General features: G+C 38.4%; 2 protein-coding genes, 1 long non-coding RNA gene and 2 other non-coding genes across 8 annotated transcripts; all 5 read left to right on the top strand.

Moving 5' to 3' along the window:
• The first annotated feature begins 12932 nt into the window (after nucleotides 1-12932).
• On the top strand, nucleotides 12933-32516 carry SNURF (SNRPN upstream open reading frame). Of its 4 annotated transcripts, none has more exons than XM_004447273.4 (4): nucleotides 12933-13093; nucleotides 23329-23424; nucleotides 27982-28132; nucleotides 32448-32516. In XM_004447273.4, exons 1-3 carry the CDS (start codon nucleotides 12948-12950, stop codon nucleotides 28085-28087), a joined length of 348 nt encoding a protein of 115 aa, XP_004447330.2. In that variant the 5' UTR covers nucleotides 12933-12947; the 3' UTR covers nucleotides 28088-28132; nucleotides 32448-32516. The 4 variants fall into 4 exon arrangements, with proteins under 4 accessions (XP_004447330.2, XP_004447331.2, XP_023443673.2 ...); XM_004447274.5 differs by having other exon boundaries at nucleotides 32459-32514; XM_023587905.3 differs by having other exon boundaries at nucleotides 32372-32504.
• SNRPN (small nuclear ribonucleoprotein polypeptide N) lies at nucleotides 32379-39159 on the top strand. The gene is made up of 7 exons (XM_012524029.4): nucleotides 32379-32516; nucleotides 33757-33908; nucleotides 35808-35919; nucleotides 36382-36534; nucleotides 38277-38415; nucleotides 38780-38905; nucleotides 38993-39159. Exons 1-7 carry the CDS (start codon nucleotides 32514-32516, stop codon nucleotides 39028-39030), a joined length of 723 nt encoding a protein of 240 aa, XP_012379483.1. The 5' UTR covers nucleotides 32379-32513; the 3' UTR covers nucleotides 39031-39159.
• Nucleotides 39160-43571: 4412 nt separating this feature from the next.
• Nucleotides 43572-43644, top strand: LOC111763467 (small nucleolar RNA SNORD107). Its single transcript, XR_002796336.1, has one exon. It is a non-coding gene; the product is annotated as a small nucleolar RNA SNORD107 (small nucleolar RNA).
• Nucleotides 43645-46050: 2406 nt separating this feature from the next.
• On the top strand, nucleotides 46051-46118 carry LOC111763466 (small nucleolar RNA SNORD64). Its single transcript, XR_002796335.1, has one exon. It is a non-coding gene; the product is annotated as a small nucleolar RNA SNORD64 (small nucleolar RNA).
• Nucleotides 46119-51052: 4934 nt separating this feature from the next.
• Nucleotides 51053-70855, top strand: LOC139438740 (uncharacterized). The gene is made up of 4 exons (XR_011648507.1): nucleotides 51053-59272; nucleotides 59821-59934; nucleotides 61105-61201; nucleotides 69494-70855. It is a non-coding gene; the product is annotated as an uncharacterized lncRNA (long non-coding RNA).
• The last annotated feature ends 1234 nt before the right edge of the window (nucleotides 70856-72089 follow it).

Below are 72089 nucleotides of genomic sequence, written 5' to 3'. Positions count from 1 at the left end.
TTCATTTTTTTTTTTTGGAGAACTGTGGACTGTTACAATTTGAAAGAAAGAATATTCTATTTTTAAAATTAAGATATGAAACTCCACCTTCAGCCTCTGATCTGATTTGTACAGGTACACCTTGCAACATCTGCATTTTGGTTTATTTGTGTTCCGATGTACACTTAACAGCCGTGTTTCAATGTTTACTTTTTGTTTAGATGTATTTGTATTATATACCTCATATAATAACATTAAATTTAACCAGTATTTAAGGGAGTAGCATGTACCAAGTTTGAAATTTTAATTAAGAACAAATTTTTGAAGCTTGCAATTTTCCCCAAAGCGTAGGAAATAAACCTAAGGAAATAAATTCTTTTTAAATCTAGGATCTTCTTCCCAGCCCCCCACCCCCGTTAATGATTCCATTTCTTCTGAATAATTATTTCCCTTCTCCCCTTTATTGTTAGAAAATAGAGATGCAACGTTTCTTGGGTTCTCTTCACCCATTTCATTAGAATCAACCCAAGTAGTTTGTGAAATCTTGAGGCACTCTAGCATCTGAAAAGGTGTCATTCCAGTCTGAATATTTGTATAGTCATCTAATTAAATTACTTTTGCAATAAATTAGAAGCCAATAGAAGAGACATCTAGGGCCAGGTCGAAAGGGTCTCACACGCAAGCTTCCCGGGTGGAGTCAGAACGCGGTCACCCTCACGGCACATCAGCGATGCAGTCTCTCAATCATGGAAGTGCTTCGCTTTTTGAAAGTACATTTGCTTTTAAAACATCTGTTATAACAGATGTTATATTTTGCCTTAATTCTTTACAAAGTTCGCTTGTCTGGAATATTGGGAAGGTTTCAGCTAGGTAAATAGTAAACTCAAATTGGCTTGTCTGGCCCGTGAATCCTGTTTGCAAGCCAAGAGTATTACAGAAGGTTTTCATGAGGTTTCGTGCGGGCCCTCATGAATCCGAGCGCCGTCTAAGACCGCTCAATGGCCATTTTCCTGAAAGCGCCCTTCCAAGTACCGCCGCCCGCAGGAAATACGTCACCATCTGGCGCAGGGGATTTTCCCGCGCGATGTTTAGAGAGGCACGTAAGAGGAAGAGGTAGAGAGGACGGTGGCCGGTAGGGCCAAAAACGCTCCGGTCTACGCGTTACGGTGCTTCGCGTTTCCCCTTCCCGCCTTCCGTCTCCGGGACTATTGGAATCCTGGATGTTTCAAAGTTTTTCCGTTTTGCCTTCATGTGTAGGGTTTAGTTGTGTTTTTTTAAAACATAAATTTGCATCTACATTTTTATAAGTTTCCTCTTTGATACAGATTTCTAAAGATCTAGCTTATCTTGTTTATGTTTTACTTTCTTTGATTCTGACTCTATATATGTGGCCAAAATAGAGCCGTTATTTTATGCAGTAGAATATGAAAATACTTTTGCATTAATTTTGTGGTTACAAAAATCATCTGGGAGCAAATTTGTTCAGTGTGCCTTCCCTTTTAAGATTATGAGCTTTTTGCGCTATTTTTAAAACAGCTATATGGCCAAAATGTTGGAAATACTTTTCAGTGAGTTTGATGATAGAGGTTTTATCCTTTTTTATTTTAATGAGCCTCCCATATAAAGAAAACTTTCAGAGTTGGCTTTTGATTCTGTAATTCTATACACTGAAATCCCATAATGGCAGAGGGTAAGAGACAAAATCTTGATAGAGCAAATTAGGAAGTTTGCCAAAGTGCCGTATTTTTATGACAAAAGAGCATATGGGTTTTGCATAACCTATCAGTATAGAGCTGGTTTTTATTTAAGATGATTTTTTGTTTTTGTTTTTTTTTGACAGAGAACCAAGTTTTTATAAAATGTTCCTTCTTCCCCTCCGTTTCTCTTTTCAAAGGCACCCCTCGCACTGCTTCCAGAGCTGTGCACCTATATTTTCAAAGACTTGATAGAGCTTTTCTCTTCATAATTCTCAACCGTAGCATATATGTAGTTGAATTTACAAGCAAAAGTTTCCTGAGTATACTTTTTCACCCAAATTTACTCTAGAGGTTATGCTGCCACTTTAATACCTGAAGGTGCTTTCTCGCTTCGGTAGGTAGAAATCTTACTCTCCACTCACATGCACAGCTTGTTTAATCCACCACCTCCTCTGTTTTCCTTTAATCAATAACAGAAACATTTTCTATATTGCAAAAACACTCATCATTTTAATAGCAACTTAATCCCATAATTCAGCCCTTTTGTCATTTTTTGGACCTTTGCTTTTCTCCAGTGGGTGTGTTTGACGTTTTCATGTCCCTCTGGCCAAGGCAATGGCTCCCTCCCTCACTTGAGTGTACATCAGCAGCACCTGAAGGGTTTGTTAAAACAGGGAACTACCCCCCACTCATGTTTCCTGGTCACTAGACCAGCTTAGGGCCCAGGAATTTGCAGTTCAATGATGTTGGTCCTGCTGAGGTGGGGATCGCACTTTGAGAGAAGTGTTGACCTGCCCAAACAGTGGAATTGGGGTTCACTAGCTTGGGGAGGGAAGATCACAGAGATGCACCAAATCTGGGGGAAGAACAGAGCTGAATTTCAGTGTCAGTATGTGAATAAGTGCTTTACATCTTCAGCCTTCTCAAGGGTTCTGGGAGTTCAAGTCTTTAACTAAAATCAGAGGGGAAGAGGAATTGCTCAAAATTCCACAGCAATTTGGGTAAACTTAGGAGTCTTTCTGACAAATACACCTTAAGCAGTACACTCGACCCTTGCTACTCACTGCGGGCTTGTGGACCAGCGACCACTGGCCACACCTGGGGGCTTGTTAGAACTGCAGAATCTCAGCTCCTAGCCTGGACCAGCATAATCAGAGTGTGCAGGTTACAAAGATCCCCACTGATTTGTACCCATTATAGTTTGAGAAGCACTGAACTAAACTGCCTCCCTAATCTCAAATCCCAAAAGTAGAGTTTAGTTCAGGGAGAATTTGGATACTTAGGGCTCTGTGGCTACTTGTGCAAGACAACTGCTGTTTAAGGATTAGTTTGGAGATTTAGCCAGGTGTGGGACCCTTCCAGTTATGCAGAGTTTTAAAGAGCATGCCCTAATCATGTACCACCTTTCCCTCCAACTTCAGAACAGCGACTAACTGGCAGAGAATGCATATCCCATGATTCACGTGGCAGGGACACTGACAGATTCGGGGAGAGTCATAGATCCGAAGACAGTTACAGTATTTCAGCTGCCCAAGACTCGTCTTTCAAGCCCACCTTAATGACCTCTGGCTACAACTGCAAGGTCAGCTTCCGAGGGCTTGGGCTCAGGTTTGTTAGGAGGTTGGAGTTCAGCAGGTGAGCAGGGTTTGCCTGCAGCTCAGGCAATTATAAGGAACCAGGTGCATACTTTCACATGCATGAAAAACAGCGAGGCTGGAGGTGTTTAAGCCCTTCCCTGGAAGTGTTCCTGTAGGGTGCTGGGGAAACCATGTTTGCCTGCAATCAGGAAAGAGTTCTGCTAGTAGTCTGAAAACCCTTCTAAGGAGAGCTCAACTGGTTTTCCAGGTAAGGAGTGGGAACAACCATGTTGTACAGCACTGGGGTTGGTTGCCACCCAGGCAACATCAAGAGTCAGTTTCTTCAAGCTGTGCTGTTGTAAAAGGGAGAGATGCTAGAGCCGGCTTGTGGCCCAAGGCTTGGTACACAAACATTATGTTCAAACTGGTCCTGCGATCTTTCCAGAACCCCTGCCTAGGAGCTGCCTCCTACTCTGCACCTGCCTGTCAAATGGCCACTGCAGACGAGGAGGAGAGACAGTCATTCTGGCCAGCTCACTGTGGTGCTCTTTGGTCTCTTAGCAGGTGCTTTTTGAGCAGGGCCTACGATTGCTGAGGGTTGGCTATAGCAGCAGATGTGAATATAACCAGTTTCAGCCAGCATTGCTTGAGGACTTATTCTGTACTGGCCACTGTGCTTCCTCCTGTTTTCTGTATAATCTGCTTTACAGATAATAAAAATGTATGTTGCATAAAAAGGCAAAAGTGCCTCGCTCAGGCTCACAAAGGAAGTGGCAGAGCTTTGCATTAATTAGGCATTAATAATTTCAACTCTTCACTCTGTAAATATTTTATTCATCAGTTTGAAACTGAAAAGTATTCGGTTTACTACTTGGAACCTAGAATTTTTTTTCTTTGTGTATGTGTGAACTATATACAGAGAAAATTGCAGAAAACATTGATAATGCTTTACAAATATACAAAGCTAATTAGTAAGTCAAGAAATTCACGATCCCAAGCTCTTTCAAAACCACTGAGTATCACTTCCCAGGCTTGACCTCCTCTCCCAACAGGGGTGACACCTCTGTGCTGCTCTTTATAGTTTTATTACTTGTGGTTACATATTTAAGCAGTCGAATAGAGCTTATAATTTTATGTTTTTAATTGTAAATGCTCTACTGTTCATTTTCACATATTTTTGTAGTATTTATCCATGCTGTTGTGTAGAGCCTCAGTTTGATCATTTTCTTTTCCAGATAACATTGCCATATCTAGAATATTTAAATATATGCCCATATACAGTTATATGTGTAACTATATATACTTAATGTCACTATATATGTCACTATATATAGATATATCACTATATAGATATACACACATACAGGGAGGAATACATCCGTATCTAGCCCACAGTAGTTGAATTCCTTTATATCTGGTGATCATTTGGGTCGTGTCAAATTCACAGTTCTTACCAATACTGCTGACATAAACATTCAAGGCTGTGTATCCTGGTGTATGTAAACGGGGTCTAGACCTGGGCGTGGAACTGGTGGATATTAGTTCAGATGATGCTCATGGGAGTATTAGTACAACCACTCTGGAAATCTGTTATCTACAAAATGATGTGTGTCACCTATACCAGCCATTCCACTTGGAGGTATAGGCCACAGAAAACTGCATACATAGTTCATGAAAAGACATGTCTTTAAACATTTATAGCAGGAGTATTTTTGATATCCCAAAACTGGCAATAGTCTGAAGTGGATCAATAAACTGTAGTGTATGAATTCAGTAGACACTATAAACAATAAAAACAAACTACATCCAAAGGCATGGGTGAATTTCATAAACATATTTGTAAGCACAAGGGTTCAGGCAAAATATACTTAACTGTATAATTCCATGTCTACACCATTCAGAAGTAGGAAAACTAATCTTCTGGTGTTAAAAATCAGGATGGTGATTACCTTTGGAAAGGAGAGGGGCTGTTTCTTGAAAGGACTCACTAGGTCTTCTGATGCGTTGGGTGCACTGTAGTAATTCACTGAGCGATATTTTAGGGTTAGTATATTTTTCTGCATGTATTTTATACTTCTGTTTTAACAATTTATATTGAATAGAAATAAGTCCTCAAAAAGCCTATTCATCCTCATGGAGTGGGAATTGTGTGGCAGAAGTAAAAGAGACTGTTCCCCGCTCTTCCAGTTTTACTGAGCCTTCCTTGTCAGTGCAGACCCTTATGCTCAGCCGTGGAAAGACTGACAAATCATAATGGACAACAGACACCTGTATGTCTGGTGGGAAGTCTGGTTGGGAACTGAGGGATTGAGGCCTCTGGCTTAGCTATGTTGATTCTTGGTTAGTCCAGGTACAGGTGCATTTTCTGGCTACTTAAATCCAAAATTCATTAGCTGCTTACAACTCTCAGACTGTGAACAGAATAAAGGCACAGTCCATATGATAATTTTTTTGTGTGACTTACATCGAATTGCATATGAAGGGTTGTACTGAGGTTATTTAGGGTTGAGACAGGAAAAGCTAAAATTTGAACCTTTATTTTTATTTTCGATTATGCCTTCAAGGATATGGTCCATGTATTCCATATTAGTTTATACAGGGCCCCTGGGAGAAAGACATTTCCAGTGTTTTCAATGTGTATTATTGTATATTACACAGTATATTGCTGTCAGTTGCAGTCAAATGCAGTAAACACAGCATTTAAGTGCCCAGAAGTATTTCAATACTCAGACTGATTTTAATTTTTCCAAATCATTTATAAAGAGGATGGAGAAAGGAGGGGGAGACTGTACTCCAGGTGAAAGTGATGGTGGACCACATCAACGGAGCTGGTGAGAAGCGGCTGGATTCTGAAACAAATGCAGATATTTAGCTTTTTACTTTGGTGGCACTTATAGAGTAGACCTACCTAATTATTTAAATAGTTTACATCCCATTTTAAGGATATAAATGTTAATTTAACAAGTTTCCAATGTTTATTATGTTTATGTATATTTAAGAGGTTTTGTATTTAGTTATTTGAATATCTACTATGGTCATGTAGTTAAAATATGAAAAGGACAAGAATATATACAGTGAGAAAGTATGCTTTCAACCCACAATGACCGTCTGTCCCTCCTTGCTGAGACAGACCGAGGTTATCACTATTATGCTGGCATAATTATCCATAGCCCCTTCTTTCTCTCACGAGTGTTTACGTTGTTAAGTTATATGGACTCAGGTCCGTTCCTTCACTGCTCCCCAACCCAGCCCAATCAGAGGCACCTGTGTTCCTCAGTATTTGGGTATATTTGCAGAAGATTTTATGCATATGTAAGTAAATATATGTAAAATGGAATATTCATGCTGTTTTATGTAATTTTTAATTTTGATACATTGAAATTATAGAAAATCGGAAGATACTAAAGACTTCTCATTTACCCTTTAACCAGATTAACTAATTTCATTATCACCCCCTTCCTCCCTTTTCTTCCTCACTCTTGCTATGTCTAAACTTATTTTTCTGAATCATTTAAGAGAAGTTTGCAAATATCTTATTTCAGTACTTATTTCCTAGGAACAGGGATATATATTTATATAACCACAGTACAATTTAATCAGGAAATTTATCATGAAAATAATTATTTAATCTACAGTCCATATTCTCATTTCTTTAGTAGCTCCAATAATCTTTGTAGCAATTATTTTTCTCCGGTTGAAGATCTAGTTTAGGATCATAAATCCTATCAACTTCCCATGTCTCCTCTTGTTCAGATGGACTGATTCATCAGTGCTCTTGATGAGGGGTATGTTGCTATCAGCTGTTCTTTTTCCCCGCAATTGCATATTATTTCACTATCAGGAACTTCATAAATCGTTCTGTTTTTTCACTTTTTAATCTTTGCCTGGCAACACTCCCCGGTTAGCCCCTGTCTATACTAGCAATGAATGCTGCCAGGACACAATAAAACTTTCCAGTTAATTTCAGTTTTTATTTTTCTTAATTATAATTTGTTTCCCAGCAGGGAAAGTCATTGATTCTGTAATCTTGATTGAAAGGTGTTTTTTGTTGTTGTTGTTTTTTTTGGGCCAGCCATTTGCCAATCTTTGGCAAAATAGCTGAGGCCCTTGAAAAGGGACAGGCCTGGTAATCAGAGACTCCTGCTGTGCTGTGAGAGGACAAAGAACTAAGCATGGAGTGCTTAAGAGCCCGGGGAGAGTGGTCAGGAAGGGATTCTGAAGGAAGACGGTGACTTGGTTAGGGTCCTGTGATGAGTCCAGGGTATGAAGGGAGAACGGCCTAATGGAATTTCACAGACAAGGGATCCCCCACATCAGAGGAACTACCAAAGGGCAGAAGATCTACAAACCTCACAGACATTTGGTGAGGGGGGAAGCAAGGGATGGGGTCAAATGTGTCGGCAGACCCTTGTAGAGAAGGGCCCGTGGTGAGAAGCGGGAAAGTCTTCTAGTTAATTGGGAAGGCAGAGCAAATGGAATCCTAGACTCGCATTATGGGACTGATTCATTCGATATTTATACCAGGGGTCAGCAAACTACAACTCCTGGCTCGTCCAGCCTTTTCACCTGTGTGTACGGCTTGTGAGCTAAGCAAACATTTTATGTTTATAAATGGTTAAGGAAGATCAAAGAATACTATTCCATGAAATTATGTACAGCTCAAATTCCTAAGTAAAGTTTTATTGGAGTGCAGTCCTGCCTATTTGTTTATGTACTGTTTAAATAGCGTTGCTTTCACACAGTGGCAGAGTTGAGGAGTTGAAACACACTTTGGCCCCCAAAGCCTGAAGTAATTTACTTTTTGGCTCTTTTCAGAAAAAGTTTGATGACACCTGAACTATATGATTAAATTATTTTCTGGGGACAGGCACTCGGCCACATCTGTGCATGTTGTAGGAGATGCCAAGTCAGCAAGACAAGGCCCCTTTCATCTTAGCGGCTCCATTCTGGTGGGTAGATCTTGTAAATACGTGAGTTTATTTTAAGTCTGGATGAAAGTGCTGGCACTGGGGATGTACCTTGTGTTGGCTGAGGGGTCCGTCTGTGAACACTTCCTGAGAGGCTTCCTGCAGGCAGTGCTGGGTGCCCTGAGAGGCTGAAGCAGGAGTCGGAGCCGAGATTCAGATGTGAAGGACCTTCGAGGACAGGAGCATGTCGGGCTTTGAGTGTGAAGTGTGAAGTATTTTGGGGGTAGGGTAGGCAAGAGAAAGGCCAAAATGTTCCCGGGAGAATGACCCAAGAAAGCATCCTAGGGGTGCCCCCCATTGTCTAGGAGTTTGGGCTGGAGATTGCTTTGCTCTCAGCGTATCATCTCTGGCATTTGTGGTCTGTTTGGAGCAAAAGCAATCAGGGAAGTTCTAAATAACATGTTTTCTGTCCTCTGGAGTCTGAAAAGCTGCCCTAAATAAGGGTGGGCATTAAAAGGTCCTCCGTGCTTCTGGTGCAAGTGCCAGGCGAAGTACCAGGGATCTCGATGCTTTCATACTTGTGCTCCCTTCCTGTTCTTTCCCAGAGCTTCCTGTGTGTGGTGGCATCAAAGAGGCTCCAGGCAGAGGACACGATGATTTATATTTTATGATGTTGTGTAAAAATTGGTCATACGAATCGAGTGAACTGTTTGGCATTTAGAGATGGGAGGACAAATCTGGCCGCCTACTGAGTTTCAGAAAACCCAGATTCCTGGTCGTGCTGAGTTCTCAGTGGGCTGGAGATCAAATTTCAAGCCGAAGATTCAGATTTGAGTGTAGAGCAGGTTTCACTCAACAGACTGTCCACAGCTGAGGTAAAGGAGTGGGACCAAAGATATTTTAATTACTTAAAATTATCAATAGAGTTCATTGAAAAGAGTTAAATGTATTTTGTCAACAATTTACAAATAAATGGAACTAAAAAAAAAGTATCCTAGAAATGTATGGTATGCTGATATTTTCAGTACTTTTTATTTGCTTCCAGACTTGATTTTCATGAATCTAGTACATATGCTCATTCATGAGGTTTTGCTTTATTTAAAAAAAATAGCTTTTATTCTTCACATTTCAAAACAACCTTCCTAGCATGGTTTGCAGAAATAAATTCAGTAAGGAAGATTTTTAATCAGACTATTCTGACAGGAGTCCCTAACAACTAGTTAGCTAGAAGCCAAGCATCTAGGACAGGCACCAGCATACTTTTTCTGTAAAGAGCCAGATAGTAAATATTTTTTAGGTTAGCATGCCATGAGGTTTCTGTTGCAAGTACTGAACTCTTTAGTCACTGGGGACATGTAAACAGATGGACATGGCTGTGTTCTAATAAACCTTCTGTTCACTGAAACTTGAATTTCATATAATTTTCACACATCATGAAATATCCCCTCCCATTTAAAAAATATTTATACAGTAGTGGGCAGGACTGTCTGGTTTGCCAACACTCAGTCTAGGGAATTTCTGGCCTAAGCCTGGATAGAGTGAGACAGTTTGATTCTTCTCTGGGGGAGGAGGCACTTTTGTCCCCGCTCATCCCATGCTTGACCTTGTCTGGAATTTTCTGAGACAGCTGCTACTAGAGGAGTCAAGCTTCTGTTGCTTCCAGTAGAGCAGGTATCCTTAACCTCTTTTTGTTCCACAGACCCCTTTGCCAATCAGGCAAAAACCATGGACCCTTACTAAGCCCACACTGTACTGTGTAGTATTTAATAAATTAATCACACCCACACCAATGCGTCCCCACGAAAATAATGCTGTTTTGAATTTCAGTCCAAGCTCACGGACCCCTGGTTAGGAACCCCTGCAGTAGGGGAACGGGGCCTTGCTGCAGAGGCTTCTCTCTCCTCAGCTACCTTCCTGGATCGCAGCTGCCCTTGTTACCCCATGCTTTGAGCATCAGGACCTGGTGGGGCAATTCTCAAGCCCCAGGGCTCGATGTGCATGTGTGTCCTTTTTGTGTTTTCACCCATACTTCTGTTTGGATTTTCAGTTCATATATATGAGTTTATACAAGCCCTTTGCAGAACAAAGATGATAATGAAGAGAGTGAGCATATGGTTGTGCTTAAAAGCAGGGATGCAGGAGTCCCTGCAGGGCTTGTGTCTGGGTTCAGCTGCTTGAGAGCTGTGTGGCTTCGAATGAGTTCTTTATTTCTCTGGGCCTCAATTTCCCAATCTGAAAAGGGGGTGGAGGGAACTACCTCAATAGTTGTTATGTGGCCTAATGCCAAAGTAGCTAGAAAAGTGGCTGGTCAATAATAAACAGAACGTGTTTGTAAAATAAATACCTGAAAGATAACTATCCATGTAGGAGGTAGATTACAAACCACACAGTTTTTATAGTTTTTGCTTTGAATTTTAAAATTTGCCACAAAAGGATGTTAGCCTTTGGGGAGCAGGTGTAGCTCAGTGGTTTGAGCTTCTGCTTTCTATGTACAAGGTCCTAACTCTTTCTGGTTTTTGCTTGCTGCCCTGCCCTTGGTAGACTGCGATTAGGCAGTGGTTGAGGGTGGAAACCACTGCCAGCGAGAGAGCCTGGCGCTCTTCCCCAGCTGTCGGGATTCTAGGGCCACAGCACAGAGTACGAAACGGTCAGATTCTGAGGCTAGAGCCAGAGGAAGGAAGGACCACCCAGGGCAAGAGTAGCAGGTACAAGTTAGGGGAATCTCAAAGACCAGATACTTTGGCAATTGAACTGGGGACCCCATGTGTACCAGGCAGGCACTCAACCAGTGAGCTACAGCCACTCCCAAACCTTGCACTTTTTTCTTTGAAGTTCTCTCTTACTGGTTTCTCTGAATTCTTGATGTAGTGGGAGGGTAATAATTCATTATCTAAGTACATTGCAGCTGCACCGGCTTATCTTTGCCAGACAAGCTTACTTGAACTTGTTTTGTACTGTTTATTTCATGTACTTTCTAAGTTAAAATGGCATAAGATAAGAAAAACTAATTAGCGAGTAGTCAGTGGACTGTCTCCCTTGCCCTTGTCGCCAGCCCAGGTGCCTTCTCCTTTGTAGGCAGCTGTGGTGGGAAGGTTTTGTATCTATTTTTCTCATCAGTTTTTTTCCTAATTAAGTTTTTATTTTAGAACAATTTTAGACTTACAGAGTTATTGTGAAGAAAGTTCAGAGAATTCCCATATACCTCTCACCCAGTTTCTATAGTTTACCCTCTTGAGATGCACAATTCGGTGCTTTTTAAAAAGTGGTTTGTAACCATGCCTACTATCTAATTCCAGAACATTTCCCTCATCCCAAAAAGAAACCTGATACAGTTAGCAGACAGCTTCTGCTCCCCCTCACAGCTCTCTCCTGGCAACAACCAACCTCCATTCTGTCTCTATGGAATTAGATTTTATGGACATTCGTATAAACGGAATCATACAATATGTGGCTTTTTTTTTCTGGCTACTTTCACTTAGCATGTTTTCAGGGGTCATCCCATGCTGTAGCATGACTCAGCATTTCATCGTGTGGCTGGACAATATTCTGTTGTACGGATATAGCATACCACACCACATTTTATTTATTCATCAGTTGATGGATATTTGATTTGTTCCCACTTTTTGGTTGTTATGAATAAGGCTGCTATGAACATTTGTGTACAAGTTTTTGGGTAACTGTATGTGCTCACATCACTTGGGTATATTCCTATAAATAGAATTGTCAGATTATGTGGTAACAATGGTTAACATGTTTAGGTCTTGCCCAACTCTTTTTCAAAGTCTCCACCATTTTCATTCCCACCTGGAATCTATCAGGCTTACAGTTCTCTGCATCCCCTCAATGCTTGTTCTTGTTTTTTCCGTTACAGCCTTCCTAGTGGGTGAGAGGCGCTAGCTCACTGCGCTTTTGTTTTGCATTTTCCTAATAATCTAGGCTGTTGAACATCTTTTCATGTGTTGATTTTTCATTTGCATACCTTCTTTAAAGAACTATCCAAATCCTTTGCCTATTTTAAAAATTTCTTTTTGTCTTTTTATTATTGTGAGAGCTCTTTAGATATGAGGCTATACCTTAATCGGCTTCATGATTTGCAAATTCTTTGTCCCATTCTGCCTGCTGTCTCTTCACTTTCTTTTGGTAAATTTTAAAATACATTCTAATCTAATAGGCAAAGCAAAGTTACTATTTTATGTAAGGATATAATTTTTTGTGTGTTTAAACAAGAGAATATCCAATTTTCTTAACATGTATCCATTCTGTTTTGGAGAGTTGGAATAAAGTATGATTGCTTAGGCATAATTTTCACAATTTACCAAAAAAATTACAGAAAGCAAAGGGGGGCGGGGAGGAGTTTCCAAATTTAAACCATGTAGCATCCTTTCACATTTCAGAATATTTCCCCCAGGGCTGTGTTGTTAAATTTCTGGAATATCTGTACCGATAGTAGTTTTGCATCAACGTAAGTTTTCCAAACTGGCTTTTCTGGTCTGGTCTGCGGAAAAACATTAGGGGAATTATAAATCAGGATTTTTTGGTCAGTGGTGCCTGCAAGTATTTATTGGGAAACCACGAGTGACTCTCCCAAACATTTTATACATTCAAAAGTAGGCCGACTTGGCCATTGGCCCAAGAATGGTGGTGGTCCCTGCAGTCTGGGCTTTGCCGACCCCTCCGGCGGTCACTCGGACCGGGAGGGGCTGGCCACGCAAGCCTCCTTCGCACTGCGGCTGCACCGCGGCACTGCGGCAGGCGGGCGCGCACGCGCGGTCGCCCCAGAACAGGCGATGCGCATGCGCGCGCGCGCGGGCGGCGCTCGGCGCTCTTGGGCTGCGGGCTCTGGGTCAGAGCAGAGCTGCGGCGGGAGATGCCCGACGCGCCCGCGTGAGGAGCGGGCAGCAGCGGGCAGCAGCGGCGCGATGGAGCGGGCCAGGTCAGCCGGCCGCGGCAGCTGGGGCGTGGGGGTTGCTCGGCACATGCTCGCGTCTGCAGGACTCGGAGATGTTTGGATAACCCAAAATCCGGGCCCTACGGTTCTTTGTTCTGGGGAGCCGGGGCTGCGCCCTGGGGGGCGGTGGCGCAGCTCTCCCGCCGCGCCCGGGCCCTCTGCCTGCCCCGCACCCTGCCGCATCCCGGCCGTGGCGGTGTGTGCCGCCCCATCGTGTCCTGCCGCGTCCGACACGCCGCAGCCTGTCGTGCCCTGGCACGTCCTGTGCTGTCCGTCTCGTCGTGTCCTCTCACGGCGGCCTTTTGTCCAGGGGTCTGAGGCGGCGGCCGAAGCGGGGGCAGGGTGGCAGGGTGGCTGCAGTGGGGGGCGGGGATGGCGGAGAGAGGCGACGGGTGACGAGCCCGGTGGGATGGCGAGAGAGCCGGTGGCGTGGTGGACCAGGCGAGCAGGCGGCGGGCGGACCGGGGCGGACCGGGGCGAGCGGGCGGACCGGGGCGAGCGGGCGGACCGGGGCGAGCGGGCGGACCGGGGCGGACCGGGGCGAGCGGGCGGACCGGGGCGGACCGGGGCGAGCGAGCGGCGGACCGGGGCGGACCGGGGCGAGCGAGCGGCGGACCGGGGCGGACCGGGGCGAGCGGGCGGACCGGGGCGGACCGGGGCGAGCGAGCGGCGGACCGGGGCGGACCGGGGCGAGCGGGCGGACCGGGGCGAGCGGGCGGACCGGGGCGAGCGGGCGGACCGGGGCGAGCGGGCGGACCGGGGCGAGCGGGCGGACCGGGGCGAGCGGGCGGACCGGGGCGAGTGGGCGGACCGGGGCGAGCGGGCGGACCAGGGCGGACCGGGGCGAGCGAGCGGCGGACCGGGGCGGACCGGGGCGAGCGGGCAGCCATGAGGTGGTGGCAGGGAGGTGGATGGGGCCAACGGGCGGCAGGGCGGACCAGGGCAGCGGCGTGAACCAGGGCGAACTGGCGGCGGGTGGACCGGGCAAGAGGTCGGCCGCGAGGTGGTGGCGGTGCGGAGGACGGGGCCAACGGGCGGCGGGGCAAACTGGGCATCTGTGAGGCGGTGGCGGTGAGATGAACCGGGCAGGGGGTGGGCAGGGGGTCGGCCGGGGGTGGGCCGGGCGGGGCGAGGGGGGCGGCGGCCGCGGGGTGGGCCGGGCGGGGCCAGGGGCGGTGGTGCTGTCGGAGCGGCGAGGGGGCTGTGGCGCGGCGGCGGCAGCAGGGCGACGGTGAGGCCGCGGCGGACCGTGCGGGGGCGGGGTGGGGGCAGCGCAGGTAGCCTTGGGCGGCTAGCGAGGGCCGTTGGCGGGGCGGTCGCGCGGCGAGGAGGGGGCGTGGGGGGCAGGGCCAGCGGGGTGGGAGGCCGCGGGGCGTTGGGGCGGCCGGGGAAGGGCTCGCTGAAGCTCTCGGTGGTGAGAGGCGGCCGCTAGGCCCGAGGAACAACGCGGATGTTCCTCTCGGGCGCGCCGCGGTGGTCTTCGCGTTTGCCTGCTGTGGCGACCGGCCTTGATTTTCTGAAAGCACGCCAACCCTGACTGAAGAGGGGAGGCTGGGGGTGCATGCACGGCATTTGTCGTGTCTCCTGGAGCCGTGGGGAGGCTCCGGCCCGGGTGTCAGGCTGCCGTGGTCTTTCCCGGTGCCGTGACCTGACGTGGAGCCGCGCGCCGCCCTGCGTCATTGTGCGGCTCCCCAAGATGGCGGCTGCTGCAGAGGCGTGGGTCTGCGCAGGCGTGGTGGGGCAGCCCCTGCCCCTTAGACCGGGGAGCGGGGGTGGGGGGGAGGTCTGCGTACCTCGGCCTGGCGGGGGTTTTGGCCGCACCCTTCCCACAGCACTGCCGCGACGGGGGGCGGGGGGCCGCGCCCTCCCCCCAGTGCTGCAGTCGGCTGGGTGGAGGATGCGCGTGCACCGTAGGGAAGGCAGCTGCTTGCACCCCAGGTGGGGGTGGGCAGGGAAGGGTCTGCGCAACCGCAGTGAGTGGATAGCGGGCACTCCCTCCATCTGACTCGGACAGTGGTCCACCCTGCCCGCTGTTCCGCAGTGAGGGCCAAGGACACGGGTTTGTGCAGCCCCCACCTGCTGTGGCCGCTCGTCCCTGCACAGCTGCAGTGGAGGGAGGGGGCCGGACGTGAAGGGGCGACCTGGGTGGGATTAGTACAGTCTGAAGCTTTTCCCGCGCCAGAGAGGGCGTGGCCTGCCCCGGGACCAGCAGTGCTGCTTAATGATGGAACTGGCTCAGGAGATAGTAAACATTTTTTTCCAAATTTCTCAAAAGCCTATACTTTCATTTTGTTGGTTTTCCCATGTGCACGGTCTGATTGTTTCCATTTTCACAGGGGATTCAGTAACCTCTTTTGCAACCCATCTCCTGGTAGCCTTTGATTTCCGTTTTCTGGATTTGATAACTCTATGTCTGGGACACCTTCAGGAGTGTCATACTTCTTAATCTCCGGATATTCCATTTCAGATGCTGCCTTATAAAGTTTTGTTTTTTATTTTTCACTTTATTTCTCTCCCTTTCCTGCCCCCCCCCCCCCACTTGTCTGCTCTTTGGGTCTGTTCCCCGTGTGGTGTTCTGTGTCTGCTTGTGTTCTTGTCAGTGGCACCTGGAATCTGTCTCTTCTTGTTGTGCCATATTGCTGTGTCAGCCTCTGTGTGCGGCGCCGTTCCTGAGCAGACTGCACTTCTTCTTTCGCTCTGGGTGGCTCTCCTTATGGTTATGGGGCGCACACCTTGCGCCTGGGGCTCCCTACATGGGGGACACCCCTGTGTGGCAGGGCACTCCTTACACACATCAGCACTACGCATGGGCCCGTTCATCACATGGGTCAGGGGGTCCTGGGTTTGAACCTTGGACCTCCCATGTGGTAGGTGGATGCCCTATCTTTTGGGTCAAATCCTCTTCCCTGTAAATTTTCTTAAACCTCGGGGATGGGGCCAGGTCCAGCCTAATGTGAGGGAGAGCCAAATGACCCTTCCCAGACTTCTAGGAGTTGAGAACTGTGAGTTGGGTTTGCACAGGAGAGGATATCAGAGAAGTGGAAGAAAATCCAGTGGGGCTGAGGATGTGGGTTGGGTCAGGGAATTCCTACTCTTAGGCAGATTTTTAAGTCAATACTAGGAATAAGTTTTGAAGTTGGAGCTACTAGGAAAATTTGATGAGAAAGGATGAGGAACACGTTATCTGTATTCCTGTGTTCCTCTATTTTTATTTTGACATTTTTATTGAGCATTTTTTTCTTTGCAAGATTTTCATGTCTCCGTTTTTGCTTTTTAAACTCTGTCATAACCAGTATGTCTAGTTATGTTTGGTTGGAATGTAAATATAAGGAACGGTAAATCTCGGGAGTTGAAAAACTTTGTTCTAGAATTCCTTTTCTTTTCCAGTAGTTTGAAAAATATCAAGGGATCTTTAATTTTGCATGTGGTACTTACTTTCGACTCATTCTTTCTCGCCGTTTTGAAGATACTGCCTCAGATTATTTTAACTTCTGATCCTTTGACTCTTTTTCAAAATGGTTGTGTACTCTGGTCTGCTGTTTTGTAGTTTTTCACTCTGGCTCAGAATCCAATGTGGCTGTAATCTCTTTGGACTGGGAGTCGAAGTGTCAAGGTCCCTGTACTGCTGGTGAATATTTGGCTCAGTACTAGGGCTTTGTTAAAATGGGGAGGGAATATGAGCCCTTCCCATGTTTTAGAGCAAAGCAGGTTTGTCAAGGGATTTTTTATTGCTGGCTAAGGCAAGGTAGTATTTGGCATTTTTACTCACAGGGTCTATTTGTATTTTCTTTTCTTTCCCTATTTTATCAACCCAGTGTTTCGTTGCTGGAATATTTCCTCTTATTTATGGTTATTCTACTTCTTTATTCTTTACTTTCCCTCTTTCTTTTCCTAATGAGCTCAGATTTGTTTCCAAGATTTCACATTTGTGATATCAAGGCTTCTACTTAATAGTTGTATATTTGACCCTGGCCTGTGCTGCTTAACTATTTTTAGAAATAATTCTTGAAATAAGTAGGGTGTGGGTGTCGCCCTCCCCATGGCAGGGACAGTGAGGCCTTTGATCTCCTTTTCTCAGTGCACATTAGGGCTCTATTGGTGGAGAGTAGAAGAGGCCTTCCCTCCCCTCCACTTCTGGCCCAGAGCCAGAAAGCTTGAGCCGCGTTCTCCCTTAAGACCCAGACCGGCTCCTTCAGTGAAGGCAGAGCGTGCAAGTTCACTTCTTTTGTCTTAAAATTTGAGTGCAAGCTATCCCAGAATTCTTGTTTTGTTATTTTCCCCAATTTTGTTTTACAGGCACAGATTTTCCTATGGTTTTTACATCTTATTTTCTAGGTTATTGAAGGACTCAATTATGTGTCTCACTTGCTCTCTTTAAATGCCTTTTAAGTTTAAGGATTTGATAGTGATAGTGTAGTTGTTAGTAACTGCCTCTTAATCTTTGGATCTTTTATATAGTAATTCCCCTTTTCCCCTCATCAAAGCTATTTTATGAGGAGATGTTTTTGGCACAGGCCTAGTTGATACTGTTTAAAGATACCTGGGCAAAAGAGCTGAGAGAAGAATTATAATTTACTGTTTTGTGAAAATAATTTTAGGTGTTGTGCCAGTTTCATCTTTTCAACTTTGTGCCAGTTTCATCTTTTCAACTGAGTACCATAAATTTGAAACCTCTTAAGGGAGACCTTGAATATTCAGGGTCTTTACGCTTTAATTTCAGGATACTCTGTTGGTAACCCTGCTACCTTTTTTAGAAAATAATATTTGCCTTTGCTATAAAAGCAGAATAGGATTGGGGAAGGGGACTGTATATTATTATAACCTAGTAAGTTGAGGTTACTTGGGCTACACATAGGCAGGCTAGGGTAGAAGTGTTCAGGGAAAATTCTACTAGGGTTTGCTGGGCAATTGTCCATTTGGGCAATGCAACTGTCATGGGAAGATGACATGCACACTTCCTTGAAAATGGATATCTATGAGATTATTTAATGTATATATTCAATTAAAGAAAATATATTTCATACTTATATTTTTCATACAGTAGAAATAATACTAAAATATTTAAAGATCATGTAAGCTCTTATTCTGTCTACCACAAATAACCAGTCTTAAATCAGTGGAGTGGCCAGCTGTGCCATGGAGCAGGGTACACACCAGGTCAGCCAAGTGGTCTGGCTTCCTTTGGAGACAACCCACATGGGGAACTCCCTCCCCCCAGGAGTTTTTTGTGTTTGTTAAAGTATATATTATTTGTTGTAAAAATTGGATTATGCTAAACAAAATGCTTTACAATTTTTTTCTTCACTATTTTACTGATAAATAAGCAGCTCTATCACATTTCTTGGTTTCATGATGTATTTTAAATAGCACTATCTCTTTCATATTATTGAATATGTGGTTCATCTTTTGAATACCCTACTTGTCAACCAGAAACTTATTGGTTGGTTCACTTTTTAGTTTTCTTTGCTATTATAAGGAGTTGTGGTTGGATACTTATTTTTATACCTGATCTTAGCCAAATGACTGAGAAGCAATTAGATAATATTCCTGTAAGATAATTTTTGGAAGTACGATTGCTGTGTAAAGATTGTGCCTCTTAAGAATTTCATTTTAGGTTGCATCTTTCAAGGATAAGATTACAGTTCTAAAAGTCTGAGTTTTCTTTTCATCACTTTCTGGTCAAAACTAAGTGTTTTTAGCATTTGTAATTTTGAAAATCTTAGGATATATGGTTGACTGTATCTTTAAAATAAATTTTAACATATTCCTAAATGTTTTTGCTTAAAATTATTCTGGGAAGTATTTTCACTTTTCTATTCTTTGCACTTTATGTGCACATTTGCTTGTCTTTTGGTAAGGATGATAAGTCATAATTGGGTGAGAAGCACAGCAGTGAGAAGGGCCTAGGGGAAGAGTATAGAAGATACAAGCAACAAAAACCCTGTGCTCAGACCTTTTCAGACTGACCGAACTGATAGGAAGTAGTAAAGGAACTGAGAATGTAGTGATTTTCTTACATAGGATTTAACTGTTTTTCTTGTTACTGAGGTGTTTCCAATATTGGATTAATCATAATCTTTGGTCTGTGACATCAATGACCAATGATATCTGCTTTTATGGTATTAATATAATATTTATTGTATAGTATTAAATATATTTGTGGCCCACCACCCAACCTAAGAATGAGATTACCAGTAACATCTATGTACCTTTGTACTCTCCTATTTTATATCTTCCTCGATAAATGACTGTCTTGAATTGTAATCATTTCCTTCTCTTTTAAAATATTCATAAGTTTATATGTAATTGTGTGTCAGGATACTACATAATTTTACTGGTTTTTGAACTTTATAGAGGATGTAAGGAATATATAAATGAACCAGCATTTTTCAAAAGCAGTGTTATTGAGTTATATTTCATACACCATACAATGCATCCAGTTTACAATCAGAGTTGTAATTCTTTACCACATTCAATTTTAGAATATATACAGTACTTCATAGAGAAAAATTCTCTACCCCTTATACCCTTTATTATTGTCACTTAGCATTGAAGTGGTAACTTTGAAGTGACGCCTTATAGTTGATAAGAGAATATTAAGATGCTACTTTTAACTACAGTCCATAGTTTGCATTGGGTGTATTTTTTTCTCACGTGCCACCTAGTAACACCTTGTAATAATAACATACATTTGTTCTAGTTCATGAAGGAACATTCTTATATTTGTACACGAGAGTTGTCATCCACAACCAGGTTCTCTGTTAGACCTGTCTTTCATCCTGACTTCCTTCTAGTGACATACACGGCTGTAAATTTCCCCTCTCGGCCACAATCACATACACAATTCTGCACTGTTAATTATACTCACAATAATATGCTACCATTACCTTTATCCATTTCCAAACATTTAAAATAACCTGATTTAAAAATTCTGCACAAATTAAGCATAGCCCCCAAGCTTTTACCCTCATTCTATCTCCTGGTGACTTATGTTCCAGATTTTAACTCTGATTTGGCTTTTGTTTAGTTCATACTAATGAGATCATACAATATTTGTCCTTTAATGTCTGGTTTATTTCACTCAGTGTAATGTCCTCAAGGTTCATCTGTGTTATCGCATGCATCAGGATTTCATTCCTGCTTACAGCCGAATAATCGGTCTTATGTTTTCTAGCACGTTTTGTTTATCCATTCATCACATGGGTTGTTGCTTCCACCTTCTGGCAGTTGTGAGTAAAGCCACTTTGAACTTCACTGTGCAAATGTCTGTTTGCATCCCTGATTTCAGTTCTTCTGGCTATGTATCTAGGATTGTCAGACCATACGGCAATTCTGTACTTAACTTCCTGAAGAACTGCCATTTTATGGCCATATCTCTCCCCCGAGATAATCATCTTGAATTTTTTAATCATTCCTTTCTCTTTAAAAATATTTGTAAGTTTATATCTAACTATATCAGGATAATGATTTTGCTGATTTTTGAGCTTTATACGGAGGATGCAATGCCTATGGTCTTTTGAGCTTTTTTAACCAACATTCTTTTTATAGATTTATCTATATTTGCAGTCTGTTCATCTTTGTTGCTGTATATCCAGCCATAAAATAAGATAATGGCTCTATGACCAGTATCTTTACCTGGGTTCCACTGATGAGTTTCAGAATATTGTATGCTTCAGTGCAGTTTTGGGCGCAGTGTCTTCAATTTTCATATGTTCAGTAAAAGGTTTGGGTCTCAAAAATATTTGCACTTATATAATGTAGAAAGAAAAAACTGTTAGCAGTCATGACTTTAAGAAGTTGTTTTGTTAAACTGAAATTTAATTTCTATGTAGAAAATTAAAATCTAATATTTGGTGACTTTAACTTACAAAGATGAAGAGATTGTTTGGTAGGAAAAATAGTGTGTTAGGGTGTGCATTTGTGTATGGTGGGACCTTAGAAATGTGTCAGAGCAGGTTGTGGTTATGAATGGGTAGCTTCATAATACAGTTCGTCAGAAATATACTTGGAGTTTTTTAGAGCAGTTTATTTTTTAATTGCTCATATGGAAATGTATATAATTTTTAATGATGTACTCCACATACCATGGAATTCACATTTTGAAGTACACAATATTAAATTCACAAGTTTGTGCAACTATCACCACTAATTCCAGAGCATTTTTACCATCCCAAAAAGAAACCCTGTCTCCGTTAGCAGCCACTCCCTAATCCCTCCTAACCCCAGACCCTGAGAACCAAGGATCTACGTTCTGTTTCTGTGGAGTTGTCCATTCTGAACATTTCATTTAAGTGGAATTTTTATGACTGAATGATGGTCCACTGAATTGATTAATGTACTATACCATACTGCATTTTATTTTTCAGTGTATCTGATGATGGGCATTTGAGTAGCTTCCACTTTTGACTAATATGAATAGTGATGCTGTGAACATTCTAGTACTTGTTATTTGAACATATGTCTTCATTTCATTTGGTAATATTCTTAGGAGAAGAATTGCTGAGTTAACATTTTAAGAAACTGCCAGGCTGTTTCCTGAGGTAGTTGCACCATTTTACATACCTACCTGCAACCTATGAGGGTTCTAAATTCTTTAGCTCCTCACAACTCTCTGGGGTGTTAAGTGGTATCTCATTGCATTTTTCATTTGCATTTCCCTAATGGCCAATGATACTTAGCATCACTTCATGTGCTTATTGGCTACTGGCACATCTTTGGAGAAATATCTATTGAAATCCTTTACCCACTTTTAAATTGGACTATCTTTTTTATTGATGTTAATTGTTTATATGTTCTATATAAAATAGTAGAACCTTAAAATGGGTCTGACTCTATGAATTGCAAATATTGTTTCCCATTCTGCCATTGTCATTTCACTGAACAGTATCTTTTGAAGGAATTTTTTTTCTTTATTTGAACAAGTCTGATTTTATCTAATTTTCTTTGGTTCCTTATACTTTGTGTCACTTAAGAAACCATTGCCTAATCCAAGATCACAAAAGTTAGCAATGCTTATAATTTTATCATTAAAGATCTAGTACATATGTATGAATGACATGTTTTTTTTTTTTGTTTACTAGAATATTGAAGGTTTTTGAAGCAGTTGAACATGGGATAGTTGATAAGCCATTTAAATGAGTTACTTTGGGCGGCGGACTTGGCCCAGTGGTTAGGGCGGCCGTCTACCACACGGGAGGTCCGTGGTTCAAATCCCGGGCCTCCTTGATCCGTGTGGAGCTGGTCCACATGCAGTGCTGATGCACGTAAGGAGTGCCTTGCCACACAGGGGTGTCCCCGCGTAGGGGAGTCCCACACACAAGGAGTGTGCCCCATAAGAAGAGCCGCCCAGCGTGAAAGAAAGTGCAGCCTGCCCAGGAATGGCGCCGCACACACGGAGAGCTGACACAACAAGATGACGCAGCAACAAGAAACACAGATTCCCGTGCCACAGACAAAAACAGAATTGGACTAAAAAAGACACAGCAAATAGACACAGAGAACAGACAACCAGGGCGGGGGGCGGGAGGGCAGAGAAATAAATCTTTAAAAAAAAATAAATGAGTTACTTTAGTTATTCAGTTATTCAGTGTAATAATTGACTGCTATTATTCAAAGTGATAATCTAATACTTTTACAAAAATATCATTCAACAAATTTGCTTTTAAGATATGTCCTTTGAATTAATTGTTGTGAAATGCCTTTTTTTATCCTGTCTCAATTAGCATTTTAAAATTGCAGTTTTATAAATAATTCCTGCAGTTCCTTCCTAACATGGCAAACCCAAGTGGGGATTTCATTTTCAGTCTCCAACAGCCATTTTGTTTTGCAAATCCGATCAAAGCAGCATTTGCACAGGAGGTTGCATCAGTACACCTTTTGTAATTTAGACTTTATACTCCACTATCCCACTGTACAAAAGAATCTTTATATTACTAGAAATGTAGTGTTTTTCTTAAACATCTTTGGAAGTAGCTATTGCTGTTTTGGTGGGGGTATTTGTGACTGTGTATGTTATGTGAAGGGACTACTAAAGGGAGAAATTACGTGATTTTAGAACTATTGAAGAAATAAGATCTTTGATTTTTTTTCCTCATTTATTTGGATTGTGGAAACTAAATATTTCATTATATTAAAGATGATTCTAAATATAACCTTTAAATAAGTGGCCATTTCATAAAATGATGAATTCTATCAAACATATCCCTGTTTTTCTGTTTCAGGGATCGCTTACACCTGCGACGGACTACGGAACAGCACGTGCCAGAGGTGGAAGTCCAAGTGAAACGTAGAAGGACGGCCTCACTGAGCAACCAAGAGTGAGTACAGTCAGGGTTGAGAACCAGTTGCGAACAGAATCCAGCGTGAACAAAGTGTCATGCAGTGAGGGGATTAAATGAATTTTATTAATGATAGAAACACATGAATATAAAACTAAAGATGTGAGGAATAAGTAATGAAATCCTTAATCTGTTGTCCTAACCTAATGCAATCTCTGTTAAGATTTTGTATATGTTCCTCTTTTCTGCATATACAGGCAGGTGGTTTTTTCTTGATAAATTTCTATATGTAGCCTTCAACATATGTATATTTTAGTAGTTTCTGCTTAGTTATCTATGCTGTTACTAAGAACTATTTTTTGAATGCTTATAAAATGATACATGATCTTTAAAAAACAATTAAAAAAGATACATGCATTGAAGGCACTTTAATTTACGTATTCATTCTTGCACTGCAATATTTATTTACTTATTTGGGTAAGGGCATTTGTCCAGTTAAAAATTTAAAGTACATTTGTGTATTCCCTTCTATAGTAAAGAAACATACACACAAATATTTATGTTTATATATTTACAAATTTCGTTTTTAGGTCAACTTCAATTAAAAAAACTTTTTTAATGATCTGATACATACTGAGTATATATGACATCTTTTGCATTTTTGTCCTTGCCACTAAAATTCTTTACAGTATCAATGAAAAGCAATTTGTGTATCTTATTTTTATTATTTGATAATTTCACATTTGAAAAAATATACTTTTGGAATTAATGGTACAGGCAAAGATTTCCCCATGTTCATTTATTTTTGATTACTGTGCAGTTTATTAGTCTGTCTTTTATTACATTTTCATTTTGGAAATAGCATTGAATGAATATTTTGTAAATGAACATGTGATATGGTTATGGACTTCTATAATATGCCATTTGCCTATTTTATTTTACATGGTAACATCTTTGTTTCTCTCTTCAGTCTTCTGTAATTTTGAAAGTTTTAGAAAGTACCATTTCCCTTTCTAGAGGTTAAACATAACTTGAGGTAGTTTAGAGAGACTGTGGTGACTTTTGGGAGGGTCTGGTTAGTAACTAAATAGCTGTGTTAGAGTTGTCAAAAAACTCCGCATTAATATGAAGCAATACAGCTGGTGCTTTCATCCTCATATGGTCTGGGGATGAGCTATGTCTTTTTTAGACATCTTTTCACATGTTCATATCAACGGTAATATTTTGATGCTTTTGAAGAAATAAATGAAATTTTCTTGGCTTCTCCTGTTGATATTAAGTATAAATATTAGAAGGTGTTGAATTTGGGAAAGGATCTGGAGGAGGGAGTGTTGAGTTAGGAAAACAGTGTAATTTTCCCAGATGTGAGTGACTGGATTATAGGAGTGGTTAAGCAGGATTGATAGTCTCTAAACCGACCTACTAATGCATATGTTGAGGGTTCTCTCAGGGTGAGTTAGTGGATATAGTTGCTTGTTTTAATAGTTATCCAGCAGTCCCCCACTTTTTCCCAAAGCCAGCAGTATTAGGAGTCAGTCTTTCCAGAGTAGTTATATGGGTACCCACTCTAAAGACCTGTAAAGAATTACCATTTATTATTATTTTAAGAAAACCCAAAACAAACCAAACAAATGTACAGTTATGATTTATATATTTTATTATATGTAAATTTTATCTCAAATGAAAAATATAGATAACAAGCACTAATGATATGCATGCTGAAGTATTCATGATTGAAGAGGACTGAGGTGAAACAGTTGAAATTCAGTAAAAATAAGATAAATTGATGGATAAATAGAAGGATACAGGGATGGGAGATGTATACATATGTGATAAAATAAGTATGGTAAGATGCTAATCTTGGTGGCTCTGTTGCACTGTATGGTTCTTTCAACTTTTTCAGTTTTTTCAATATTTTATTGTAAAAAGTTTTTAGTAATTTTTATGTTGTAAACCACACAAACCAAGACACAACAAAATATTCTCCCAACCAACAATGAATATTAATAGAAATTCAATTACTTCTATTTTGTGTTATAGTAGATATGACACAAATTGGTTTTTCTTTTTTAGGTGCTGCTGAAATGTCTTTCCTGTTTCTTGATGGTATTGTAAATTTGAGGGAAATTGAAATTTAGAGCTGGAATCTTTTGAATCTATTTTATCTACCTCTCTGAATCTGTTTCAAAATTCATATTTGGCATTTTATGGCATAAATGTTACATAGGCTGCATCTTATTTCCTTAGTCTTCTGTTGGATTACAGGTTGAACCCAAATAGGAAGATGCAGTGGGACATTCTCTTTAAGTTTCAAGAAGCATAATTTATTATCTGAAACACTATTTAGAACCATATTAGGTCAGGGACTTATTTGCGACTTGGTAACAAAGGGATTGGAACTGAAAATGCCCAAGTAAAGTTTTCATTATTGAGTGACTGGAATGTGAAGATTTAAAGATAAGAATAAAAATGTTATGTACAAGGATAAAAATGTTATGGACAAACTGCAGAGAAAATTGTAAAAACAACAATAATAATATTACTCAAGTCCCATTTCCAAACCTAACTGCTGTTGAATAGTTCCATATATATTCTTTTTTTATCAATAAGGGAAGAGTTGTAAAGTAGTGCTTTTTAATCCCATATTGAAATCTCATTAAGGTTAGATTTCCTTATATTCAGAGTTAAAATTTTTTGTGTGAGTAGTGTATTATATTGGATTTATTTGAGAAAAATGAAATTGGTCAGTTAAAATACTTTATGGCCTTACTGCATATTTTTAATTGGTGTAGTGTTTTCCTAATAATTTTAATGTCATCATGACCTAAGAGAATTGAGTTTGATGAGATTTTATTCTTGTTACTAATTTTACTTATTTGCCGATCTTTATAGTGATAAAACTTAGTTTCTGACATTTTTCCTCTATGTACTTGGTTGAATGCTCACTATTTCTATTTTGTTCTTCCCTTTCAAAGTTACGCCTTTATCGTTTTTTTTTCCTTGGATGTTTTCAGTGTCTATAATAATGAATACTTGAATGAAAATCAGTTTTCCTGTTAGATACATATTTCAACTTTTGACTTCTCTTCATGTTGGACTAGCGGTTTTAAATGTTTTGGTAAATATATATTTTTGTTCAATTGTATTAAAGCTAAAAATGTCCTCTTTGTAAGAGTTAATAAAATATTTGAAAATACTGGCTAGAGAAAGTTGGGAAATGTAAGTTGATAGCTGGTGCTTTTTCCAAACTGTTTTGTTAGGCTTGCCATTTCCTTTCTGCCTTCTGCTATAGCAGGGTCTCTTGGTGTGAGGTCATTTTTATTTCCCATCCACATAGCTGCTGTTTGAAGTTCCATTCATACTTAATGGAGACAATGAGGCTAACTAGGGTGCCGAAGAAAAAGCCTAGCCTTATGTAGTAAAATATCCATGTATTAATTCAGGTTGATTTATTTGGAGAAGCACTTGTTTGAAAGGAGAGAATGCTTTTCAGTGTACTTTATTGGGTCTCAGAGATAAGGGGTGATAACAGGTCACTCTACCATAAGACGTACTGTGGTTTCTCGCTTTAATATCAGAATTGATAGGAAAGATATTAGGGAGAGTTATATTACCTCCCACCTATCCCCTGAGAGATTGGGGATAAGACAGAAAGAAGAAAATATTAACAAAATGTTGGTTTTCAACCTTGAGAAAAATGACTTGAACTTAGTCATAATCCCACTGCTTGTGGTGGTTCTGGCTTGTACCTGCTTTTCCACAGATTAAGTTCTCAGATTTAATAGAGCCCCTTTTATAATACGGTGGTTTCCTTCATCTATGTGAGTCTTTGGTAGTTTTAGTTTCTCCCTGGCTTTTAGAAATATAAATATTAAAATTTTGTCAGACTCTCAATATTCTGCATGGCTTTTTCTCTGGTTACAAGTGTTAGCCTGTTCTGGAAATTTAATGAGACGTGTGAAGAATCATAGGGAGGTTGAGGGATATATGGTAGGGAATTGCTGGTGGGTGTTTTCCGGCTTTTCTTGTTAGCCCGCACAATTTGTAACTTTGTACATGTGTTGTGAACTTTTCTCTGGAATTCCCTGCTTTCGATAGATGGTTGGTTTACGGAATTTGAGAGCCTTTCAACAACCTTGACTCTAGCAGTTCTTTGTTGTAGGTAGTGACTTCTCAGGAGGGTCACTGTAGATGGCAGCCTGAAAGGCTTGCAGAAGATGCCTTAGTACCACACTCCACTGTTCAGCCAGCTGATAGAGTGTTCCCAGATAGGATATTTAGAAAGCAAAAGTGAATGATGAATGGGGTACTGAGGATGTGTTTTTGTGGGGTTTTGTAATCCTAAAACAGGTGTAGATTTTGTAGTTCCATGGATGTGTGCTCGGTCTGGGTAAGTATTCCTCCGTTTCTTGAACATCCTCTGGTGCAGGCTTCTGCCTTGCTTCTTTTATAGATTCATCCAAAGGTAATGGAATTCCTGACCTTAAATGAGGGTCTTCTGAGATGTAAAGGTCTCTACTTCTTTCTTAAGGCCACCTATTTAGATACTTAGCTCCTTATCATTTACGAATGTGTATATATCCCACTCTTGTCCAGGTGTCAGTTGTACCAGAGGCGATCTCAGCAGCAGCAAGCACCTGTGGTGGATTTCCAGGCGGAACTGAGACAGGCATTCTTAGCTGAGACACCAAGAGGCGGTTAAAGCAGTATTGGAACATCGAGGTAGCTGATTCCAAGTGAAACCCAGGTTAGAGATGATGCAGTGATGATCAAGAATACCAAACCATTAAAGAATAAGTTGTTGGGGTTCACTTAATTGTCTGGGACAGGTATAAAGAAAAATATTTTTTCCTAAAAAAAGTCATATAATAAGCTCATTGAAGAAATTTAAAAAGTAAAAGCAGGACCTAATGTTCCTACCCTAACACTTTTGTTAATGTCTCTTTATTGCCCTCCAGTCTTTATAGGTAGTTTTGCTTCTTAGGTAGTTTTATTCTTATTTTGTGTTATTTTGATTTTTAATTTAATATTAAATGAAAAATGTTTCATTAGAAATGGCTGCTAAATATCTTGAGAGTGAATGTTTCAGGATCTGCTTTTGTAGGGGGACTTAATTTTTTTCTGCTGGTAGTTTTAATAAAACGCCAATGAATAGCTTTACATAAAACTTTAGATAGGATTGTTTCCCCACATAGATGTGAAAATAAATCAAATGAAGTAATAGAAACTTACAGTATAGTTTCCAACTTTAAGATACCAAGTATTGTATTACTCTTCATTGTAGTCAAAATGAGTACTAGTTACAATACATTTTTCACTAGCATTGGTTGTTTTAATTACAATATCATTTATGCATGCTAAATTATAAATGTATTCCACATTCATTAGCAATGATTTTTAGAGAAACTTAATATTTTCCTTGCTTATTTACTAATTAGTCCCTTTTATTGTTTTGTCTTTTTGTTACTTTTTCTTTCCACCAATGTATTTCCTATTTCCATCAGCATACAATGTAATAAAGATATTATCCATGATTTTCAATGTGTAGATTTATTTACAGTCTGTCTTTTTTATGTTGGTTACTTACACTATTAGGAAAAAGATAACCAAAATTTGAGATTAGTATATGCTTTATATTTTTCTTTTGTAATTTCTTCTCTTTTAAGTTTGGAATGCCCTCATTCCATAAGGTTTAATATAAGAAAATGAGTGATGAAGGTGGGGTTTATATATGAGTCCTTTTCTAGACTTTACTTTCTGTTTTTGATACACTGCTCCTCCACTTGAATTATTTGAGTCTGTTTTTGGCCACCATTTATAGTTTTAAATTTAAGGATACAAACAAATTTTCTAGGATAGAAAAATCCTGCCTTGTTGATTCCTGTACCCCAAAATTCCCTGTGATTGCATGGATTTATTTGCAAGGAAACTGTTATCTGATCATAGTCTAGCTGTACCTCAGAGTAAGTGAATTTTTCAGTGAGTAGGTGTACATATTTTACATTTTTGTTATGGAATCATATACAATACACAATTACTCCTTTTAACACTTTAATGTAAATAATTCAGTGATATTTAGTCCATTCTCAGTATTATGCTACCGTCACCAGCATCCATTCCCAAAACCTGTACCTGACCCAAAACAAACTCCGTTCCCATTAAGCAATAACACTCCCCATTTCCCCTTCCCCAGCCTCTGGCAGCCTAATCTACTTTCTGTCTCTATGAGTTTGCTTATTTTGGGCCTTTCATATAAGTGAAAGCATACAATATTTGACCTTTTATTTCTGGCTTATTTTATGCAACATGATGTCTTCAAGGTTCTTGCCATTCATTCCTTTTTATGGCTGAAAAATAGTGTTTTATGTATATAGTACATTTTTCCATCTGTTGATGGAGACTGGGTTGCTTCTGCCTGTGGCAATTACGAATGATGATTCTATGAACGATGGTGTATACATATATTCAGTTATTTTTGGTCTATACCTAGAAGTAGAATTGCTGGGTCATATGGCATAATTTGAGTTTTATAAATGGAAAGTTTTTGGCACCTCAGTTAATTTATCTCATCGGTTAAATTAAAAATATAATATTATTTAAATCACATTATAATCTGCAATTAGGACTAATTTTTAAAATATTTAATATCAGAATTTGTTATAATCCCTGTAGCGAGTTCTATCTCAACAGTACTAGTTATTAGTAGTTACTAGGATTGTTTTAGAGAACTATCTGGCCCACTGCTTTTTAAAAAATTTTTGTCATAGCCTTCCCCCCCCCCCCCCCCAAATGGTTCTCTCATCTCTGTGTTCATTGTTTGCTCACCTTCTCCAGGATTCACCGAGAACCAAACCCTGGACCTCCCACATGGGAGGCAGGCACCCAACTGGTTGAGCCACATCCACTTCCCAGCACACTGCTTTTTGTAAATAAAATTGTATTGGTACATAGCCCTGCCCATTCATTTATGTGTGGTCTCTAACTGCATTGGCACACAATGGCAGATTTGAATAATTGCCACTGAGATTGAATGGCAGGAAAAACCTAATAATTTCTTGCCCTTTAAGGAAAAAGTTGGTTGATTGGTGCTTTGGAGATGTAGGTCAAAGAATAAAACATCGAGGTGGGGCTAGTAGGGTGGTGGTGCCATTGAAGTATACATTAAGGGTAGAGAACTCAGTGAGTTTCTTTGATAAAGGCCAGATCTAAGAATCAAACTAATGACCTCTGTATGGATAAATGGGTAGATGTTAATTAAATTGTTAATTTTAACAATTGATAGCTTTCCTTCAATATTTTTATAATCAAAACTACATAATGGCAAAGAAAAATGGGAAAACAAACCAAAACTTTCTATTTTTGTTTCGTAGCATTAGGTTTAGGGGTTTTTAAAAATTCATTTTGCCCGCCCCCCCCCCCCTTTTTTTTTATTTGAGGTACTGGAGTCTGGGAAATGAACTCAGGACCTCATATGTGGTAAGCTGGTGCTCAACCACTAAAGAACATTGGTTTTCCTGAGTTGGTTTTTTTGTTTATTTTGCTTGTTGTTTGTTTTTGTTTTTTTCAGGAGGCACTGGGAAAGCAAACTTGGGATCTCCCATGTGGGAGGTGGGAACTCAACTGCTTGAGTCACATCCACTTCCCCCATTTGCTTTTGTTTTTGAAAATGTGGTTAGTTTCAGTCATGCTGATAAACAAATTCCTTTTCTGTATATTCTACTTAGAAATATATATCATTAATATTTTATTATCTTATTACACAGTTCTCATGATTATCATAGTGGATAAATGATAGTCAATTCACTGAATATTTCACAATTTACTTTTCCTTTTTACCTGATTTCAATCGTTTTTTTTTCTAATTTGTTAGGCAGTTATGACTAATAGTTTAATATAGTTTATTTAAAATATGTGGGATTTAAAATCTCACTAGGTTCAGTATCTAGTTTTGGGCTTAGGGTATAAATATTATGTATATGACTCATTGTTTTATGGATGAATATTTTCTATATTGTATTTTCTCCTGTTAATTGTTAATTACAAAAGTGAATTTTACCATAGGGGGGTCTTTGTTATTTTAAGAGATTGGATTGAGCCACAGGAGCAATACCATTATTCCGTGATCTCTCATTTGTTGTGTTTGCTTCCTCAGAGTCTGGCTAGGTTGTTGTACATTTTTTTGGTAGTTTAGTTATTTGAAAGTCCACTCCTTCTCAATCTGTGAGGGATCCCAGTCCCCTTTATGAGGACTCGAGTCCTGTGTGCCCTTCGGTCGAAGCAGTTCACCATGACAGTCCATTGGCGAGGGCGGTAGCCTGGACAGCCTGTCCTTCGGTGAGGGCGGCGGCTTTGATGGTCCGTCCGTCAGTGAGGCAACGGCCCTGGCGGTCAGTCGGTCAGTGAGGGCGATGGCCTTGCTCTTTCTGTCCTATTCCTTTCTCATTAAACGTTTTGCTGTCCTTTGCCGTTAAGTTTCATCACTCTGCAGAGTGATAGATCATCTCCTTTCCCTCACCAGGAGATTTAATTGAGCCTCTTACATAATAAAACTGGTTTCCATCATCTTTATAACATTTATAACATTTATATTACAGTATAAAAGTAATCATTACGATTTTTGGGTAAAACCAAATTTCTATTCAAAAGTAATATAATGATTTGTGTTTCCTTTTTTAATAATTGTAAACAGCAGTTTGATACCCTATAATACAATTCTGGCTAGACTTGGTCATATTTAATAGAATTATTTTAAGTGTAATGGTAAAAATTAAAACTTCTCGTTACAACGTACGTTCCTTTGATGACTAAGACAATCCTGTGTGTGTCAAATGTGGGAATAATGAAATTGGGTGACTTGATGGGTATTGGAGAATGGGAGGAAGACTGTTTTTTAAATAAGTCTAGCATGTGGTTTTAATGCAAAATTGTCTGCCTGTTTTAAAACAATGTAGATCGCAGTGCAGCTAGAACATGCTTTCCTCTGCAGGCTCCATCTACTGTTTGAAGCTTCTGCCCAGCTTGCATTGTTTGTAGGAGAACCTGCATCATACCTTTATCTGTAGCCTTCCCCTAGGTCTTAAGGATCCAGAAATTTTGCTGTGGATATTGGACTTCGTGGAACAGCAATCATGGTAAGATCATCAGGGAAAAGTGGTGGGAAGCTCCTGTAAGGGCCCAAAAGAATGATTTTTCTAAGGTGTGGGGTATTTGGGGTTCTGAATACTAAAACAAAAAAGCAGTCCATCTGCAGATTGTGTCTCATTGCATTAGAATAACAAACTGGAGATAAATGAGATCTGGTGTCCTACTTTCGTAGGATCCACTTCAAGAGGTGTAGTGTGAGAAAATATAGTATTTTGGAGAGACATATTGTGCAAAAATACTTAATTTTTGTCATTATCATAGTGAGGAACCATCCTGTAGATGGGGGGGACTCTAAGATGACATTAGAGTAGACTTAAATGTCTGCTTAAATACAGGAGAAGTTTCAGCATACAGGAAAGCAATCAGAAGGGAAATAGTTAAAGTTAAAAAATGAAGCGAAGAGAATTAGGACTGGATCCATTTCCAGTAGAAAGAGAGGAGATTGGAATGTGGTGGGAAGGGATGGAGAATTTTGCAGTTGAGCTAAGTAAGGCTTAGTGGACATTCTAGGGCATGCATTCTCAAGGGAAAAGGATATGACATTCAATGGGGTATGAAAAAAATTCCAGGTTTTATAATAATTTTTAGTCTCCCAAAGAATCACAGTACAAAAGCAGATATGCAGAATACCTGGCATGTTAAAATTACATTGGGGGGTTATTAAAAAGTAACTTATTAGAAGAAAATTTTTAAAAAGGTTGAGAAACATCCAACTTGTAGTTGGTAAGGTATCAGTGAGATGTGATGGAACTGGGAGAAGATCTTTGGGAAAAAGAGTACATCATGTTTGCATTGAGTTGATGGGAGTTCCAAAGATTTTGATGGAGGAACGAATTTCCTACAGTTTGGGTTGGTGTCCAAGGGAAAAGAAATAATACACAGGATCAAGCATTCTGTAGGAGGATGGGATTTAATTTGGGAAAAGATGGGGGTTAGAATGTAAAGATGGGGATTAGAATCATGGTACCCTAAAAGAAAACTTGGCTTAGGTATCATTACGATGGAAAAACCGTGCAGGGAGGGGTTCTGAGAAGTAGAGGAGCATAGTTCTAGGTCTACATTTGGACCAGTATTTTGACTAGGTAAGGAGGGATGGAGAAAGGTGGGCTTAGAGTTTTGGTGAATTGACACCAAGTTTGAATTAGTGTAGGAGTGAGGAAGAGGGGACAGGGGTTGTAAACTAGGCTTAAGAAAGCTGATGACTGACTCTGAACTTACTCCTTCTAGACTGTGGGCAAGAGCAGCAAGATGCTGCAGCACATTGACTATAGAATGAGATGTATCCTGCAGGATGGCCGAATCTTCATTGGCACCTTTAAGGCTTTTGACAAGCATATGAACTTGATCCTCTGCGATTGTGATGAGTTCAGGAAGATCAAGTAAGGCCTGTGGGTAAAAGGGGATGAGGCGCAGAGGCAGTGGGAAACCAGGTTTGTATCAGGGTGGGGTCCTCAGGGCCAGCTGGAGGAGGCACAGGAAATGGAAGAGGTGTTCGGTGGTCTGACCTAGGCTTCATCTCTGCATTGGATCAGAGCCACCCAGTCTTGATGCTGTTGCAGCCACAGAATTATGATAAGTTGTAAAAACAAACGTGGTTTGGACATTATGATGGAAATGCAAATTATGTTTCTTTTAAACATTGAGGAAAATGATAATGCATTGGTTTCTGTAGCAGTCTTTCATACTGAGGGAGTACTGATTAAAATAAAGAAGTACATTTTTCTTCATGATTGAGGAATTGGAAAGGATTAGAATAGTCCAGACCAGTTCTAACAAATGCTAGCCCAGTCTCTTTGCATGTCCCTTGTTTTGTCTGAATCATTATGTTCAGTGTTTAGGGTTGTCCCCAAATGTGGCCCATTTATCTGTTACCTGCCGTCCACTTTATTGGGTACCTTTTGTGTGGTAAGGCACGATTACATTTTTTGTTCTAATATATGTTCCTTTGATTACTAAGAAAATCCACTTTCCTAATGTGGATTGGGAAGCTTCCTCTAACAAGGTATCATTGGACTATGTGCCATTTTTTTAGCAACAGGTGCGCAGAAATTTGAGTTCTTCGAAGTACCTTACTTCCATTTAGTTGACTTTCCTTCAGAGTATTTGGGTTACTGCTTGTGATATCTGGACCTGCAGGATATCTGTTTTCTTGCAGAACGTACAAGGCATCATGCTCATGCATCAGCTTGATTTCCTCATTCCCTACAGTTAATGATACATTGTACAGAATTTTAACATCTTTAATGTCTCCTTCACTTTGCTTTGTCAAATACGAAAAAATGATGTTTGACTTACCCTGATAGCCATAGTCTTAAGTCTGTTCTTCTCTGTCAGAATTGAATTAATAGAATTATTACCTTTCTTATCATTTCCAGTGATTTATTCTCAGTCTCTTTTACACAGACCAACTTGGATCATTTCAGAAATCCTACGATGGTGGATCCTTTAATGTTAATTTTTCTTGCTTAAATAATCTACCTTTTAATGTAAAAGTATAAATGTCTTTATGATGTTTATAAGTAATAGTGCACTCGGTGAGAGCTTCAGACACATTCTTTATTTTTCTCCTTTCTGACCAAGTTATGATAGTAATTTTCACCTTCAGTTGTGCATTATTTTCTGTGATGATACTTAGTGAAGTTTTAAAAATATTGTATCAATTGCTTTTTCCTTAGGTAGTGTGATGGAAACCCAGTGCATGTAAGAAGTAAACATTAATCCAGTATTTGTTACTGATATCTGAAGAAACTATAGTCAGTTTAATTTCCCAAGGCTACTTAATAAGTGGTAAGGTCAGGAGTTGCACAGGTATCTGACTCCAAAGCCTTTTTTTCTTTACCCAGTTAACTGCTCCCATGCCTTATTTCAGACCTTTGTCATCTGCCATCAAGATTTACGTAGTTTAAAATGATTTTAGGAAATAGTGCCTATCTTGAAAGTTTTAGCCATGTCATTTGTCTTTGGTTTTAAAAAAGAAGAAATGAGTTTTGCTGAAGTGGAATGTCAAGGAAACTTTCTGAAAAGAAATGAAATTTGATAGGAAAAGAGTTTTATGCTTCATCATACTGTACCTAATATTTGTATATTTATGGATTCTAGGTGTAAATTTTTAAATCATAGCTCAGAAAGACTTTAAATATCTGATGCTTAAGTGAGCATCTTGGTATTAGTTACTGCCTTAACTGATACTTTGTGCTGCATATATATATGTTCTGTATATATTTCTGTGAGTTATTGATCCTCAACTTTTCTCACTAAAATACACTTATGATTTATAGGCCAAAGAATGCGAAGCAGCCAGAGCGTGAAGAAAAGCGGGTTTTGGGTCTGGTGTTGCTGCGTGGGGAGAACTTGGTTTCCATGACTGTGGAGGGACCACCCCCCAAAGATGTAAGAAGTTGTAGGACAGGACAGAACTTTGCTGTGGAAGGACACTGTACTTGAAATGTCTGCCAAAAGTTAAGGGCACGTGATCATAAGCCTTTGACAGTTGAAGTGTGCTTGGCAGTTGATGTCATTTCTTACTTGTCAATACTTGGGGACTAAGGGGTTTCTGATGAATTATCTCATTAGTGGGTAGTATCAGGATAAGGTTAGAAGTTACTGACTTATTTTCTCTTGGTGTGGTCATAAAAATAGGCGGATTCATACTTTGACAAAAAATAATGTGCAGTTTGGAAATCCGCAGGATACTTCCAAGGTGCTCTTGCCCATTTATTTTTATGAATGCAGAACCAAGGAATAGATAGTTGGCATGGTGAAAGGGTGGGGAAGGAGTGCTCTTTCTGTAAGATAAGACTGTTGAACTCGAGTGAGTCATTTGGTTTCAAGGTGTGCACGTTCTTATTTCAGACTGGCATTGCTCGTGTACCACTTGCTGGAGCTGCAGGAGGCCCTGGTGTTGGCAGGGCAGCTGGCAGGGGCGTCCCAGCTGGTGTCCCTATTTCCCAGGCTCCCGCTGGATTAGCAGGCCCCGTTCGAGGGGTAGGTGGACCATCCCAACAGGTGAGAAACCGGGGAAGGTTTTCCACTAGTGAGAGGAGGTGCCTGGCGCCTGAGGTCGAGGAAATTTAAGCACCGCATCTGTATATGTTGCAGAGACAACAGAGGGAAAGGATTATAACTAGTTATTAAACGGGCCATTGTCCTAGTCAAACCCTCTTAATTATAGTTACTTAACCACATTTACTTGGCTAGTAGATAGAAACTTGGATATACCAGGTTGATGAAATGCAAAAGGGATTATTATTAGATAAGAAAGGAAGGGGTATGTTGGTGTTTTTAAAAAACGTGTATATCATAAATTTTGTCATTTTAATCATTTTAAGTATGCAGTTTAGTGGCATTAATTACATATAGAGTGTTGTGCTACTATGACTACCATCTGTTTCCACAACTTTCATCTGTCCAAATCAAGCTCTTGTCCCAGTTAATCAATAATTCCCCATTCTTCTCTTGGCCACTGGTAACATGTCATCTACTTTGTGTCTATATGTTTTGCTAATTCTAGATATTTCATATAAGTGAAATTGTACCAATTTTCTCCTTTTTTTTTGTCTGAATTATTTTAGTTGGTATAATGCTTTTATGGTTCATCCATTTGTAGCATGTATTAGGATTTAATTCTTTTCTATGGATGAGTAATATTCCACTGTGTGTAGATAATTGCATTTTGTTCATCTATTCATCTGTAGAACTCTGGAATTGCTTCCACTTTTTGGCTGCTGTCAGTGTTGCTGTGAACATTGGGTGTAACTTAAGAGTGGCATGACTGTGATGGCAGTTTTGTAATTAATATTTTGAGGAACTTTCAGTTTTTTTCTGCAGTGGCTGTATCTTAACATTCCCACAGTGTACAAGAATTCCAGTTTCTGTGTATCCTCTCCCAAGACTTGTTATTTTCCATTTTTTTCCCTTAAAGAACAGCTGTCTTAGTGTATATTAAGTGGTTTTGTTTGTTTGTTGTTGTTATTATTTTTTTGAGGTACCAGGGGCCAGGAATTGATCCTAGTACCTTGTATGTGGGAAGCTGGCACTCAGCCACTGAGCCGTATTGGCATTGGCTTCCCTGAGTTGTTTTCCTTGTGTTTGTTCTTTTCTTTTTTTAAGAAGGCACCAGGAACTGAATTCAGGACTTCCCATGTGGGAAGCAGGTGCTCAACCACTTGGAGCCACATCTGCTGCCTGAAGTGGTTTTGATTTGCATTTCCCTGATGTATAGCATATTTTCATGAGCATATTGACCATTTGTATATCTTTGGAGAAATATCTATTCAAGTCCTTTGTCCATTTTTTCCTTGGGCTGTTGGTTTTTTTCTATGTTCAGATGTAGGGTTTTAATATATTCTGTATATTAAGCTCTTACGAGATATGATTTTCAGTTATTTCCTCCCATTTAGTAGGTTGTCTTTTCACTTTCTTGATAATTTCCCTTGCATAAAAGTTTTTAATTTTGATGAAACCCAATATCTTTTTCTTCTGTACCTCATGTTTTTGGTATCATATCTAAGATTTCATTGCAAAATCCAAGGTCCTGAAGAGATTCCCTTGTGGATTCTTCTAAGAGATTAATGATTTTAGTACTGGTATTTCAGTCCGTGAATCAGTGTGCCAAGAGTATTTTATTGATGTGAGAATAATAGGGGAAAGGTGAAATTGCTATAAATTTTTACAATTTAATGATTTATGAGCCTCATATATTTTCTGTGTTTGGAAACTTTACTGTCTTTCTGACCATACCTTCTCAGGTTATGACTCCCCAGGGAAGAGGCACTGTAGCAGCTGCTGCAGTTGCTGCTACTGCCAGCATTGCTGGAGCACCAACACAGTACCCACCAGGGCGGGGAACCCCACCCCCACCCGTGGGCAGAGCAACCCCACCCCCAGGTAAGGGCTTGATGAGCAAGACGTAGAATAATTTAGTTCTTAGATACAGGCTTGGGTTGGTGATTTGAACTTATATTATTTTGAGGAAGGGATGACTGAAAATATTCTTTCTACGAGAACGTTGAATTAGAACCCAATACAAGTTTCTAACTAGGCATTTGGAGATGATGCTTTTCTTCTTTAACATACTGGGTTTTAATCAAGGCCTATAGGTTCTTTCAAGTTGGGGATTGTATCCAGGAGCAATGGCCAGAGAGAAATTGTCAGCTTCTCATTGTGATCCAGGCTCATTTCTTTACATAGTAATCTTTGGCTGAATACTATCAACTTAGCTGACCTTATCTCTGCCACTTCTCTTCTGTAGGCATTATGGCCCCTCCACCTGGTATGCGACCGCCCATGGGCCCACCACTGGGGCTTCCCCCTGCTCGAGGGACGCCAATAGGCATGCCACCTCCAGGAATGAGACCCCCTCCGCCAGGAATCCGAGGTGAGTGGGAGCACAGAGGCTGCTGGAATTTCTCCGTTCTGGTTGCCCAGTGGCGGCAGTCATGGAATTTCGTTTTCTCACTTCCAGGTCCACCTCCCCCAGGAATGCGCCCACCAAGACCCTAGGATACTGTTTATCCTCCTAGCCACCTTTTCCTGCACTATGTCCTGTAAAACTGTGGAGTGTTTGTGAGCTTTGTGTCTTCTCTTTGCTGCATTAATGTTAGCAAATAATAAATGCATAGAGCAATTAAATTGCCTGTTGATTTTGTTGATAAGAGGAAATATTGAGATTATTCTGGTCTTGAAGTTACTGTGAATGAGATGAATCCTGTTAAACAACTCATTTAAATCATTTTCTCTTTGGTTCTTATGATAAAATAATGTGACACTTGTTTCTGCTTCCTAACTTCACTTGATACATTAATTGCTATTGGTTAATAAGAATTATGGAAAGTATTGATGAAGGAGATTAAGTGGTTGGGCTAAGATTGACTTCTAGTTCTGTACTGTACTACCTTATCTGAGGGGAAGTGGGGATGAGATGAAAGGCCTTGTAAGGCCACCTAATTACTGAAGAAAATTGTGGTACTGAGTCAGACTATATAATCATTAAAGAATTTGGAATAAGAGATAATCCTCTTCCTTGGAAGTTTAACTTGGTTGATTAGCTTTACAGTGACCTTTTGCCCGGTCAGATTAGGTGATCTGATCCTGGATTAATCGTCATTTACTACAGTGAGTATTTATTTATTTCTTGCCCTCCCTCTCTCGTTATTTTTTGCGCTCACTGTAGTGCTTTCTGTGTCCATTTGCTGTGTGTTCTTCTGTGTCTGCTTGTCTTTCCTTTTAGACAAGGGAACCAATCCTGGGACTTTCCAAAGTAGAAGAAAGGTGCTCAATCTCTTGGGCCAACTCAGCTCCCTGGTCTGCTGTGTCTCTTATTGTCTATCCTTTGTGTCTCTTTTTTTTTTTTTTTTTCCATCATCAGCTCTCCTTGGTGGGCCGGCACACTGCGTGGGCCAGTTCGTCTTCACCAGGAGGCCCTGGGAATTGAACCCTGGACCTCCTATATGGTAGAAGGGAGCCCAGTTGGCTTGAGCCACACCTGCTTCCCAGTATTTACTTTTAAGTAATTAAATAAATGGCAGAGACTGTGTCCTGGGATCTAGGGAATAGCATGTTTGAGTTCAGTTGTAGTACTTACAGTAAAGATAATATGTATCCTAAAAAATAATTGGCATGCTAAAATACAATTCAATATAATCATAATTTGTATCACTTTATATTATACTGAAAATGTTCAGAGTAGGAAATCAAATACTTGGCAAAGAGGGAGGAGTTCTGTTAAGGTTTCAGGGTCATTCCATTAGACAATGAACGAAGCTCCCATATTGATTTTAAGTCTTATGCTAAGTACTATCTTAGAGATTAACTCATTAATTTATCTAACACTGGTAGAATGATTGTGATTGTGTTTTCTCCTTTGATTTGCCAGCAGAGATTCTGTGTGTGCAGTCTGTCCCCTCTCTTGAGTCATGTCCTTTGCAAGCACTGGTCACACAAGAAGTGACTTCAGAGTGAGTACAGTTGCTATCAGTCACCAACAGTATCCAGTTATGGGATCGGTGGCCACTATCAGGTAAGGAAGGTAAAGCAGCAAAACCATAGTTGGCTTTGGAGACTTGTGCAACAGCATTATGTAAAAAAATAATGGACATACCTTAGTGTAAATTTTATTGACCGATCAGGTTGGTGGTTGCTGAAGGTTGGGGTGACTGCGGAAATTTCTTAAAATAAGGCAACAATGATGTTTGCCACGTTGAGTGACTCTTCTTTTCACGAAAGATTTCTTTGGCATGCCATGTTGTTTGATAGTTTTACCCACAATATAAATTCATTCAAAATCAGAGTCAGATCTATCAAAACCTGCCACTACTCTATCAAATAAATTTATGTAATGTTCTAAATTGTTTATTCCAACAATGTTTAGGGTCTTCACCATGAGTATTCCAACTCAAGAAATCACTTTCTTTGCTCATCCTTGAGAAATAACTCGCCATCAGTTCAGGTTTTATCATGAGATTGAAGCAATTCAGTTACAGCTTTGGGTTCCACTTCTAAGTCTAGTTCTCTTGCTATTTCCAGCTCATTGGCAGTTACTTCCTCCACTGAAATCTTGAACCCCTCCAAGTCATCCATGAGGGTTGGAACCAACTTCTTCCAAACAGTTGTTGATGTTGCTATTTTGACATTTGAATATGAATTACAAATGTTATTGATGGTGTCTGGAAAGTTGACTCCTTTCCAGAAAATATTCAACTTAGTTTGCCCAGATCCATTAGAGGAATCACTGTCTATGGCAGCTATACCTTATGAAATGTATTTTCTAAAGAGTAAGGCTTGAAAGTCAAAATTACACCTTGAACCATGAGTAGCAGAGTTCTGTTAGAGGGCATGAAAACAACATTTATTTTTATTATATCTCTCCATCAACACTCTTGGGTGACAATGTCCTTATCAATGAATAGTAATATTTTGAAAGGAATCCTTTTTTTTGATCAGTAGGTCTAAGCAGTGGGCTTAAAATATTTAGTCATCTTGTAAACAGATATACTCTCATCCTTGCTCTGTTCCATTTATAAAGCACAGGCACAGTAGACTTAGCCTTGATAAGAGCCTTAGGATTTTCAGAATGGTAAATGAGCATTGGTTTCAACTTAAAGTCACCAGCTGCATCAGCCTTTAGCAAGAGAATCAGCCTGTCCCTTGAAGCCAGGCATTTACTTCTCTCTAGCTGTGGAAGTCCTAGATAGCACCTTCTTCCAATAGAAGTCTTGATCATCGACAGTATACCTTGAAAACCTGTTGTATAGCATGGCTACCTTCATTAGTGATCTTAGCTGGATCTTCTGGAAGACTTGCTACAACTTCTCCATCAGCACTCGCTTTCTTCTCCTTGCACTTTTATGTTATGGAGAGGACTTTTCCTTAAACTTCATGAACCATTCTGTTCTAGGTTCAGACTTCTGCAGCTTCATCATCTTTTTCTGCTTCCATAGCATTGAAGAGACATAAGGCCTTGTTCTGGATTAGTCTTTGCCTTAAGTGAATGTTGTGGCTAGTTTGATGACCTATGTAGACCGCTAAAACTTGCTCTATATCAGTGATAAGTCTGTTTTGCTCACTTATCATTTATGTGTTCACTGGTGTTGCACTTTTAATTTCCTTCAAGAACTTTTCCATTGTATTCACAACGTGGGTTAACTGTTTAACACAAGAGTCCTAACTTTTGACCTACCCTGGCCTTTGACATGCCTTCACTAAGCTTAATCATTTCTGGTTTTTGATTTAAAGTGAGAGACTTGTGTCTACTCGGAGATACTTTGTGGGTTTGGTTCCAGACCACCGCTATAGAGAGAAGTTAAGACTTGAACACTTAGAAGCAATTGTAGGTTTATTATTTGCCCTAATTTCTGTAGTGTTTGTATCTCAGGAACTGGAGGCCTGAAGAGAGGGAGTCTGGGGAAACTTTGTTGGTGGAGCAGCCAGTAGACACAATATTTATCCATTTGGTTTGCTGTTTATACGGGGACAGTTTGTGGTGCCCCAAAACAATTAAAATAGTAACATCAGAGATCACAGATCCTAGGTAACTGGAACAGATATAATAATAATGAAAAAGTTTGAAATGCTGCCAGAATTACCAAAATAGGACAGACATGAGGTTAGTATGTGCTATTGGAGCACTGATAGACCTGCTTGGTCAATGATAGCAAGAAACTTTCATTTACTGTAAAATGCAGTAAAATGAGATTAGCCTCTGTACATATTTACTAACCATGACTTCATAATATTATATGTATTATGTTCACTCTTCAGTAGAAGTTTTCATTGTGATTTATGGAACAGTTTCAAGTATTCTAGGATTTAATAGTTTTGTTACCTTATAATTTACAATGAAGTCTGTTTTTCGGTGTTTATGTATATAAGATATGTAAACCAGACTTGATAAAAAGTATTTTGTAAGTCTCTTGGGTAGTCTTTCATCTTATTTCTGTCATTGGTCCATCTTGTAATAATGTTACGATTTAGGAGTCTTATACTGATTTTTTTCTTAGATTTTTACTTATAATAGAAAATTGAACGTACATTCATATTTGGTTAACGGTGTTGCTTGTGTAGACTATACAAAATCTTGTTTTAAATATCAGGAAAAAAATCTCTCTTCATATAAACCTTTACTGATTTCAGCAAGTAGTTACAGACTCTGTATTGGATGCATTTTAAACATACATCATTCAGTTGGTAATACATTGATAAATTTTGCCTTATTCATCCTTGCATTCCAATACTTATGGTATTGGCCATACACATAATGCTCAGTGAATGTATTTTTTGAAATGAATAAAGCAAAGCCTATTGTTATGTTTTTTTTGTAGTGGTAGAATTACATCTGATTCTGAAATGATAATATATATGTGTTGCAACTTTTTCCATCTTAAATGGTGTCATTTTATCCACTTAGGTGATGACTTTGAAGGGAAGAGAATTTGAGCACTGAGTTTGCTGACCTGACATCGGTGTGGGTCAAGTAGTGTTTCAACAAATCCAGGTAAAATAACCTTGTAAAGATAAGTAAGAATTTATTGCAGAGGCCTTGGCTAGATTCATGATGACACAGGACCTTGTTTGAAAATAATGATATTAAACTTTGAGCTTAAACCACACTCTGAAATCCAGTCGGGGAGCCTCATTAGACTTTTTAGAGCATGTTATTATCAATCAAAATCCTGGTTTCTCATGTGAAAACGTAAAAAATTAGAAATGGCCCTTTGCCTGTTCCTCAAATATCCTTTCTAATTTTTATAAATATTCTGAGCTAATAATTTTTTCTTTTTTTTTCCTTTATATATTGTTGCAAGCAAAACAGAAGCTCTTCTTGGATCACAAGAGACACACACTTTTGGTGAGATGGAACTATAGACATGTCCCTTGCTAAAATGAGGCTACCACTTCTTGGGTCAAAGATTGAGTGCCAGAATTCTAGGGTATTAAATGATGTTAAAGAAGGAAGGAAACTAATATTTACGGAACTTGTATCATGGAACACAATGAGTGTGCCACTTGCCTTTAACAAGGCTAATATTTGTGTTTAAGAACAATTGATACTGTTTTCTAGTTGTCTGCTGTTGATCAAATAGTACAGAGCCTGTTACACAGTAGATTTTTAACAGTCCAAAATGAAGGATTGTGAAAGCACTGTTAACTTTTTAATTTTGGTAGAATACAAATTTTAGATATTTTTCAGTTGCTTCATTATCTGTGAATAGAATTTAAGTTTAGCACTTGTGTTAGTAACTCTAAGTACCTTGTCATGAAATTTACAGTGCATTTGTGGGCATAAGTTTTATTCATTTTGATTAAAAAGTGGTGATCAGTAAGTGATATTTGGCTGGTTTGGACTTCTGTCCTGCTCTTGCCTTCTTCCCCATTGCCTGGAACAAAAGGCAAGTAAAACCTGGGTATTTGTGACCTATAGTGGGGAATTACAGTCTGTATCTCTCTCCAACCTTTTCCTCTCTGCCTGGAACCCATGATCTGTTGTTTTCCCCCATTTCTCTTCTCTCCCTTCCTTAATAAATTACTGGCCTAACTGAAAAAAAAAAAAAGTGGTATTTGAGCGCACAAGAATGAGAGGTCCTCATTTCCTTGGTGACGTGGGGAAGGCCTAATGGAAGAACAAAACTTGAGATGCCGTTCCTAGGTATTGTTAAGTACATGGAAGGTGGAGAGCATTCAGGGTGCTCATGTTGATAAAGGGCAGAGATGCTCATGTAGCAAGCTAATCTGTAGAGAGAGAGTAGTCATTACTGTATGAGATCACTGGGAGTTGGCTCTGGGGTAATTCAGTAAATTCGTGGACTAGTTGGTGAAGTATCCTGAAGTGAGTTCTGCTTTGTATTTAAGGGTTTTGCCATTGTGGCCTTGGTATCCTCTTTGGTGAAGAGGTTGTAGACTAGAAGAAACAGTACTATCAGTTCCTTCCACTTTCAGTGTCATCATAGCTAGACCCTGAAATCCACTTTGCTAACATAATGCTTCCTTATCTATGATTTAAGAAATTTTAATTTGGAATAGAAATGGTTAGTAGGAGAAAACTTGTCTGGGTTAATATCCTTTTCTGAGAGACTAATCTTAAAAAGCAAGGTTCTTACCATGTGCCTAAGATTTAAGAAGAAGCCTCATGATTTGACTAGATTTTTGTCTTTGTCTTAATTTATTTTTAAATAAAAACATTCACAGAGTAAAAATTCAGATAGCATGTAAAGATATTTTAAAAATCCCCCTACAATTCTCATTCCCACTTTTCCCCAAAGTAACCACAATTAACAGTCTCTTAGGTATTCTTCTTAGAAGCTTCTAATTTAACAGGTAGTTTGACTGTGAATCATTTTTTGTTTTATAGCTGATAAGAATAGCAAAATGACCTAGAAGAGTAGATAGTTGCACATTTGAATCATTTGGACTATCTTTTCCCATCCTATGCATATACGTTATTTATATAGCTATTTATACACTTCCCTATATATGTGATCATATTGGTCAGAAGAATAGTTGAAAAGAACAGTACTGTTCCAGATGTCAGTAATTTTATATCTACAAATAGAGTTTTATTATTTGAATAATTTAAAAAAAACTTGGATTGTTTTAATTGTACCCTTTCAGTTCTTGTTTTGGAGATGTTGAAACTTAGACCTCTTTCAGGACCTCCAAATCACATATACCCAGCCTGTTTTTGTACATTGTGTTTGATCTCTTTGGCCTTCCTTAATCTTATTTGTCCTCATTTATTCTTCCATCTTTTTTTATATTTAACCCTGAAATATTTTGTTGGGAGTTTTAAATTAGTCTAGGTCCTGAAATTGAATTAAAATCACTTCTTTTGTGAAAGAGCAAGTTCTTAATATTATGTCTGTTTTTGATTTTTGGTTTTGGTGACATTTGAGTATTTCAGTTTAGATTGATTGGATGATTTTGGAAATAAGGTATCACATTACATATAGTTCAAAACATCTAAGATCTCAATATTATTCTTCTGGCAGACTGTTTTGTTTTGTGCTAGTATTCTGAAAGACCTTGGCTGGATTTATGATGAGATATGTTTACTGAGCCTGATGAAAAGAAAGCTCACTGTGATTACTCTGAAGTCCAGCCTAAGTGTCAGTCCAGGGTCTCAGAACAAACCTCTGTCTGAAGGTCAGTTTATTAGACTGGATTTCACAAGTTTTCCCCCTACGTATTGAGCAGAGTAGCAAGAATGTAAGTTTCTTCAGTACCGTAGAGAAAGTTAGTTTTAAGTCCACTAGTACAGTTTACTTTTGTATAGGGTATCTTCCTTGTTTGTTGCTTTCGTACATCTCATCTTTGTCTTTTCCACTAGGAATTTTAAGTGATAACTTCAAGAGAATAAGGATTTGGGAAATGTTATACCTTTTTTTCCTATTACCAGTATTACCCAGTTTCATCTTGAATCCAAGTTTCCTGAGGACAAGTCCCTGACCTATGGGGAAGCTTCTTCATTTATCCATGTGAAAATAAAATTGTTAGCTTTTTTGTGAGACATTGTTGTGGTATAACATGTGATCGTACTCTAATTATTCTCTTAAGTTACCATTTTCTGTATCTTGACAAGACATAGATGGTGAGTTAGAGGTTCTGACTCTGATTTAGTTAAGGGATGAAATTGAGTTCTGTGGCTGTTGGTGTTGAGACCGAGAGATGAAATGCTCTGTAAATGTCATGCAGTTCTTCAGTGAGGATTATGATAACTGGGAAAAGTCTTATTTCACAGTGTCCTATGATAATTGATCTCTGCTCGTGTAAATGATAGGTTATTAGCATTCTCTGGTTAGGTTCTTGTACTTACAGTACTTACTATGAGGGAAATAGTGATTAAACCGTTAAGGAAAAACCTGTATTACAAAGGTACCATAGATATTTGGATAGTCTAAGATCTTGTCTTCAAATAGTCATCTTAATTTGGTGATAGGATATGTGCATGTGTGTATGCGTACATATACATTTATGAACGTCTGAGTATTGATTGGTACTGTTTGATCACAGAGCAGGTGATTGCTTTATACTGAAAAGCTGTTGGGCTTCAGAATAGTAAACATTCTTTTTAAGTGCAATGGACAAGTCCTATCACACTTCTTTCCCTTATTAGGTCCCTGTTTTCCTACCTTAAAATTTTAGTGTATTTATAACATCTCAGAATTTCTTTTGGTTTCTCTGAGTGCACCCCATCTTGACTTAGAGGGATATGCAGAATGGATTGAAAGAAGTGAGGTACCCTCCCTGTTATTTGACTTAGACTAGAAGCATATAGTTGAATGAGAAAGGCAAATGAGTGTGGGCTTCTGTCCAGGTATTGTGCTAACTTGGGGTCATTTGACCTTGGGTGTTTGATGCAGCACAATGTGATAAGTCATTCTTTGGGGGAAGGGAAGCAGTAGTAGTTGCTGGCTCAGCCCCATCCCATCAACTCCATTCCTGGGAGCGCTAAAAAATCTGTAAATAAGAATCTATGAAAGGAGATGACATTTTGGGGGGTTGGCTTGATGAAGAGACTGACAGTAATCATTCATGCTAAGGGAATGTGAAGTCTAACCAAGCTAATTGATGGGAAGGGGCAGTTTGGGGAGAAGTGATGGAAGGAGTGAATTAGCAATAGATGGTGTACACACTGGTGAGTAAGAAGAAAAGAAGAAGAGATCAGGATTAAAGTGGTTTGACCTGTCTTTGAGTGTTATACGCAAAGGGAGAAATGTCAGGATTATTCCAGCTGTTGGCACTATGTAAAAGTTGCACTGTAAGTAGGTTTAAATATTGGAACAGTAGGGGAAATTAAGAGTTAGAATTTCCATTGACATGCCAGTATGCGTCTTTTTTTTTAAAGATCCATAGATCACAAAAAATGTTACATTAAAAAATATATGGTTCCCACATATCCATCCCCCACCCCCCACTCCTCCCCATCAACAACCTCTTTCATCATTGTGGCACATTCATTGCATTGAGAGTGTATGTCTCAGCCAGCTTTTCCATATTTCCTTTAGTCCTCTTTCCTGAGAACCATATGAATATATTGTCCTATGTTGAGATTATGGTAATTAGCAAGATGGGCTGATCAAGTGAATGTTTCTGCTGATGTTACTACAGTGGGTAAAGGGTTACACATGTCTGGGAAACTCAAACTTTAGTGAACATCAGAATCACCTGGAGGGTTTGTTAAAACACATTTGCTCCGTCCTGCCCTTGTTTCCAACTTAGTAGGTTTAAACATGGGAAGCTGATTTGTAACAAGATTCCATTGTTGTTTGTCTAGGTACTGATTTAGAGAACAGGCTTATTCTCAGAATGAAACATTCATTTTATGAAAAGTACTATTTTATTTTTATACAGATATAGAGAACATAGTAAAATGACATGCTATAGTATGTTTGTAAAAGTGAAAATAGTGGACTTTGAAAGCAAGTTTTCTGTAATAATCAAAATTGATGCAAAACAGGACAAAAATAGTATGTTCATTTATATTTTTCTCTCTAGATAATAAAAAACTGGGAATGACTAAGTAGCCTTTGAGATCAGAAGCATGAGAGGACAGACACCTATAATCTCTTTTGGGAATATGAGTCAGCATATCGTTGAAGAACCAATTAAACAATGCTTTTATTTTTATTTATTTTTTAAAGATTTATTTATTTTATTTCTCGCCCCCCTCCCCCCACCCCAGTTGTCTGTTCTCTGTGTCTATTTGCTGCATATTCTTTGTCTGCTTCTATCCTTATCAGCGGCACAGGAATCTTTTTGTTGCGTCATCTTGTTCTGTCAGCTCTCGGTGTGTGCGGTGCCATTCCTGGACAGGCTGAACTTTCTTTTTTACACTGAGCGGCTCTCCTAATGGGGCGCGCTCCTTGCGTGTGGGGCTCCCCTACGCGGGGGATGCTCCTGTGTGGCATGGCACTCCTTGCGCGCGTCAGCACTGCGCATGGGCCAGCTCCACACAGGTCAAGGAGGCCTGGGGTTTGAACCACAGACCTCCCATGTGTAGACGGACAGACACCCTAACCACTGGGCCAAGTCCGCTTCCCTAACCAGTGCTTTTAAATTGTGTACCTCATTTGAGTGAACAGGTTTATTTTTTGATAATTTTCCTAATAATGTATCATCTATACTGATTTTCACTTAAGACAGTCCTTTTGGGAAAAAGCTAATAAAAATTTTCAGAGAACAGTAGATGTTTGAGAAAGCAATTTTGAAGAGAAGATGTGATCTCAATTATTAGTGTGTGTTGATTTCTTACATTGTGAATTCTAATTATCCTCTTGGGAGAAGGTTTACCTAGTTTGCATTCAAAGTTAATAAATTATGCATAACTTAGATTACTTTGCAAGCATGCATATGTTTTGCTTTATTTTTAAACATCCGTTTTTGGATCATGTTAAATCGTTCATGAACTGGCTATACCAATGTGTTTCTGGGTGTTGAGTTTTATAAATATCTATTTTCTTGGGAAATTTTAACATGTTATAACTTGCCTATAAATGCTCTGGTGGTTATGTTTGGGTCTTGAAATTTAGTGTTGTTTTCTAAAAGTGATTTTCAGTGGGACTACAGTTGTAATGAATTATCCATTTTTATTTACAAATTCAGTAAAATTAGCCACTTTAGTTGTGATCTCTCAAGCTTTGGAAATGCTGAAGAGTATAGATATTTTCAGAACTAGTCAGAATCATTCTCCATGCTGTACTAGCTGAAGAAGGAATCTGGACTTTTTTTTTTTTTTTTTAAGATTAATTTTTCATTTATTTCTCTCCCCTTCCTCCCCCCCGCCCCAAGTTGTCTGCTCTCTGTGTCTATTCACTGTGTTCTTCTGTGACTGATTCTAGCCTTATCAGCAGCATGGGAATCTGTGTTTCTTTTTGTTGCGTCATCTTGTTGTGTCAGCTCTCCATGTGTGCAGCGCCATTCTTGGGCAGGCTGCACTTTCTTTGCGCTGGGCGGCTCTCCTTATGGGGTGCACTCCTGTGGGGGACACCCCTGCATGGCAGGACACTCCTTGCTCATATCAGCACTGTGTGTGGGCCAGCTCCACACCGGTCAGGGAAGCCCGGATTTGAACTGCAGGACCTCCCATGTGGTAGGCGGACGCCCTATCCATTGGGCCAAGTTCGCTTCCCGGAATCTAGACTTAAAACAAGACTTCTTTTGTTTGGCTTGGACTGAATAGAATAAGAAATCATAGGGATTTTTAAAAAGCTGTGGATTATTATTTTTCTGAGAATAATTTACTGCAGTGTAATCAGGTTTTGTAGAGTGGCGGCAAATTTATACTTTCCATTTTGATTTATTTATTGCATGATGAGTAACCCGCTCTAGTAAGCCTGACTAGATAGATACCATGGCTTAGAATAATATTAGATAGGGTGTTTTCTCTATAAGTGTGTTATATATCCTCACTTAATGTTATTTATCTCATTCCTGAGAAATTGTTCAAGTTTCTCAGGGTTATAATGATGGACTTTCATAAAAGACTTACTGAATAGCACTTGTCATTTGTCTTAAGGTGATTATGTGGCAAGATTTGAAATGATGATTCCAAGAAACTATAGACTAGACTTTTCTGACTTTTACTCTGTACCTGGGGCTCTGTGTCCTTGTTTTATCTCCAAGGCTTAGCATAATAATTGACACTTGGTACACAAATACTTGCCACCAGCTTATCATAGATTTCACCCATGTACGTGTCATCTTGCAGCCTTTCTCTATCCCCAGCCTCCTTTAAGCCTATCATCCATTCTCTAGATCTCTGAGACATCTTGGTTTACTTATTTCATATCAGAGACGTCATGTAGTATTTGTCCTTCAATGCCTGGCTTGCTTCACTCAACATAAGGTTCTCAAGATCCGTCCATGTTATCACATGTGTTTGTAATGTATTCCTTATAACTGAGTAGTGCTCCATTGTATGTATATACCACTATCCATGTGGTGCAGTAGCGCACCAAAATGTATTCACCAAATGCAGTGAATGTCCCACAATGATGAAAGAAGTTTGTTGATGTGGGAGAAGTGGGGTGAGGGGGGTGGGGGGATATATGGGGACCTCTTATATTTATTTAATGTAACATTTAAAAAAAAAAGGGAGAGGAAAAAAAATAATTGACACTTGAAAGGCACTGAATGAATAGTTGATTTTGTTCTGTTGCTTTCTTGTTATCATAGTTATCAGTAGAATCTATACATGAATGAACAAAAAATACCAGGAATTTGTAAGTTTGTAAAAGAAAAATTTGGCCTCCATTTCCAACCTTTTGGAAGGATTTGGGTCAAGAGCAAGGACATTTTATTGTGCTACATTGCTGGAAGCAGGGAATTGAAGAAATTATCTTTTCTTGAACTCAAATATTTCATCAGTTAGAGAGGTACTTCAAGAGGTTGTCAAATTTCAGGATGGGACACTGGTGGAAAGAGAAAAGGGTGTTTCTTAAGATTGCCTTCTTTTAGTTGGATGCCTCCACATGTCTTAGACTAGCCCAATGGGAAAGAAATCTTAAATGGAAAACAAATTAAAATAAACCACAAAAATAATACAAAAAATATGTTCACTTGAACTTCTCCTTTGTGAAAATCCTTGGCAATTGAGAAGGTTTTACTGCTCTTTGAGGTTAACGCCAGCTTTATTTGTTAGTGTATAGCAGCAATTGGCCACATAAACACATGTGAAAATGCATCTTACAATTGGCAAAAATATATCCTTTACATATTATTGTGTTGGTTTCTGTAATGTTCATAAAGACCTTTACAACTCAGTGTAAAAGAGAAGACTGAACAATTGTTTTAAAAATGGGCAAATGCATTAACATAATTTGCATAAGAAAATACTTAATATTGAGTATCTCATACTCAATATTCAAAATGATGTTTTTGGATAGAAGTATGTTATATTTGACTCTGTTTTGCAGAGATGTAAAAGGTGATGACAGCTAGGAAGGAGGGAGCGATTCTTAGTAGGCATAGGTGGACTCTAGAAAGATGGATCAGAATTTTATCTAGAAACTTAGACATTTTATTTCATGACAGACCCTGTTCAGATTTAATTAGACCTCCCACCTGGTGTCCTTGATTTTACTGTCAGATTCTCTAGTTCATCTATTGGTTCAAACAGTTTACAGGGAAGATCTAATGAACCTCATCATATTCTCTTCATAAACTGGTAGTTAATATGTTTCAAGAGTGTTATAAATAAGTAATAAAGAAGAATGTAAAAATTATACATAAACTGTTAATATTTATCACAATAGAGTGTTTCCTACTTTTATCACTGAACAATTAGATTCATAAGTTTTGTGATATCCATTCTCATTTTCTGGGCCCCTAAGCATCTCCAAAAAATTGTACAGAAGAAAATATTGTGACTGTAACCCAGGTAGATTTAAGATAGAGGATTTTTTTCCTTTACAAAAGTAAGGAGAATGTAGCTTTACTGCCCTGTATTGATAAAATTGGTGGTGTTCAAATTCTTCTGACGCAGCCTGAGCACGTTTATTTCTGGACTGCTTTGGAAGTCTCAACGCTTCAGTCACCTTGAGGGCCTTTGGTCAAGGCCCTGCTTGGAGACACTCGCTAGACCTACTCTTCATTTTTTCCAACAGTATCAGGACAACATCTCCAGATTTCTTCTCGAAAATGCCATCTGTTCCATAGCCTGACAAATGCATAGAGTCTACAGAATTGAAAATGGTTTTTGACATAAAAAACTTAAAATAATTGAGCACTACTGGACAATCTCAAGTATACATAAGTGAACTCTGCAAAATAGAAACGGAAGAATTCAGCTAGAAACTTCAATCAGATATAAAAGCCTGGACAGCATGTTGTATATATACTATCCTCAACTTAAGTTGAACTTCATTCTGCTTTTCTGATTAATACATTTCATTGAATGATCGATGGATTGAAAAAGAGACCAAGAATATTTTTTTTATATCCTTGGAGTCCCACTAGCCTTTGAAAGATTTACGAGTAAAAGCCCTTCATATGTAACACTTGTATGCACATGTAATAAGTATGGTTCTCTTAGGCTTTTTATTTCCTGCCAGCATTTAAAAACAACTCTAAGTCTTCATTATTACTGCTTCATTATTAACTTATCTTATGGACGTATTTATCTTGCAATTTGTTAAAATATTTGGGGAGATTCTTTTTAAATTGAAATAGAAATACTAACTACTCATTGAATGAGGAATATATATAGTGTTCCATTGGATGTTAAGAGAGAGAATGAAATTAGCCATGGAAAATTAGACATGGAAAGTGTTCAATACATTAATGAGAAAAAAATTAATTTTAGTTATTCATGTGCATTTTGAAAATACTGCAGAAAGTAAGAATGTGTATGAAGTAACTAAAGCATATTATTGCTTTGTGAGTTTTTTGATATATTGAGATTGCCAAAATGGCAAATGATATTTTTTGTAAAATAAGATAGAATATATAATTTTAATAAGTGATGATAGATATAGAATCTTTAGAATCTCTCTGAGTAATGTGCATTAAAATATCCTTTGGGTTATTGCTGTGAGTTTTGGAGGGACTGTTCTGTATATAGCCATAAAGAAGAAATTTTATTCAGGCTAGGCTATGTATGGAGGTCTTGGATGCAGGCATTACTTTGTAAATGGCTTCTGTTAAAATGTATATGGCCCAAGATTTTCTTCTGATGATGGAACTTTTGCACAATATTCCAGTCTCTGCTTTCACTTTAATGTTTGGGGTTGGGTTGTAAACAAAATTGTTCTTTTATACAATCTTATCAAGCACAGAGATGGCTGAAATTTTGCGTTTCTCTTGCCATTTAAATTGTTAGGCTATCTATACTTTTGTTTGCTGGAAATATATGGATGTGTAGAAGATGGGGATTTTTTTGTGCTGGATACAGATGCGTATGTGCAGAGACTGTTCTTACATGTCCTCCAGTCATTAGTCTGAGCTCAGATGTTGTGGATCTGCATTTCGTTTTTGTAAATACCCTAATTTATACAAAGGTAGACTTTTTTCCTTTTGCAAGTGCAAATTGAAAATTGTAAAATTGCCTCTCCACAGTAATTTAATGGCTGATGGATATTGTTACACATTTCTGTTCATAATGTTAAATGTTAGATAATAGTTTCTCTTGAACATCTAATTTTCTGGATGTATAGACCTGACAATAAATACCTATTATTTATTAGGAAAGAACTTTCTGTTTGCAAAAAGATGTTAGATCTAGCTTATATAGGTACATTGGATCATTAACCTCAATTTTTAGGTTGTGGTATGTATATGTATGTAGTAGGAAGTGCTCTTATGGCATAATGTAGTGTATTTTATGTAATACTATACATATAGTACTAAGTCAGTATTTCTCTGACAAGGTGCAACTTGGTGAAAATACCATCGTAACTGTTGGCCTGTCTGTAGAAATTTTTGGTTTTCAGATGCTTGTGTATTCAAATAGACACAGGTTGTATATCTAGATCTCTACATAGGTTAGGGAAATTTTCATTTGACAGTGGAATTTGACTTAATGATGTAGTTGATCTTATTTTAAAACACTTCTTGTTGTATAGTGATTTAGGTAACTTACAAGTTTTTTGGGGGTAGAAATGGTATAATATGCCTGAGTTCATTAGGTTGCTGAGCGGTCACAGGGATGCTTTGTATTATGTATCTATCATAGATTTAGTTTTAGTGCATACATCTGCATGTTTTGTAAATGTAATAATAAACTATATGAAGTAAATTTTACCCCTGATTGTCAGACCCACATCTATGTTGTGATAAATAATTAGGTGGCTGAAGAGAAGATTTGTGAATATAATTGTTTTTGCTTTAAAATTTTAGTCCTACTTAAGGGAATTTCTGGCATAAACATATTTGTGTGTGGGTATGTGTGTATTGGTATGTATATACATGTGTCTATCACATATTATTGAGAGGTAAGATAAGCCTTATTTAGTGTGGCCATTTAAATTGCTATATTGCATCTATTTTGAATTTGTTTGCTGTATTACTGGATTGTATTGGTAACTTAGATGGTTTTGAGGAGTTTTAATTTTTGGGGGGTGTTTTGAGTTTTTTAAGTTAGATATTATTTGTCAACATAAGTAAATCACCACCATATATATGCATATTTGTATATTTTTTCTTCATGTAATTGTTGGCTTGTCCCTGCCAGTGTTCAGTGGGCTGTTTGAAGGTAGGACAGAGTATTTGACTGTTTTACGTATAGGACGAGTTTCTTATATACCATCTGAACTTTCTAGTTATGAAAAAATAAACTCCCTCCACCTCCACTCATGCACACACATATAGTAAATATCGTAATGGGAAACTATAGTGAAAAAGTTTATTTTTACCAATAGAAGGGTTAAATTATCCCTATAGGTGTTCATTTGGTGGCTATGTGTGGGATGGTAGAAAGTAATTAGATAATTGTGTATATTGTAGTAAGAATTTCTGTTTTTTTATACTGTGTGTCTTTCTAGATATACAGAAATTACTGTCTTATATTGTAAATATCTTTTACTTAAAATTACAGTTCAGAGGGGTTTTTTTTGCTTATAGAAATATAGGCTAAGGCTGGAATATTGACTGGAATTTGTAGATGATTATATGTAGTCATTTCTCTAAAACATCAGTTCTTTTTAGACATTGCTAATATGCATATATTTTTAAATATGAGAAACTTCATCAGTATAAATCCTTGGCTTTTTTACTGGATTCTAAGAAGGGATTAGATACATTGGATATTTGTGATCTTATGTCTATAATATACAATGCTCTTGCTTTGTACTTGGTTTATAGAAATTGCAGATACGTGTATGTTCTGTAAACCTGTTAAACTACAAATTTGAAATGTTTAACTTATGCAGACATTTAAGTTTAAGATGGCTGTTTGGGCTTAATAGCATAAGAGCACCATGTATGATGGCTCCTGGGGTTTATTAACATTTCAAATTTGTATGTATGTATTGTTGACATTTTTTTTTCTTTTGGTGATGGATTTTAGTTCATCTTTGTGTAGATTTCATTTGATTGCTATATCTGTTAACAGAAAATTTACATCAAAAATGAGTTGACAAAAAACCTTGGAAGCTATATTTTTATTTTTATATTTTTATATATATTGCCATGTATGGGAGGCAGTGATAATTAAAAAGTTTCCTGCCATACATTCATTTAGAAGAAAAATTAACATTGTAATCCTTAAATATTTTTATATGCAGTTTATGTGAAAATTCCTGCTTTTTAAAGGATGTGTAGATACATCTTATTTTCCAGGATGTGCTGAGGTTCACAATGTGATTGGCTTTTGTAAAGAACATTTTATGTAATCTCTAAATTATATGGTTCTCTGTTAATTTTTTGCATAGTGATAATCAAGACAACTTTGTAAATGATGAGCAATTAAGATTTAATTTTTAAGCATCTAGTATATCTAGATGTGTGGAATGGAATCGCACAAAGTATAATTTTGTATATTATTGTGTCATTGTAAATTTGTAGTTCTATTAGCTTTTGCAGTTGACTTGGGAATGAAACTGATTGCAGAAAAAAACTGGTCCCTGTAGCTACACAAAATTTATTACGTATTGTTAGGAGGAGAACATGACAAGATCATAGGCCATTCTCATATAGAAGGCTGCCATTGTATTAAGTTGGAATTATATTTTACTTTTAAAATTATACCTGCAAAAGCATTTAATTTTATATGGTAAACTCATTGTGGATGTACTGAAAGCCCAGATACAATAGGAGATACACACACACACATACACACACACACACCACACACAGAATGTTTGTGTTTGTGTATATATATGTATTTGCTGTTGACATTCAAAATACAAACAACTTTGTAATGATGTTCTATGCTACCTCTTGGAACTATATACAGTTCTTCTGTATGCGTTCCTTGATTGCATGACAATATTCAAGACAACCTTGTAAATAGGCCGGTAGAAGTTTTAAATTTTTAACATCTAGTATTTCTAGATGTTTTGAGTCTCAAAAAGTATAATTATGTAAATAGTTCATTGTAAAATTTCATGGTTTAATTATTTTCTGCAATTTTCTTAGCAATTTAATTGATAAAATGTGGGTTTTTTAAAACTGTATATTTTTTGGTGTCTGTTTATTACATTGTTACATGGAGAAAGTTAAAAGGTTTGTGTTTCAATCTGTGTTAAAATTTCAAAGAAAAATTTAGATTTTAACCATTGGTTAGTGTTCATATCTGTTAAAAAACTGCTGTCACTATATCATACTTCTTAAGTTGTATTAAAATGCTGATAGGCCATTCTGTAATTACATATTTTTATAACCACTATGGTAAATGTCTTTGTATAAAGGAAATTTTATTCTACATCTTTGAACTATAGTTTTGTATTTAATTTCACTGCATGACAACATTGTAAATAGCAGATAAATATGCCATTTTAAAAAAATGAGTATATACTTGGAGTCTCACAGGGTATAAATTTGTACATATTTCGTTATAGAATATCATTGTTACATTGACTTTTGTAAATGTTTTGGCAGTGTAGTAGATAATCTCTTAAGGCTGTAACATTTTGTTGTTGTGCAGTGTGTTGGGGGAGCGGGATAGGAGATCACTTCTGTGACTTCAGAATGTTATGTTTTCATGTCATAGAAAAGTTTAGATTGTAACCATTGGTCTGTGGTGCTGGGACATAGCTTTATCTTTAAAGATAGACAGATATGAGAAGGCAATTATCACTCTATATCAGAGTTACATTCACAGTTTGAAAACATTCAGATTGTTAACAATAATTATTTTCCTACACTATACCTATACATATATATGCACTTGACAGAGCTATGTATATATGTGTATACATATATACCCACACATAAAATTATTTTAGGAATGTAGATCTGATAATGCTTTTAAAAATGATTTGCATTTTATTTTTATTTGAAAATTATGTTAATAGTATTTTCTAATCTTACAAACATTTCTGGTACAGCCAAGTCTATGCTAAATTTTATATTAAAGAAATAAACAGGTCCATATAAAGCTTTAGTCTTTTTCCATATATATGAACAGAATTTCTGTGGTTATGAACATTTTTTGTTCTGTTTATAAAGTTGTTTCTTTGAGGTAGTTATAGACATACGTTATGTGATAATCGGACACAAATGCCAACAGTGTTCTATATCTCTGTTGCATATAAATTAAGAGAATTTCTTCTAAAGGTGTTATCCAGTATTAATTTAAAATACAAATCACTGTATCTTTTCCAACAGAATTTTGGCAATGACAATCAAAATTAAGGGCATGCATAATTTTTGAAGTGGCATAATTTCCTGCTGAGGTTTTATAGAAAATTTATTCAGAAGAAAGTATATTAGAGACTTCCATAATATACTTTTTCTATAATATACTATTCTATAATATGTATTTGTTATTACGTGTAACAAATATGTATAAGAACAAATAGTAACTTGTACATCTGAAATATCCATCAGTAAATATAAAAGGTAGAAATGATTGTAGTTCATTAACATAAACATAATCCAATCACTTAAAAAAAAGTTCTGGAATAGAAAAGTGGTAATAGTATTTTAAGTTCAAATTTAAAATGATGTTACTTTTGAAGCATCTCCTAATTGTCTTTGTTTACAAATATGTGTGCATGTTGCCTCTATTATTCTGATGAAATATTAATGGTAATTATTCCCAGGAAATGGAATTATCCTGGCATGATTTTGAAATTAAGTAATGCTTACTCCTCATTGTTACAATGGTGTGTGATTATTTTACCTTTCTCTGTAAAATTTTGGTACATGTTTGAATTTTCAAAGTGAAGCAGTGTATATCTTTATGCTGGTATATTGCTATATGAGGCAATATCAAATGACTATATGATATGTGAATAGAAAATGTCTGGAAGAATACATGGCATAAAGAAGTCGGAACACAGGAACTACTTCTGTTTTCTACATTTAAATTTTTAAAGTTACTTTAAAATGAACATTTAAACAACAACAGTGGGGATTATGAAGAGACAACAACCTGATTTTACTTCCCTTCATCCTTGACTTTCAGCATCTTGCGATTGCTGGCTCTTGTATTCAGCTTTGATTTCCCAGTGGCTATTAAGAATTCAGATTTTTTTTGTGTGTGAATGATCTTACAAAGAACCTGTGATTCAGAGACTAATGCAGCAGAGAGTAAAACATTGAAACAAAATGTATTGGACCATCCGAGGAAATAGACGATGGGATTTTTGAGGTAGGTACCAAAAGATTATATTTGGGTTGACAAACAGATGAGTATAAAGAAAATAGTCATTGAAAATTCTTATTTCCTGGAAACATTTAAAGATAAATTTTCCATAGTGATAGTGCCATATTTGTGAGTACTGAATAGATCAAGTTGTTGGATAAGAGTCTTTTGGGATAAGTTTTAAGTTACTCTTAATTAATTTCTGAATAAGGGGAGAATGGCTTGTCTCCTTCCTTCTACAATGGTTGAATCTTTCAAGTAAATATTTATAGTTTTATAAATTATTATATAAATTATAAATGAATTATATATAAATTATAAATATATAAAATTATAAATTATTCAAATTAGCAGGAGAAATTTTCAGTATTCTCAGCATTTGAAGTAAAGTTTATCTGAATAGGTGAGAATATGATACGGTTATTTCTCTGGCTAGTCAGATTTTCTGTTCGATGTTGCCTATGCCCAACCAGCCTGTAGTGATCCCAAATTGTTCTGTTACCATACCTCTTTTTGTATCTCACCTTTGCTATATTGTATATTGTGTTTTTCAGGGATCAGGACAAGAGACGGATGTTTGCAGATCACTTGAGAACTGCTGACAGCATCAGAAACATTCCCCCTTCAATGGAGTCCTTTGATTCATAAGTCTTAACCACAAACAACAGGTAAGAAGTTTCTAGATCAGTAAGTTCTATTTTGGGACGAGGCTTTTGCCTAGGATCAGGAAAATAATACTGATGCAGATATTGTTCTTACGGACGTTAAAATTATCAGCTTTGTCTATGAATTCATGATTTAGTCTTTATAAAAGCTATTTTGCCATAGTAAAGATGTGAAATACATGCAGAATGGAGAGGATATTTATTCCTTCAGTTAGTTTACTTATGGCATAGAGTAAAGTTTTTAAAAAAGTTTTCCTATTTTGGTGACTTTTGATGTAAATAGGCAAAAGATAAGAAATAAAGAATAAAAGGCATTATATATGAAATTCAGTCAATAGAGGGAAAGCACAAGAGAGTACAGCCCATATGGAATATTCTGAAACTGTAATGTGTAAAATCACAGAACCACTAAAGCTATGAAACTGTCTGAAATAATGAGAGGGGATAGTTGCTAAAGATATCAGTGTTTTGGCAAGTAGTGAATTCCAAGCTCTGAATGTATTCAGTATTTACTAAGTAGTTGTATATTTCTCATTTTTAGTACTTTTCCCATTATCCTTCTAAAGTTTGCTATTCATGTGTAGATAGAAGAATGATGACTTCTTGGAGTGTCTGTGCAACAGTTTTGATGGCCAGCTGGAATAATGGATTAAGATCTGATGCTTTCCCAAATTTCATTGTAGCCTTTATCTCTTTTTAGTATAGTTAACTATTTTCTTCTGGTCAAATTAATTGGACTAGTTTTGTTATTTTCATTGTAATATTTAGAGTTTAATATCCTAACACTTTTATGTACTATTTACATATTTACATTGTTTTGTTGCGTATGCAGAAATGCATGCAGGCTGCATGGAATACCACTACATACATAGTTGAAAATAGACACAAGCTGAAAATAGTGTTGGAGAATTCAGTCCATTCATTTTAGCAAAGTATATGAAGGAAGAGCACATCTGTATTAGCTTTTTCTTTTACCATTATGAATTGATTTGTATTTATAGTTTATTTAAATGGAGTCATGTGTGGTTTGTATTGCACAGTATTATTTAGTTCATGGTAGTGCAGTCATACAGTATTTGTCCTTTAGTGTTTGACTTGTTTCACTCAATATAACAGTGTCCTCCTTGTTCATCCACGTTATGATATGCTTTACAATTTCATTTCTTTTTACAGTTGAATAATCTTCCATTGTGTGAATACACCACAGTTTGTTCAGCCATTCATTGGTTGATGGACACCTGGGTTATTTCACTGCTTTCATTTATTCTGGGTATGTACCTAGTAGTGCTATTGCAGGGTCACATGGCAAAATCTATGTTCAACTTCTTTAGGTACTGCCAAACAGTCCTCCACAGTGGCTGTACCATTCTGCATTCCCACTAACAGTGAATAAGTGTTCCTGTCTCTCCACATCCTCTCCAATACTTGTAGTTCTCTGTCTTTTTAATAGTGGTCATTCTGATAGATGTGAAATGATACCTCATGGTAGTTTTGATTTGCATCTCCCTAATCATTAGGGAAACATTGAAGGTTTTTTTCATGTGTTTTTTGCCATTTGTATCTTCTTTGGACAAATGTCTGTTCAAGTCTTTTGCCCATTTTTTAATTGAGTCTTTTGTCTTTTTGTTGAGTTGTGACATTTCTATATATCACAGATTTTAAACCCTTATTGGATATGTAATTTCCAAATATTTTCTCCAGTTGAGTCAGCTGCCTTTTTACCCTTTTGATAAAGTCCTGTGAGGTACAAAAGTATTTAATTTTGAGGAGGTTCTATAGGCATTTAGGGCTATAAATTTCCTTCTCAAGACTGCTTTCTCTGTATTTTTTTTCTTCTTTATTTTCTTTTAAAGGTTACATTAAAAAAATATGAGGTACCCATATACCTCCCACCCCCCCCGTAAGTTTTGATAAGTTGTGTTCTCACTTTCATCATTTGTCTCAATATATTTACTGATTTCATTTGCAGTTTCTTCTTTGACCCACTGATATTTAGGAGTGTATTGTTTAGCCTCCACACATTTGTGAATTTACCTCTTTCCTGTCTATTTATTTGCAATTTCATTCCATTATGATCTGAGTAGATGCTTCGTATAATTTCAGTCTTTCTATATTTATTGAGAGCTGCATCATGCCCTAACATGTGGTCTATTCTTGAGAAGAATCCATGGGCACTTGAGAAGAATGAATTTGAATGCAGCATTCTGTATAAGTCTGTTAGGTCTAACTCATCATATTGCTCAAGCTCTCTGTTTCCTTGTTGATCTTCTGCCTAGTTCTGTCTAATGATATGAGTGGGATGTTAAGTCTCCAACAAATATTGTAGAAGTGTCTGTTTCTCCCTTCAGTATTCCAGAGTTTGTCTTATGTATTTTGGGGCACTCGTGTTAAGTGCATATATATTTATGACTGTTATATCTTTCTGGTGGATTGTCTCTTTTATTAGTATATAGTGGCCTTCTATATCTATAATTTTTTTGCATTTTAAGTCTATTTTGTCTGATATTAGTGTAACTACCCCTGCTCTTTTTTGGTTATGGTTTGTGTGGTATATCTTTTTGCAACCTTTCAATTTCAGCCAGTTAGTAGTCCTTGGTTCTAAGACGATGGTTCTAAGTCGAGTCTTTTGTAAGCAGCATATGATGGCTCATGTTTTGCATCCACTCTGTCAGTGTGTGTCTTTTGTGTTGTTTTTTTTTTTTTTTCAAGATTTATTTATGTCTCTCCTCTTCTCCCTGTTGTCTGCTCTCTGTGTCCTTTCACTGTATGTACTTCTGTGTCAGCTTGCATTATCCGGTGGCACTGGGAAACTGTGTCTCTTTACTGTTGCATCATCTTGCTGTGTCACCTCTTCTTGTGTGCGGCACCACTCCTGGGTGGGCTGTGTTTTTTTCACATGGGGCGGCTTTCCTTGTGGGGAGCACTCTTTGGTGCATGGGGCATCCCTACATGGGGGGGCACCCCTGAATGGCAAGGCACTCCTTGTGCACAGCAGCACTGTGTGTGGGCCAGCTCACCGCATGGATCAGGAGGCCCTGGGGATCAAACTCTGGACCCTCCATACGGTAGACAGATGCTCTATCATTTGAGCCACGTGTGCCTCCCAGCTTGTATCTTTTGATTGGGAAGTTCAATTCCTTCACAATCCAGTGATAATACTTTAACTGCATTATTTATTTTCACCATTTTATTGTTTGGTTTTCATATGTTATCTGTCTTTTTATTCTTTTGGTTATTCTTTCTGCTATTCTTTTATACTCTCCTCCAAAGCTCTTTTTCCTGTCTTTTTCTTTCAGACGCTAAAGCTTTCTTTAATATTTCCTGCAAAGGTGGATTCTTTTTTACAAACTCCCTAAGTTTCTGTTTGTTTGAATATTTTATGTTCACCTTCATATGTGAAGGACAATTTTGCTGGATAAAGAATTCTCAGCTAGTAGTTTTTCTCTTTCACTATCTTGATTGTGTCATACACTGTCTTCTCGCTTCCATGGTTTCTGGTTTCTGGTGAGAAATCCACACTAAGTCTTACCCTGGGCATCCCTTGTGTGTGATGGTTTGCTCCTCCCTTGCTGCTCTCAGAATTTTTTCTTTTTCTTTAACATTCTGAGGAATGTATGTATTGGAATAGGTCTGATTGAAGTACAGTGCGCTTCTTGGTTGTGTACGTTGATTTCTTTCATGAGAGTTGGGAAATTTTCAGCTACTACTGCCTCAAATACTCTTTTTGTCCCTTTTATTCTAGAACACCCATGACATGTATGCTGTTGTGTTTTGTGTTGTCATTCGACTTCCTGAGCTCCTGCTCAATTTTTTTCCATTCTTCCTCGCTCTGTTCTTTTCTTTCTTTAATTTCTTTGGTATTGCTTATTCTTTCCTCTGTCATTTCAAGTCTGTTCTTTTTTTTAAAGATTTATTTATTTATTTAATTCCCCCCCCTCCCCTGGTTGTCTCTTCTTGGTGTCCATTTGCTGTGTCTTGTTTCTTTGTCCGCTTCTGTTGTCGTCAGCGGCACGGGAAGTGTGGGCGGCGCCATTCCTGGGCAGGCTGCACTTTCTTTTCACGCTGGGCGGCTTTCCTCACGGGCGCACTCCTTGCGCGTGGGGCTCCCCCACGCGGGGGACACCCTTGCGTGGCGCGGCACTCCTTGCGCGCATCAGCACTGCGCATGGCCAGCTCCACACGGGTCAAGGAGGTCCGGGGTTTGAACCGCGGACCTCCCATGTGGTAGACGGACGCCCTAACCCCTGGGCCAAAGTCCGTTTCCCTCAAGTCTGTTCTTGTATTCCTCTAATCTGTTTTGTTTTGTTTTTAAGATATTATTTATTTCTCCACCCCCACCCCCATCCCCCTGTTTCTTGCATTTGCTGTGACTGTCTGTTGTTGCCGGCATGTGAGAGGGATGCACATAATCACTTGAGCCATCTCTGCTCTCTGCTTTGTTGTGTCTCTTGTTGCCGCGCCTGCCCATTATGTCACCTTGCTATCTTGCTCTTCTTCTTTAGGAGGCACCAGGAACTGCACCTGGGACCTCCCATGTGGTAGACACGAGTTCAGTTCCTTGAGCCACATCTGCTTCCCCTCCAGTGTGTTTAATTTTTATGTATTTTCATTTTTTTAATTGTCTTCTTTTTTAGAGATAAATAGATCACAAAAAAGGTTACATTAAAAAATATAAGAGGTTTCCATATACCCCACACCATCCCAACTCCTCCCACATCAACAACCTCTTTCATCATTGTGACACTTTCATTGCATTTGGTGAAATACATTTTGGAGCACTGCTGCACCTCCTGGATTACAGTTTACATTCTTTGCCCGGTCCACTCAGTGGGTTATGGCAGGATATATAATGTCCAGCATCTTTCCCTGCAATATCATTTAGGACAACTCCAAGTCCAGAAAATGCCCCCATACCACATCTCTTCTTCCCTTCTCTGCCCTTGGCAACTACCATGGCCACTGTCTCTGCATCAATGATACAATTTCTTCCATTGCTAGAGTCACAATAGTTCCATAGTAGAATACTAGTAATTTCACTCTAATCCATATTTTAATCCTGTGGACCCTGGGATGGTGATGTCCACTCTATCTCTAAATCGAGATGGGGCTTAGATCCCACATGGTTGATGGATGTGATTCTCCTGCTTGGAGTTGAAGGTATTCTTGGTTCCCTGGTATGGTGGTTGATCATCTTCACCTCCCTGTTAGCTGGTCTCCAGTTTATCATAGATTTCCTCTCCCCCGTAATTTCCTGTAAGCTCCAGCTCTCTGAGACAGCTTAGTTTGCTTATTTCATATCAGAGGAGTCACTTAGCATATGTCCTTCAGTGCCTGGCTAGCTTCACTCAACATAAGGTCAAGATTCATCCATGTCAATTCCTGTAATGGCTGTTAACAGGAAGGCAGTGTCACGTGAAACTTCCTAACCTCAACATCCGAAGCTCTAAGGAAGGGAATATTTCAAGTCAGATAGAATTATGTATCTGTATACCCTGATTCTTCTTTGGAATCTTCAGCCTTCAAGATCCCAGCATCATGACATCAGTTTCAACACAATTGATAGTCCTCATTTCACTGCTTTTGGTGCTGCCTGTTGTTGAAGCAGTAGAAGCCAGAGATGGAACTGCTGTCTTGTTAGGTGTGGTTCTCAGCATTACAGGCATCTGTGCTTGTTTGGGGGTATACGCCTGAAAGAGAAATGAACAAGTGTGACTTGGAAGGGCTTCCTAAATCAAACCTCATCCTGAGAACTTTTGTGCTATTGAGGTTAAAGCTAGGCTTTAGTGTCTGAAAGTTCCCATGAAACAGACAGTAAATGAGGTGGTAATTTCACACTGCTAAATGTTTTCCTATAAGTAAGAACAAATTGATGTATGTTATATAGGGAAAAATGTTTTCTTCACATCAAAGCACTGGAAGAAAGCAGATTAGAATTTGTATTTTCAGGTTGAAAAAGAGGTCAAATAAATAATATGATTGAAGTTTGCAATAAATAATCCATAGTTTCAGAAGTTCCAAAGCTCACAAAATAGTAAAAGGAAGCTCTTGCTTAGAATCCTAGGAAATTGCCATTGTTCGCTAGTCACTGCCTCCGGAATTGCTAAGGAGTCTTTTCTCCATATTTTAATAAGGTTTTTGTTTTCTCATCTCCAAAGTTAATAGTGTACTTAGATATTAAATTTAGTCAAAAATGGAAACCTTTATTTCTTTGAGGGGAAAAAATTAGAAAAATGTATACAGCGCATTTAATATTACAATGGAGAAAAATATTTAAGGTAAAAAAAATACTTTATATTGAACACTGAAATAGAGAAAAGATTAATATAGAAAAAGTATATTGATTAACCAACTAACATCCTTCGCTGAGAAGTACTATATTAAATATAAATTCATTATATTGTAAGTTTAAAAGATTCATCCATGTTATCCCATGTGTTTTGTACTGTATTCCTTCTTACAGCTGAGTAGTATTCTTATGTATATATATACCACATTTTGTTTATCCATTCATCTGTTGATGGGTATTTGGGTTGATTCCAACTTTCGACAATAGTGAATAGTGCTACTATGAACATTGGTGAGCATATACTGGTATATATTTGGTAACCATATATCTGATAGGACACTAATGTCCTGCATATATAAAGCACTCCTATATCTCAAAAATGAAAAGACAACCATCCCATTGATTGGTTTGTTCAGTTGATTAGCTTCTTTGTCTAGTCTCGGCGTTTATTTTGGTGCTGTTTGTGTGTGTGTATATGTTGTCTTTTCTTTGACACTTTTTTTTTTTATTCTATTCCTTATTGTCTGAGTTCCCTTGAAGGAAAAGATTATGGCCAGGGAAAGCAAAAGAGGTAGGAAAAGAAAAAGTATAAGGGTAGTACTGATAGTAAATGTGAGCAGAAGAACCATGAGAGACCTAGGAGAATATATATTAAACTCACGTGTGCTCTGTGGAGTTATAACATTAAAAAAGTGGAGTACCTACAACGAGATGGTAAACTGAATATGGATAAGAATATAGTATGAATTAAAAGGCCAGTATGATCAGGAGAGAGGGAAAGAGAAAAAAACAATAACAAAGAGTGAATAAAAGAAAACAGAACAGAGGTGTTAGAAATAAAGTCAGAAAAATTGGGAACTAAACAGAGAGGTCGGGGTAGTGGATGTGGCTCAGCTGATAGAGCATCTGCCTACCACATGGGAGGTCCAGGATTCAAACCCAGGGCCTCCTGACCTGTGTGGTGAGCTGGCCCACACGCAGTGCTGACGTGCTTTAAGGAGTGTCGTGTCACGCAGGGGTGTTGCCCGCCTAGGGGAGCCCCATGCACAAGGAGTGTGCCCCATATGGAGAACCACCCCATGCGAAAAAAGTGCAACCTGCCCAGGAGTGCTGACACAGCAAGATGATGCAAAAGAGACACAGATTACCAGTGCTGCTGAGAAGAACACAAGTGTGCACAGAAGAAGACACAGTGAATGGACACAGAGCAGACAACTGGGGTAGGGGGAGGGGAGAGAAATAAATAAAAAATAAATCTTAAAACAGATGGAATGTAATAGAAACAACAGAACATGGAAGATAGAAAGATGTAAAGGAAAGAGGATAGCATTAGTAGCCAAAATCAGTACACACAGAAAGGAGGAAATCAAGAATGAGGGAGCATAGCAAACAAGAAACACTTCTCTGCAGTGCCTAATAGAAAAAAAGAAAAAGGAAAAAAGGGCGGTGGGGGGATGAGGAAGGAAAGACAAGAAGACAAACAAGAGACCATACAAGGCCTCCAGCAAGGAGTCCTCTTTGTAGTTGAATAAATTGCTTAGGAGTCTATCCTTCCCCTTTTCTTCCTTCCTGACTTCTCTTTCTCCCAGGGCAGCAGGAAGGCCATGTGAGAACTCCCCTCTGAGATTCAAATGGGGAACTCTGGCAAACCAACCACCATGGAAAATAATGACTCTTAGTCTCTTTGAGAGAGAGCACCCACACCTTGCTGGGAACCCTAAATATGCTATTGGAAGCTTACCAAGCATGCCCCTTCTCTTGTGTTGCATAGGACTAGTTAATTGCCTGACTTCACCTTTTCCCAGTCCAGTTTTCCCTATCCTAGGGCATTTCGGTAAATTGGGCTTGCTCAGCAGAGTCCTCTTTCCTCTCTTACTAGCTTCTCCCTAAGCCAGCTGGCATGGTCCTCCAAGCTCCGAAAAGAAAAGGGGGAGGGGGCAGATGAGACGATTGAACCTGTACTCCTTGGGTACCTTTGCACTCCTCACTAGAACTCTCCCACTCTTGGAGTTTGTCTGAGACAGGTTAGGGAAGTGCCGAGATTCTGGAGTTGGGTTCAGGGAACACGGGCTTGGGGGAACGTGGGCTCTGGAAATGCGGGTTTGGGGAACCAAGGGGCTTGGGAATGCCACTGTGTGACTGGCCAGTGTTCAGGGAGTGCTGTGGCTAGTAGCCCTATGGGAAGTGTTTAGCCTTCTGGCTCAAGTGCCAGAAATCCATGGTTTTACTTTGAGCAAGCACTCCTTTTGTTGCACTCTTCAGATGGATGTCCAGAAACGTGCTTTGTGGGTTCCCAAACAGTTCACTCAGGCAGGGTTCTGTCCCCATTCGCCCAGTGTTTTGCAGGAAAGATGACGAGGGTGCACTCACTCGAGACAATCTTTCCCCACCTCCTCTCTAATGTGTTTTTATTCTCGCCTATTGTGTCTTTTGTTTGCATGAGCTCCATTACTTTTCTATTCAGGGTTTCTAATTCTTTGTGATTGCTCAGTGTCTTGGTGTTATCTCCTTAGCCATATTGTCTTTCAATTCATTAATTTGATTTTGGAAATTTGTGTGCATCTCGTTAATTAGTTGTCTCAAATCCTGCGTCTCTTCTGGGGCTGTAATATAGTCCTTTTGGACATGTCTTACATTTACTTCATATGGCTCCTAATTTTTTGTTGATGTCTAGGCATCAGTTTAGGATGGTAGTTTACTTGGATGCTTGTTCAATTTCTTTCTTTCATAGGGATTTAGTGGCGGGAGGCTGTGTGTTACTGCTGTTTTTGATTCTTGGTTCAACAGTTTTGCCATTACAATTCTTTTCCCTTGTCCCCCTCTCTTCTGGGCAGTGTCCTAGTGTCCTAAACCCTAGTAGATTTTCTTCCAGGCCATTTTAGCCTGTTCTCTTGCTATTTTTGGGGGCGAGAAGTCCCATGTCTTTCTAGTCCACCATCTTCCTAGAAGTGGTTTTATTCTTTCTGATCTCTGCTCTTCAGGTTTACCTTTGATTGATTTAATGAACTATTTGATATACTTCTTGTAGGCTTCTTTCGTGAAGTTGGTTTCTGGCAAGTGATGGTTCATGACAATATCAGCACCCCATGATCTGTATTAGCTTTCTTTTTAGTTTTCTTACCTTTAGAAAAATTCCAGAAGGAATTTTACACCACCTGCTATTTCTTCATAATATATCGAATGTTACATTTCATTTTACACAAAGTTTATTAGCCCTCACATATCTCAAAAGGTGTGCATCTCATCTTTTTGCAATTTCCGCTTATTTCCTCTCAGGTGTACACCACATAGGAAGATGTTACTGCTTCTGCCACCACCTTTGCCAGAACTAAGATACGGCTTTCCTGAGGCTTGGAGTGAATAGAAAAACTGGACTGAAAAATGAAAAAGTGCATGTTTAGAAAGTGACCCAAGTGGTGTCATCATAAGAACTGCAGCTAGACATTTTGACTGCTTTCATTGCTGCCCTTGGACCAAGCCCCCGGCACCTGAAGGCGGAGCCACACAGCAGCTCAGGATGCTCAATGACTTCAGCTCAGCGGTGCCATGAATAGGAAGTGCATATATTCGTTGTTTTCATTTATCCCAGTAAAAACTGGACAGTCGTATAACTCGCCTTTTTCAATAATTTAGAAAATAGGATTTTGTGTAATTTTTTTTCTTCTAGAGTGCCTTTTCTCCTCCTAATTCTAGCCTCCGTATTATCTGTTCCTAATGGGGTTTTGTGCACCTTCTTTTGAGGGTATGTTTATAAACAATAAGCAAGTCTTTTCTGGGTGACCAAAATTTGATTTTCCCTTAAATAATTTCTCGAGACCCTTGTTCTGTTTTGGGTATACAGCTCTAATATATGGATATATGATTTATTATCTACCTGTGATTATGATACAGATGTCCATAATTTGTTTATACCTTTTTCAATAGATCTTCATACTAGCTTCTAATTTTCTGTGAAATGTGCATACTTGTATATAAATTACTTTGAATTTGTCCAACTGCTTTATTGGAAAAATTACCACGAATTAAAATAGCCAGGTCAAAGCATAAGCAAAATTTTTACATTTTGAGTGAAAATTCAGAATTCTCCCTGAATATGTAAGGTATTCCTCATCAGTCTTTTTCCCAGTGTTTGTGAATGAGAGTTTCCTGTTTCCTACAACTGTAAAAATATTATGTATCAGTATTTTTAATCTTTGACAATGTAATATTACGAATAACTTTGAGCTCGATCATTATCACATCATTTGTATTACATTTTCCTTTTTGTCCTCATTTTTCTTAAAATGTTTTCATTTCTGATGAAATATTAGTCACTTTGTTATTATTTCTAAGTGCATATTTATGATTAACCAGATCAGTCTTCTGATTTTCATGCAATGCACATGAAATGCCATCTTTTATTCCCATTTAATTCATTCTGCTGTTTTATTTTTGGTTGTACAAAGGTTATGTATTCAAATATAACAGTTTCCTGTTTCATAGCTTTTGAATTTTGTGTTCTTTTTAAAAGCATTTAATTATTAACATACATGTATTTCTCTGTATTTTCCACTTCCTGTGAGTTATTTTTGTTATTTTTTATGCATATACTATTACTTCAATTTCAAAGCATTAAAATTTCAAAATTACTCACCTGCAGATGGGCAGTTACCACTTTTTTACCATAATCAGAAAATTCCCACATATTATTGGCTATACTTTTGTTAATTTGTATGCCTAACCTTCTGTTGCCACTTTTAATTACTGATGACCAATGCTGTCTTACTGGTTCATTGAGTTGTATTTCATTTCTCTTCTTTTTCAGAATATTACCTGTCTGTACTCATTTTTTCTCCCAATTGATGTTCAGAATAATTTTGCAAGTTGGAAAAATTCCGTTTTGATTTCATTTGCACCAAATTTAATAGATTAATTAGGAGAGAACTAGATCTCTTTAAAATTGAGTCTTCTATTGAACTGCAAGGTATGTCTTTGTTTTTAATCAAAATTATTCTAGTAGGGTACTGCTAGTAGAACAGCTTTACTGAGTTTTTTCCCAAAAAAGTTCATTCTTGGTCATTTAACATTCCAGTTAATTCAGTGATTGTTCTTTCTGTTTTTATTTTCCCTGAATTTATTTCTTATATTTTTGACTTACAAAATTGTTGCAAAATTAAGTATACAGTTGCCTTAAATGGTTCTGCTTCTTCCTCTTCTATTAACATGTTCTTATCCATGACACAAGTATCCAAACCAGGAAATTAATATTAATGTACTGCTCTTAAATGATCTACATACTTTATTGAAAGTTCCAGTATTATTGTCATTTTTTGAGTCCAGTAATTAAATCAGGATGCCATATTGCATATAGTTGACAGTTTCTCCTTAGTCTCCTTTTTGGAAAAGGTATCTAGTTTTCTTTGGTTTTATGATCTTGACAATATTGAGGAAGCTATAAAATGTCATTTATTCAAAAACCAATGATGGTTTTTCTGTTTTATTTTATTAAATTGAGGAGTTATACATTTTAGAAAGAATACCATAGATACAATGTTTTATCTTCAATCATCAGGTATATTATCTCTCCATGAATTTGCTTACTATAAGTAGTTCATGTCAGTGAGATCATACAATATTTGTCCTTTTGTGTCTGGCTTATTTCACTCAACAAAATGTTCTCCAGGTTTATCCATGTTATCGTATGCATCAGGATTTCATTCCTTCTTGCTGAATAATATTCTATTGTATGTACATTTTTCTTACCCATTCTTCATTTCTTGGTCACTTGGGTTGCTTCCATCTTTGGGCAATTGTGAATAACGCCACTGTGAACATCAGCATGCAGTTGTCTGTTCAGTGGGATTACTGGACCGATCGTATCACAGTTCTACAC

The sequence above is a fragment of the Dasypus novemcinctus genome, chromosome 3, assembly GCF_030445035.2.
Source record: "Dasypus novemcinctus isolate mDasNov1 chromosome 3, mDasNov1.1.hap2, whole genome shotgun sequence".
Lineage (NCBI taxonomy): Eukaryota > Metazoa > Chordata > Mammalia > Cingulata > Dasypodidae > Dasypus > Dasypus novemcinctus.
This window is presented reverse-complemented; position numbering and strand designations above follow the sequence as displayed.

Coding starts and splice junctions, on each gene's coding strand:
- SNURF (XM_004447273.4), top strand. CDS start 12,948: ATGCGCATGCGCGCGCGCGCGGGCGGCGCTCGGCGCTCTTGGGCTGCG. Junction 13,094..23,328: donor GGCGCGATGGAGCGGGCCAG/GTCAGCCGGCCG, acceptor TTTCTGTTTCAG/GGATCGCTTACACCTGCGAC. Junction 23,425..27,981: donor GCCTCACTGAGCAACCAAGA/GTGAGTACAGTC, acceptor ACTCTTGTCCAG/GTGTCAGTTGTACCAGAGGC.
- SNRPN (XM_012524029.4), top strand. Junction 36,535..38,276: donor TAGGTGGACCATCCCAACAG/GTGAGAAACCGG, acceptor ATACCTTCTCAG/GTTATGACTCCCCAGGGAAG. Junction 38,906..38,992: donor CCCTCCGCCAGGAATCCGAG/GTGAGTGGGAGC, acceptor TCTCACTTCCAG/GTCCACCTCCCCCAGGAATG.